The sequence below is a fragment of the Rattus norvegicus genome, chromosome 3 (assembly GCF_021556685.1).
Source record: "Rattus norvegicus strain SHRSP/BbbUtx chromosome 3, alternate assembly SHRSP_T2T, whole genome shotgun sequence".
Taxonomy (NCBI): Eukaryota; Metazoa; Chordata; class Mammalia; order Rodentia; family Muridae; genus Rattus; species Rattus norvegicus.
This window is the reverse complement of record NC_141536.1, coordinates 101,703,771-101,775,859: the sequence shown is the minus strand read 5'-3', so window position 1 is coordinate 101,775,859 and position 72,089 is coordinate 101,703,771. Positions and strand designations below refer to the sequence as shown.

The 72,089-nt window shown below is 39.4% G+C and overlaps 2 long non-coding RNA genes across 3 annotated transcripts; one reads left to right on the top strand and one right to left on the bottom strand.

The window, feature by feature from the left end:
* Positions 1–41,878: 41,878 nt before the first annotated feature.
* On the bottom strand, positions 41,879–47,888 carry LOC102553090 (uncharacterized). The gene is made up of 3 exons (XR_015684967.1): positions 47,679–47,888; positions 45,129–45,231; positions 41,879–42,161 (listed from the first exon to the last, which is right to left on the bottom strand). It is a non-coding gene; the product is annotated as an uncharacterized LOC102553090 (long non-coding RNA).
* Positions 47,889–47,913: 25 nt separating this feature from the next.
* LOC102552950 (uncharacterized) lies at positions 47,914–57,407 on the top strand. 2 transcript variants are annotated; one of them, XR_015684965.1, is made up of 4 exons: positions 47,914–48,054; positions 55,740–55,892; positions 57,022–57,107; positions 57,214–57,407. It is a non-coding gene; the product is annotated as an uncharacterized LOC102552950 (long non-coding RNA). The 2 variants fall into 2 exon arrangements; XR_015684966.1 differs by having other exon boundaries at positions 47,928–48,054; positions 57,211–57,407.
* Positions 57,408–72,089: the final 14,682 nt, after the last annotated feature.

The following is a 72,089-nucleotide window of genomic DNA, read 5'->3' as shown; positions in this document are numbered from 1 at the left end:
TTACTTCCTAAAATTGAAGTGGGTTTTGTTTATTACCTCATATATGCTGTGAAAGGATACATGGATTAATTTAAGAAACAAAATAACGCTTCCTGGTTGCTGCTGCTGCAGAGAGCCCGTGGGCAGCACCCCACGAGCGAACTTGAGCCCCGGGACCACAGGTAAGACCAACTTTTCTGCTGCAAGAAAGCTGCCTGGTGAGCTTGGGACACACGGAAGCAGAATTCCTGTAGAACCGGGCACGTTCTGTGTTTACCGGAAGTCCCACACCCGCGGATCCCGGCCCGCAGCAGCTCTCTGCTCCCAGACCCGGTGAGAGAGAGACCCAACCGCCTGGTCAGGTGGGCACTCCTGAGGCTGCAGAGCAGAAGAGACCACCAAAACTGCTCACCCCTGCCCACATCCCTGGCCCAAGAGGAAACTGTATAAGGCCTCTGGGCTCCCGTGGGGGAGGGCCCAGGAGCGGCAGGACCCCTGTGCCTGAGACACCACCAGAACCAGAAGGAAACAGACCGGATAAACAGTTCTCTGCACCCAAATCCCATGGGAGGGAGAGCTGAACCTTCAGAGAGGCAGACAAGCCTGGGAAACCAGAAGAGACTGCTCTCTGCACACACATCTCGGACGCCAGAGGAAAAAGCCAAAGACCATCTGGAACCCTGGTGCACTGAAGCTCCCGGAAGAGGCGGCACAGGTCTTCCTGGTTGCTGCCGCTGCAGAGAGCCCGTGGGCAGCACCCCACGAGCGAACTTGAGCCTTGGGACCACAGGTAAGACCAAATTTTATGCTGCAAGAAAGCTGCCTGGTGAACTCAAGACACAGGCCCACAGGAAGAGCTGAAGACCTGTAGAGAGGAAAAACTACACGCCCGAAAGCAGAACACTCTGTCCCCATAACTGACTGAAAGAGAGGAAAACAGGTCTACAGCACTCCTGACACACAGGCTTATAGGACAGTCTAGCCACTGTCAGAAATAGCAGAACAAAGTAACACTAGAGATAATCTGATGGCGAGAGGCAAGCGCAGGAACCCAAGCAACAGAAACCAAGACGACATGGCACCATCGGAGCCCAATTCTCCCATCAAAACAAACATGGAATATCCAAATACACCAGAAAAGCAAGATCTAGTTCCAAAATCATTTTTGATCATGATGCTGGAGGACTTCAAGAAAGACATGAAGAACTCCCTTAGAGAACAAGTAGAAGCCTACAGAGAGGAATCGCAAAAATGCCTGAAAGAATCGCAAAAATCCCTGAAAGAATTCCAGGAAAACATAAATAAACAAGTAGAAGCCCATAGAGAGGAGACACAAAAATCCCTGAAAGAATTCCAGGAAAACATAAATAAACAAGTAGAAGCCCATAGAGAGGAGACACAAAAATCCCTGAAAGAATTCCAGGAAAACACAATCAAACAGTTGAAGGAATTAAAAATGGAAATAGAAGCAATCAAGAAAGAACACATGGAAACAACCCTGGATATAGAAAACCAAAAGAAGAGACAAGGAGCTGTAGATACAAGCCTCACCAACAGAATACAAGAGATGGAAGAGAGAATCTCAGGAGCAGAAGATTCCTTAGAAATCATTGACTCAACTGTCAAAGATAATGTAAAGCAGAAAAAGCTACTGGTCCAAAACATACAGGAAATCCAGGACTCAATGAGAAGATCAAACCTAAGGATAATAGGTATAGAAGAGAGTGAAGACTCCCAGCTCAAAGGACCAGTAAATATCATAGAAGAAAACTTCCCTAACCTAAAAAAAGAGATACCCAACAAAATCATAGAAGAAAACTTCCCTAACCTAAAAAAAGAGATACCCATAGACATACAAGAAGCCTACAGATCTCCAAATAGATTGGACCAGAAAAGAAACACCTCCCGTCACATAATTGTCAAAACACCAAACGCACAAAATAAAGAAAGAATATTAAAAGCAGTAAGGGAAAAAGGTCAAGTAACATATAAAGGGAGACCTATCAGAATCACACCAGACTTCTCGCCAGAAACTATGAAGGCCAGAAGATCCTGGACTGATGTCATACAGACCCTAAGAGAACACAAATGCCAGCCCAGGTTACTGTATCCAGCAAAACTCTCAATTAACATTGATGGAGAAACCAAGATATTCCATGACAAAACCAAATTTACACAATATCTTTCTACAAATCCAGCACTACAAAGGATAATAAATGGTAAAGCCCAACATAAGGAGGCAAGCTATACCCTAGAAGAAGCAAGAAACTAATCGTCTTGGCAACAAAACAAAGAGAATGAAAGCACACAAACATAACCTCACATCCAAATATGAATATAACGGGAAGCAATAATCACTATTCCTTAATATCTCTCAATATCAATGGCCTCAACTCTCCAATAAAAAGAAATAGATTAACAAACTGGATACGCAACGAGGACCTTGCATTCTGCTGCCTACAGGAAACACACCTCAGAGACAAAGACAGACACTACCTCAGAGTGAAAGGCTGGAAAACAACTTTCCAAGCAAATGGTCAGAAGAAGCAAGCTGGAGTAGCCATTCTAATATCAAATAAAATCAATTTCCAACTAAAAGTCATCAAAAAAGATAAGGAAGGACACTTCATATTCATCAAAGGAAAAATCCACCAAGATGAACTCTCAATCCTAAATATCTATGCCCCAAATACAAGGGCACCTACATACGTAAAAGAAACCTTACTAAAGCTCAAAACACACATTGCACCTCACACAATAATAGTGGGAGATTTCAACACACCACTCTCATCAATGGACAGATCATGGAAACAGAAATTAAACAGTGATGTCGACAGACTAAGAGAAGTCATGAACCAAATGGACTTAACGGATATTTATAGAACATTCTATTCTAAAGCAAAAGGATATACCTTCTTCTCAGCTCCTCATGGTACTTTCTCCAAAATTGACCATATAGTTGGTCAAAAAACGGGCCTCAACAGGTACAGAAAGATAGAAATAATCCCATGCGTGCTATCGGACCACCACGGCCTAAAACTGGTCTTCAATAACAATAAGGGAAGAATGCCCACATATACGTGGAAATTGAACAATGCTCTACTCAATGATAACCTGGTCAAGGAAGAAATAAAGAAAGAAATTAAAAACTTTTTAGAATTTAATGAAAAGGAAGGTACAACATACCCAAACTTATGGGACACAATGAAAGCTGTGCTAAGAGGAAAACTCATAGCGCTGAGTGCCTGCAGAAAGAAACAGGAAAGAGCATATGTCAGCAGCTTGACAGCACACCTAAAAGCTCTAGAACAAAAAGAAGCAAATACACCCAGGAGGAGTAGAAGGCAGGAAATAATCAAACTCAGAGCTGAAATCAACCAAGTAGAAACAAAAAGGACCATAGAAAGAATCAACAGAACCAAAAGTTGGTTCTTTGAGAAAATCAACAAGATAGATAAACCCTTAGCCAGACTAACGAGAGGACACAGAGAGTACGTCCAAATTAACAAAATCAGAAATGAAAAGGGAGACATAACAACAGATTCAGAGGAAATTCAAAAAAATCATCAGATCTTACTATAAAAACCTATATTCAACAAAACTTGAAAATCTTCAGGAAATGGACAATTTCCTAGACAGATACCAGGTATCAAAGTTAAATCAGGAACAGATAAACCAGTTAAACAACCCCATAACTCCTAAGGAAATAGAAGCAGTCATTAAAGGTCTCCCAACCAAAAAGAGCCCAGGTCCAGACGGGTTTAGTGCAGAATTCTATCAAACCTTCATAGAAGACCTCATACCAATATTATCCAAACTATTCCACAAAATTGAAACAGATGGAGCACTACCGAATTCCTTCTACGAAGCCACAATTACTCTTATACCTAAACCACACAAAGACACAACAAAGAAAGAGAACTTCAGACCAATTTCCCTTATGAATATCGACGCAAAAATACTCAATAAAATTCTGGCAAACCGAATCCAAGAGCACATCAAAACAATCATCCACCATGATCAAGTAGGCTTCATCCCAGGCATGCAGGGATGGTTTAATATAAGGAAAACCATCAACGTGATCCATTATATAAACAAACTGAAAGAACAGAACCACATGATCATTTCATTAGATGCTGAGAAAGCATTTGACAAAATTTAACACCCCTTCATGATAAAAGTCCTGGAAAGAATAGGAATTCAAGGCCCATACCTAAACATAGTAAAAGCCATATACAGCAAACCTGTTGCTAACATTAAACTAAATGGAGAGAAACTTGAAGCAATCCCACTAAAATCAGGGACTAGACAAGGCTGCCCACTCTCTCCCTACTTATTCAATATAGTTCTTGAAGTTCTAGCCAGAGCAATCAGACAACAAAAGGAGATCAAGGGGATACAGATCGGAAAAGAAGAAGTCAAAATATCACTATTTGCAGATGACATGATAGTATATTTAAGTGATCCCAAAAGTTCCACCAGAGAACTACTAAAGCTGATAAACAACTTCAGCAAAGTGACTGGGTATAAAATTAACTCAAATAAATCAGTTGCCTTCCTCTATACAAAAGAGAAACAAGCCGAGAAAGAAATTAGAGAAACGACACCCTTCATAATAGACCCAAATAATATAAAGTACCTCGGTGTGACTTTAACCAAGCAAGTAAAAGATCTGTACAATAAGAACTTCAAGACACTGAGGAAAGAAATTGAAGAAGACCTCAGAAGATGGAAAGATCTCCCATGCTCATGGATTGGCAGGATTAATATAGTAAAAATGGCCATTTTACCAAAAGCGATCTACAGATTCAATGCAATCCCCATCAAAATACCAATCCAATTCTTCAAAGAGTTAGACAGAACAATTTGCAAATTCATCTGGAATAACAAAAAACCCAGGATAGCTAAAGCTATCCTCAACAATGAAAGGACTTCAGGGGGAATCACTATCCCTGAACTCAAGCAGTATTACAGAGCAATAGTGATAAAAACTGCATGGTATTTATACAGAGACAGACAGATAGACCAATGGAATAGAATTGAAGACCCAGAAATGAACCCACACACCTATGGTCACTTGATTTTTGACAAAGGAGCCAAAACCATCCAATGGAAAAAAGATAGCATTTTCAGCAAATGGTGCTGGTTCAACTGGAGGGCAACATGTAGAAGAATGCAGATTGATCCATGCTTATCACCCTGTACAAAGCTTAAGTCCAAGTGGATCAAGGACCTCCACATCAAACCAGACACACTCAAACTAATAGAAGAAAAACTAGGGAAGCATCTGGAACACATGGGCACTGGAAAAAATTTCCTGAACAAAACACCAATGGCTTATGCTCTAAGATCAAGAATCGACAAATGGGATCTCATAAAACTGCAAAGCTTCTGTAAGGCAAAGGACATGGTGGTTAGGACAAAACGGCAACCAACAGATTGGGAAAAGATCTTTACCAATCCTACAACAGATAGAGGCCTTCTATCCAAAATATACAAAGAACTCAAGAAGTTAGACCGCAGGGAAACTAATAACCCTATTAAAAAATGGGTTCAGAGCTAAACAAAGAATTCACAGCTGAGGAATGCCGAATGGCTGAGAAACACCTAAAGAAATGTTCAACATCTTTAGTCATAAGGGAAATGCAAATCAAAACAACCCTGAGATTTCACCTCACACCAGTGAGAATGGCTAAGATCAAAAACTCAGGTGACAGCAGATGCTGGCGAGGATGTGGAGAAAGAGGAACACTCCTCCATTGTTGGTGGGATTGCAGACTGGTAAAACCATTCTGGAAATCAGTCTGGAGGTTCCTCAGAAAATTGGACATTGAACTGCCTGAGGATCCAGCTATACCTCTCTTGGGCATATACCCAAAAGATGCCTCAACATATAAAAGAGACACGTGCTCCACTATGTTCATCGCAGCCTTATTTATAATAGCCAGAAAATGGAAAGAACCCAGATGCCCTTCAACAGAGGAATGGATACAGAAAATGTGGTACATCTACACAATGGAATATTACTCAGCTATCAAAAACAACGAGTTTATGAAATTCGTAGGCAAATGGTTGGAACTGGAAAATATCCTGAGGGAGCTAACCCAATCACAGAAAGACATACATGGTATGCACTCATTGATAAGTGGCTTTTAGCCCAAATGCTTGAATTACCCTAGATCCCTAGAACAAATGAAACTCAAGACGGTTGATCAAAATGTGAATGCTTCACTCCTTCTTTAAATGAGGAAAAAGAATACCCTTGGCAGGGAAGGGAGAGGCAAAGATTAAAACAGAGACTGAAGGAACACCCATTAGGAGCCTGCCCCACATGTGGCCCATACATATACAGCCACCCAATTAGACAAGATGGATGAAGCAAAAAAGTGCAGACCGACAGGAGCCGGATGTAGATCGCTCCTGAGAGACACAGCCAGAATACAGCAAATACAGAGGCGAATGCCAGCAGCAAACCACTGAACTGAGAATAGGTCCCCCATTGAAGGAATCAGAGAAAGAACTGGAAGAGCTTGAAGGAGCTCGAGACCCCAAAAGTACAACAATGTCAAGCAACCAGAGCTTCCAGGGACTAAGCCACTACCTAAATACTATACATGGACTGACCCTGGACTCTGACCCCATAGGTAGCAATGAATATCCTAGTAAGAGCACCAGTGGAAGGGGAAGCCCTGGGTCCTGCTAAGACTGAACCCCCAGTGAACTAGACTATGGGGGGAGGGCGGCAATGGGGGGAGGGTTGGGAGGGGAACACCCATAAGGAAGGGGAGGGGGGAGGGGGATGTTTGCCCGGAAACCGGGAAAGGGAATAACACTTGAAATGTATATAAGAAATACTCAAGTTAATAAAAAAAAAAAAAGAAACAAAATAACGTTGGTTTTATTTTTTCCACAATTTGCAATCCCAGGCCACTAACCTAATTTGTCCATTAATTCTTATTTGTTTCAACCATGTCTCTGAAACCTTTGTTCTTTTTAGAACATGTGATTTTTTTTCCCTCCTTCTTTTTGCCTTGTCTTAGTCCTGTTTCCTTCTGTATCTGAGTGGATCATTAGGAATTCAAAGGCAATTCATGGAAAAAAGCTAAATGGAGACTATAAAGGCAAAGCAGCACTTGCTTCAAAATATTGATGCTAAATAACGCTAACTAGAATTAATGAAAATATAGTACATTAGCATGAAAAATAGGTTATGCATGTAATGAGGCCAGAATATCTTTTAAATAAAGGCATTCTCTTCAAAACCAGAATGCACTAGAAGTTGTGTTCTGGTGACAAGGGAAGTAAACAAAAGGTTATGAGTAGATAGGGTGAAAGAAAGCTGTGAACAGGCAGCACCTAAGGAGAGGTTGAACATGAAGGAAGAAGGCCATAAGAGGATCCTATCCAGGGGAAGAGATAGAGCCACAGGCTTCAGTGGACCAGAGTAAAGCCAAGGCTGGGCAGCTGTGACTATTTTACCCAGGGAGCAGCCCTCCTTTTGGGGGTGTCTATGGAACTTTTGAATCAACATTAAACTTGAAAAGTATTTTATGATTCTAAAAAGCACTTCTGAAAGCACTGGCCTGGTGGTAGTGAGGGTCCTACAACCGGTCCCAGTCCCATCTGCATGCCTTGGGGTAAAACCCTGAAGTCTTCTGTTTTTATTTCCTCATCTGTCAAGTTGAGACTTACACACCTCTATTCTTGCTTGTTTCTCTAGATTGTTCTGATGAGGATAGTGGGAGATGATCCTTAGTGATCACAAAGTCAAGGCCTGTGCTATGCCCATGCTAGGGGCAGTTTTTGCCCAGAAGTTTCTTGGTGGCACCTGGGATAACCTGAGAGCCCTGGAAAAATCACCTGGACCAAAGCTTAGAAATAGGTCTGCACTTACCCACTGCTGTGGCTTGCCCCAAGAGAGTTGTGGTATGCAGTCCTCAGATGCTGTGCAGCTCAGAGCATAGAAGCTAGGCAAGGCTAGGTTCCCCTAGGACCGAGTAAGCAGCATTGCTTAGGAAATGTCTTGTGTCTGTTACACCCCTTCCATTCTTCTGATTTATCCCTTTAATTAATCCAGTGTTTTCTCAAGCTTTTTGGTCCCAGAGACATTTTACACTCTTGAAAATTGCTGAAAACCCATGGAGCTTTGACTTTTGTAGGTTATAGCTATTGATGTTTACTGTATCAGATATTAAAACTGAGAAATTAAATATATTTATTCATTAAGTCACTTAAAAATAACACTAACAAGTCCATTGTAGTTAAAATAAGTATTTCTCAAAAGGAAGGATTATGTTCCCAAATGAATGTTTTATAAAACAACAGCAAAGAAGGATACTTAGGTTTTTATAGTTTGGGAAATGGGTTTCGATTCTTTATGACAGTTTCCCAAAGAGTCTGTTGAGAAAAATGTTGAGGCCCCAAGTTTTATCTCAGAGCACTTTATAGCATGGGATATATGACTTTCACATTGGAAAATGGACTGACACCGAATCTTTACCTGCCATCTCTTCGATGTAGTAATGTGTTATATTTTAAGCTTGATGAAGAAAGCCGGGAAAATTTGACTTTGACGTATTCGTCTCACCAATGACTTTGTAAGGAGCATGAACTCTGTCTAGAGTAACCTCAGGCTGAACTGTAGTGTTGATAATACTTTATCACTTTGCTCACCGTGTGAGAATAGAAATTCAACAAATTTCTCTCAGTATCATGGAGAGGAGAATGAAGTCCCTCTGAGTTTGTAAAAATAAAATAAAATAAAAAATTTTATTAAGGAAGCTTTGCCTTTGCCATGGAATAATTTAGGTTGTACTTAAAAAAAATAGTTACATAGCTTTGGGGCAGGTTTCTAAAAATGTTAGGTGTTTATCATATCTGTAGGTGGGATATTCTAGAAGTTTATGATAAAGCTATCAAATTTTAAATCTCTGAAAGCATTTTTTTTCCATGGGAGCTGATTTTATTCTTGAAACCAAAGTAATAGAGTTCTTAAAACTATGCATCTTCGTTATTGGGAAATTGTCTTAATATAATGAGTATAGAAAAGTACACTTTTTGAATAGGAAACAAGAATATATTTATGATTATCGTTTCAGAGCACTTATTGTGTTATACATAATATTTAATCATATAAATATATATTCATGTAGTGAGAGATTTTTTTTTACTACAATGTATTTCTTTTAAAATCAAAGCTTATCCTACCAAGCTCATGAGTTATATAGAGATCTGGTTCATCATTGATGCTTCATATTTTAAAATACAAATAACTGTGTACTGATATTCTAATATGCTCCCACCAAAGTAATCACTTTTTAATTTATGGTGAATCTAAATTTGAATCATTATTTTTCCCTTGAACTGTGTGCTAGTTATAAATTATTCCAAAGACAGTGTGAAATGTCAACAAATCTTACATGACAGTGTAGCTCATTTAGTGTCTTAAATCAATAATGTTTTGTGCCGGGAGCTGGGGAACAAGAATATTTAGCTAAATTAAGGAATGGGAAGAGCACAGACTTTCTATTTTCTGGGGTAGTTGTCTAGGAAATTCAAAGTTGTTTCTATCACAACACAGTTTGGGAGGTCTGTGATGAATGGTTTCTTGAGACAAGAGCACTGCTTTGCAGTAGCCTATCAAAGAGTGCAGAACGGCCTCCTGCCAGGTTTATAGGATGCCTGTAAGTAGGGAGACCCCCGCCCATTAAATGCCGGAGACTCAGAATGGAAGTAATGTGGGGGTAATATTAAACAAACTTTTGGTGGGGAGGTTAGTTACTTGCTTTACAGAAACAATGCATGGATTGTATACAGGGAGAAAGGCCAACGGCAAAGGCTACCACAACCTGATACTTTACAATTGGGCATTTTTCTTGCCATCCTGCACAGTGTGCATTTACTGTCCCAGCTTGCTCTCTGGTATGTCTGGGGAGATGAGAGAACTCAAACACTGGATGCGGACTGTGAGTCCAGGTCTAAATCTTGTTAAGATTTTAAATCAAAGAGAAAACCTGAGATCTCCTGAGCCACAATCTTTTTCCTTTGAAAGAGTTAAACGATGATTATGCAAGAGAGCATACTTTATTTAATAGTTATACTTTCACCTCATTCTTTTTTGGTAAAAACTAACAGGTTTTTTTGGGTGGCCTTATCTTCAATCTCTACTCTACTGTTTGTCCCTGTATTTCCTCCTGTGAGTATTTTGTTCCCCTTCTAAGAAGGACTGAAGCATCCAAATTTTGGTCTTCCTTCTTCTTGAGCTTCATATGGTCTGTGTGTGTCCGGGTGTTGTGTTGTGTGTGTGTATATGTGTGTGTGTGTGTGTGTGTGTGTGTTCAATGTAATTCAACCCAACCATTGCTCTTGGAATTCTATGTTTTATGTTATGCCTGTGATGCCCAAAAGTCAAAACCAGTATTGAAAAGAATGGTAATTACTGCTTAGTCAAGAATGGAATTGGGTAAATCATTTTATGTGCACACTTACATAAACCAACTGTGAGAAAGGAAGATGCCATCCTGCTGGGAGAAGACCATTCACCACCTTCCCTGGTCATAGAGACTCTTTTCTCTTCTTAGTGTCCTCTCTGACCAAAAGAAACATAGCAGCCTTATTAATAATAGCCAGAAGCTGGAAAGAACCCAGATGTCCTTCAACAGAGGAATGGATACAGAAAATGTGATATATTTACACAGTGGAGTACTACTCAACTACTAAAAACAATGACTACATGAAGTTCTTAGGCAAATAAATGGAACTAGAAAATATCACTGATAAGTGGATATTAGCACAAAAGCTCAGAATACCCAAGAAACAATTCACAGACCATATGAAGCTCAAGAAGAAGGAAGACCAAAATTTGGATGCTTCAGTCCTTCTTAGAAGGGGAACAAAATACTCACAGGAGGAAATACAGGGACAAACAGTAGAGTAGAGATTGAAGATAAGGCCATCCAGAGACTACCCTACCTGGGAACCCATCCCATACGCAGCCACCAAACCCAGTCACTATTTCTGATACCAAGAAGTGCTTGCTAACAGGAGCCTGATATGGATGTCTCCTGAGAAGCTCTACCAGAGCCTTACTGATACAGATCAGGATGCTTGCAGCTAACCAATGGACTGAGCACTGGAACACCAATAAAGGAGGTAGAGAAAGAAATGGAGAAGTTGAGGGGGTTTGCAACCCCATAGGAAGAACAACAATATCAACCAACAAGACCACCTAGAGATCCCAGTTACTAAACCACCAACCAAAAAGTACACATGGGAGAACCCATATGTACACATATGTAGCAGAGAATGCCATTGTCTGAAATCAATAGGAAGAAAAGCCCTTGGTCTTGTGAAGGCAGGGGAAGGCCAAGATGTTGATGTGGGAGTGGGTGGGTGGGAGTGGGAGTATCTGCCTAGAAAGAGTGGAAGTGGGAGGGGGAGAGAAGAGGGAGAAAGGGGCATAACGCTTGAAATGTAAATACATAGAATATCCAATAAAAATAACTATAAAAAGATACATTGGATAGATATATAATGAATAATACTCAAAGTTTGTTTGAGAAATGCATAAATTTATATAAATATATAAAACTAGGTGTAGGCTACACATTTTGGGGGGATATTGTCAAGATAAGAATTTAGAGTATACAAATATGTCCTAGGAAAGAATGTTTTTTTTTCTCTTAAGTTTTTATAGTATAATGTGTCTATAGGGGAACAAAGCCAATAGAATGCCTCTCTGGGTCTCTCTCTACTGATTACAACGTAGAATTATATACATATATATTACATATATAGATTATAATTTAAAGATTATTTGTTGAATTAACCTATATAATTAGATTTTGGGATTCCAAGAGTACCCTAGAAAGGCAGGGAATCCATGAATTGTTCAGTCCAAGAAGCTGAGTACCTTAGCATGGAGAAGATCATGTAGTCCTAGTTTGATACTGAAAGTCTAGAAGCTTACTGGGCATTTTCTGATATGAACCAATGTGGAATGCCTGAAGAAGCTTGAATCTGATATTCCTGAAATATCTGCAGCACCCATGGGCCAACCCCTTGGTATGATGGGAGCTGTTTTTGATGTAGCTAATATAAAATGTTCTGATTGATGCCATGAGATTGTGACAACATTGTAACATGCAGGTGCCCTTTGGGAGAATATTGATTTAAAGCAGACAACCCTATGGTTCCCATGCAAGGTACTCACATTTCGGATAGCAATTATGCTCAAACATTGCCTACAAAAACATGTCATATCTCACTCTCCTGGCATCCTCATGTGCAACCATACATTTCTGCTCCAAAACTAGATTCCGAAGATAACATGGTAAGCACAATGCAGTCATATAAATAAAAATTATAAGTAATTTGGAAAGGATGATCCTGAATTTGATGAAAGTGATAAATTATTCTTTGTTTCCTTGAGACTGCTCGGGACTAGACACTTGTAGAGTTACACTCATGCTAATACGATGCGATAGGAAGATCTCCCCTCCCGAGAGCTGGTGTAGCATACAGAGTGATAGTTAATGTTTTCTATGATATTTATTTAACTAAAATGGCTCATTAGACATTAAGCAGAATAGAGGTTAACGATCTTTGTTATTAGTATTATAAAAAAATTAAAAAAGAGTAAAATTGGGTTAATGATGTATGCCGTTATTGTTATTATGGAGATTAAAAACATGCATTTGTGGGGGGCAGTGAAAAAAAACCAGGTGGCAAGCTGTGAGTAATTAGCAAAATTATATCATTGTCTAACCTCGTAATTAATTGCTTTGTTTATCTGTAGTACTTTTTAATGTTGGTCTTCATGGGCTACATGTAAATATAAAAATCTGTACATCCTTCTAGATCTACACAATGAAAGGAAATCTTTATGTTTTGGTCCACCTGCTAATGAACTCACCAGCTGATACCAGAGAAAATGCCAGGGAAGAGATAAGCCAGATCCCTAGTGTCTGGACTTGATGGAGTCAGTGGAGACACTGGGACCTTTTGAGCTTTGGGAGCGATGGAAACATTTGTATCCGATGGGAAGAGTAAGTCTGGCTATTTTATAGCACTGTCAGGTCACTAGAGTTAAAGGGAAGCATTTTATAGCTCAAAATAGAAACAGGGCAATTGGATATACTTACCATAAAGAAATGGTCAAAGTTCATCCTTACCCAGTCCATACCTCATTCAAAACGTCACATTTTACCTCATCTAATATACAAATACTGTGTTTTAACAAAAAGCAAAATTAACAAAACAGCAACAAAACAAATTACCTTATGAATCTTTCTATGATTTCTTTGTGTGTGTGTGTGTGTGTGTGTGTGTGTGTGTGCATGTTCATTCTGTGGATTATTCAGTTAAGAACAAAACAAAAAATCAAAGCTTGGCTTCCTCTCACTTCTTCTTTTTTTTTTTTTTTGGATTGCCACATTTAGGAAATGCGAGAGCAGGGTGCTTGGCTAAATCTGAATTTCAGATAACTGTGAATAATGTTTCCACGCAAAACTTGGTGCCTATTTATACTTTGAAAATAGTGTGTTGTTTACTTAAAATTCAGAAGTGATGGAAAATTCAGATGCATCTTATCTGGTTACCCTAATTATTTAAAGTTTTCAAGGCATTGTTGCTCTAGTCCTAGCTAGTATATTCAGACATTACATTTGTAATGAAATATTCTCAAAGGCATAAACTGTAAGGATTTTTCCCAGGCAGTTAAATATAAACTTGGAATTTTTTTCTAAAGGACGCCATGATTTGTGTATGTTGGATTCATAAGAACATTTGCATTTATTTGTAAACATAATAACATTTCCCTTTGTTTTTGTTGGCCCATGTGAGTTTTTAAATGAATGCTCTAAGTTTTCCCTTCATGTCCCTGTTCTTTTTAGCTAGACACAAATGGCAGAAGGGTTTGATGGATTAGGGTAAACAAGGCAGCACTCACACAATGGTGGGAGTTATTTATCTGTTGCTGACTTTGCTCACCTTCCAATGTTCCCCTGCCCTGCATCCATATCCCTGTCCTCCAAATGACAAATGATATCTATGGAGTTATTGATTCTAATTCCTCACAGAGGACATTTCTAATGCGCACTTCCTATTCTCTTAATTAAGAAAGAAGTCATAGAGTTCTGCGTTTTTATTTGTGGTGGGCACATGAATTCAACTCTGTGTGCTGTAGGAGCAAGAATCATTTCAGCATTGTGACAGGGCCCTCTCCGTGCCACCTCCTTTGCAGCCGTGATGGTGAAAGTCGACTTTCTCATCAATTCCATTGACCATTAGCGCAATCGAGGTTAGATATGACTAGTCAGTGAGAACATTTGTCCATGGATCACACTGACTCCCTCACAAAAAGTAGGTTTTCTATTTTTCTTAAATTCTGCTTAAAGGCACATTGAATCATTCTATTATAATGCTATTTAACATGTGAAGTGCACTGAGAAACCTAAAGTATGAATTGAAAATAAGAGATCCTTTAAGATTAGGTAATTTGTTTCAGTTCTGATGCTCTTTCCTTAAGTGTTTTTTTAAAGTTAATTTGTTGAATTGTGTAGATCATTGTCTTTTTTTTTAAGATGTCTAAAACAAAGAGACCTTCACTTGAAAATATTTGTGACATACTACTGTTAAGTTGTTTCTTGGATTTCAATAAATTTCTTATATCTACATTTTAAAATTTCTTCTGGGGACCAGGTCTTATTCTATAGCCTAGGCTGGTCCAAAACTCACTATATTGTAACTGTGGGCCTTTCTATGCCTACCAGTTACCAGATAATGACACAGAGACTATATTTATTTATAAACCTTTGGCCTTATAGCTAAGCATTGTTTCCCACTAGCTCATAACTTAGTTATCCTCTTTATATAACTAACGTTAAGTTCTGCCACATGGCTGGTTAGTTAACTCTCCTTCCTTCCTGGCCTGCTCCTCCTCTATATCCAGTTGGTTGACTCTCCCTCACCTCACTCCTTCCCAGAGTTCCTCCCCCCTCCATCTCTCTGCAAGTCTCATCTTACTATTCTGCTTTTTGCTATAGACCATAGGCTTTTTTATTTTAACCAATCAGAATGTGATGGAGAATGTTGTTTACAAAATGCTAAGGCAGGAGATCTGAACAAAACCAAAATCAAGCCTGTCATCAGATCTCTGCTGGCTCAGAAATCTGCATCTGAATAAAAGGAGGACAATCTTTACACAGTGCACAAAAACATTATTCCAACACTACGTAGCCCAAGGCCATATCATGACTTTGAACCCATGATAATCCTACTGCCTCAGCCTCCTGAGTACTGGGATTTCAGGTGGGAGCCTCTATCCCTGGCTTCAGTAGACACTGTTATGGAGAGAAAGATAATAGACTCTCGTTGTTCTTTTTAAAATTCTTGAGATCTTTTCTCAAGTCACCAAACTCCATATCTTTGAAGGCAACAGTGACACAATCCAGCTTGATTATGATCCTATTTGGACTCAGATGGATGGAAGGGTAATGTCTTAGGAATGACACGGTTCAGTAAGCATTTATCTGTAGGCAAGAATCCTGGGGCCTTATATAGGATAAATTCTCACTAAAATTTATTTTCGAGAAGCTCCAAGTCTTTGTTTAATTGATTCATTCAATGAGCATTTGCCTTTTTACTTAGTGCATATTATTAACTGCTAGAGTTTGTGTGGTCATGAGGCTGCATTAAAGGTCAGAGCGTACAGTCTTCTGAGTGTTTGTCTTGCCCCATGAAGAAAACTGACAGTTTCACCTGGCTCAGCCAAATCTTAGACTCTTTCTTCTTCTTTGGAGAGTCTGTGCAGTGAAACACAGGTGGGAGGTTGTAGTCACACGTCAGGGGACTTTACCATACTGTAATATGTGGCTGATAGATACTTGGACTTGAGCTTCTTAAATTTAGTTTTCATGGAGTCACTTTTAAAAGTGTAAGACATTTTGGGGGCTGGCATGATGGCTCAGTGGGTCTTGTCATGCAAGCATGAACACTTGTGTTCAAATCCCCAGCACTTGCATAAAAATAAGAAAGTTGGACAGAGCCCTCCACAGCTATGGCAGCTGAGCTGGGAGTACTGAAGTGTCTGGCTGCCAGCCTGCTTCAGGTGCAGTGGGAGCTGATGTCTCAGAGGAAGAGGACCAGGAGTGATGGAGCAGGACACCAAGCATGTCACCCACATGGTCCAGAACACAAGCACCTACACATACATGTGCACATAACCCCCCCCCCCCACACACACACTGAGTATGTAAAATAATCAAGCAAAGTTAAGTGTTTTAAGCAATATTATCCAAAAACTGTGCTAGCCTGAAATTCCCGCTTCATGCTTTTTAAATAATTTCCAGGTTTATCAGCTGTATACCAAGTTTATCACATTATGAATTGAGATACATTTAACACTCTGCTAAGCCATTGAGAATTGGTAGAAAATGCTATCAGAGTACTACAACAGGGTTCATTAAAACAACAAAAACAACAACAACAATAACAACAAGAAGAAACTCTGGAAATTTGAGCAGTGGTAGATAGAAATACGCAGCCAAGGGATTTCCATTTTTAAAATAAAAATGTGAAAGAAGGGAAAGGGAATTTCAACATTTTCATAAATTCTCTATAGCTCACAATATGCATTAAGTTGAACAAGAAACCATGTTTTGGTGTGGCAAAATAATTTTAATATTGGAAATTTCATACAGTTGAGTGTAAAAAAAAGTTACTCATTTTCCTGAGGGAAATTAAACCTAAATTATACTTGGATTATCTATGAAGATGTGCAATGTATTTCTTAGACAGTCTTTCCTATTGTCTGTTGGATGACTTCTTGAAGGGACCAGTTCAGTTCCTTAGGCCATTTTCCAGTAGCATCGGCAATGACCTTTTATAGCCAGCAAGTGCAAATGGTGTAGACACCGAGTGGCCAGACACAGCACTGCACAGTGCTATACAAACCGGAGCTTTGCTCTGACTGAGGGAGACACCTGTAAAGAGCAGCTCGGAGGAGATGGATCACTTGTCTCCCATCCACGGCAGTCAAGTGGGTAGAAGTGTATCAGCATGGCTGGAAGCACCCATCATCCGGCTCGGCTTGTAGAAGGCAGACAGGCACGCGGTGTGCACACGCGAGTTGTCCTCTTTCAAAGGTCAGCTTGTGACATTGCTAGGATATGCCAGGATCTTGTCTGCCCAAGACTCACTTTAGTTTTTTGGGTGTCATTACTTGCTTATCATGTTAAGCAGTGACGTTGGAAGATAGTAGGAAAATGAGAGACTTCAGTTGTATGAAGACTTTGCTGAACTTCTAGACAGCAGGTCTAGCACAAAGATGTGTCTAATGCTTTTCATACAGTTTTTCTTTTCTCTCTAGCAAATGTTTATGTCTCAGTGAACTCTTTATCAACTTACTTGTTTTGGAGACCTGCGAGCCTTTTATGTACCGTGTACTCTACCACTGAGCTGCATAGCTCTCCCCAAGTTTCCCTTTGATCCCCTCTTAAGAATAACTTTCTTGTGAAGACAGACTAACAGCTGTGACTGTGATGAACTGTATGTGATACATCGTACATAAATACAGCATAGCATTAGCTTTATAAAGAGCTTATAACATTTATTTATAACATTTATTAACATAATGCTTTATATTAATTGTTCTTAGGGCTGGCACTCAGGAAATATTTTTTTCCAGTGGGTTGACATATCACAGTCGGAGAAGACATAAATAAGATTGTTAAAACAAAACAGAATCTCAGCTGCGAACACGTTGAGAATGCACTTTCCATAATGCATATCACAAAAATATTTGACAATGCTAAAAATGACTTTAATTCTGTTTTTAGTAAATACTTCTACTAATAGCTTGAGAGTTTTCTTTCAAAACTTAGGCATAATCCAGTCTTATAGTTAATATTTTTCATAATTTATTTTATTTGTGTATAATTAATAACTTATATATTGGATATTTTATGTACAGATTCCACAGTATACTTGTATGCAATTAATTTTATTAAAATATGAGTATGAGTTTCTTAATAATTATGGTTAGATTCTTTAACTTAATCCATTCAGTAATATAACAGTCTTTAAAACTCTTAACATGTTTTGGCCAGTGCAGTTTTCATGAAGTTGATAACATAACGTACCACTGAGGAATGCTAATGCCAACAAAACGTATCTAGAAATACAACATATAAGTTGTTCATATATATATGCACACACATATACACATATATTTATATTATACATACATATATTTATATACCACATATGTGCATATAATATATATATATAATATTAAATATGTAGCATATTGAATATTAAATGATGTATTATGGGCAAATATTTGATAGAAACATTTTACTGAATATATTTGAATGGAAATTTATGTGACAGAATAGCTAGTAATCTTTTAGTTAAGTTCATTTGTAATTGTTATATAATAAACATAATAATTAAACTACTAAGGGACAACATGAGATAGCTTGATACTTGTATACACTCAAAAACATGTATTCAGGTTAAACACAACCATCTCTTTAAACATTATCACTTCCTATGGTAAAAACTTCCCTAATGCTTTCTCCTAGGGTTTTTTTTTTTTTCTTTTTGAGGTAGGAGTCTCATTACGTATTCCTGGAACTCTATATCTAGACCATACTAGAGTGGAACTCACAGCAGTCTGCCTGCTTCTGTTTCTGCAGGTATTAAAAGTGTGTGAATCCATGCCCGCCTCTTCTAGTCTTTTACTAGAAGAGTGTGAATCCATGCCCGCCTCTTCTAGTCTTTCACTAGAAGAGGCGGGCATGGATTCACTGCTCAGCGCTGTTGTCTGTAGCCATCTTGCTATGAGGTAGCACAGCAGATCTGACTAGTACATGAGACTTCATGCCTGCTTGTAGCTTTTCCCCAACTGTTTCCTTGACCCTTCTCAGTCTGTAGTCACCACCATAGTGCTCTCAACTTACATGAGGTCAAACATTTTAGATTTCACACATGAATCAAATCATGAGGCATTTGTTTTTCTGAGTCTGGCTCACTTCATAGACCACAATAATCTCCAGTTCTAGTCATATTGTCCAAAATGATGTGGTTTATGTATAGTTATCCCCTTTCCTGGTTCCTCCCTCTCCCATGCCCCTTCCCCCTGTTTCTATAAGGATGCTTCCTCTCCCACCTGCCCACTCCCACCTCAACACCTTGGCATTCTTTTTCACTGGACTGGATTCTCATTGACTGTCCTTTTTATGACAGACAATGCCATCCTCTGCTGCATATGTGGCTGGAGCCATAGGTCTCCCCCTCTTTGGTTGGTGGTCTAGTCCCTGAGAGCTCTGGGTGGTCTGGTTGGTTGATATTGTTGTTCTTCCTATGAGTTTGCAAACGCCTTCAGCTCCTTCAGTCCTTTAAGTCCTCCACAGTGGTTCCAGTGCTCAGGCTGATGGTTGGCTGCAAGCATCTTAATCTGTGTCAGTAACGCTCTGGCAGAGCCTCTCAGGAGACATCCATATCAGGCTCTTGTCAACAAGCACTTCTTGGTATCAGCAATAGTGACTAGGTTTGGTGGCTGCATATGGGATGGATCCCTAGGTGGGGTAGTCTCTGGATGGCCTTATCTTCAATCTCTACTGTTTGTCCCTGTAGTTCCTCCTGTGAGTATTTTGTTCCCTCTTCTCAGAAGGACTGCTGCATCCACATTCTGGTCTTCCTTCTTCTTGAGCTTCATATGATCTGTCAATTGTATCTTTAGTATGCTGAGTTTTTAGGCTAATATCCACTTATCAGCGAGTGCATACCATGTGTGTTCTTTTGTGACTGGGTTACTTCATTCAGGATGATATTTTCTGGTTCCATCCTTTTGCCTAAGAATTATTTTTAAAATGAAACATATTATAGTTATCTAAGTGTTTTGAGGGGAAAAAGCTAAAATATTTCTATTAATTATCCCAACATTTGGAAATGTTATAATGCTATTTTCATCCATTGTTAAGCAAAAATAGAGGCATAGCTATTCACCTTGAATTCTATTTCAATAGATATCATCATAGCGAACAATATTTTAAATCCAATGTTATATAAAATTTGAATTTTGGGAAGCAATAAATTTACTCATTAAATTTTTTTTTCTTTTTTTTCCAGAGCTGGGGACCGAACCCAGGGCCTTGCGCTCGCTAGGCAAGCGCTCTACCGTCATTAAATTTTTTGATAATGGTCTTAATGTCATAAAAATAAACACAAGCAAGAGATTTTGTAGAGATATATTCAGTGTGCTAATATAATAAAAAATCTAATTGCTGCCTTTCATGAAAAGGGTTTCTTGGGGGAAATGTATCATAAGAAGGCATTTATTTTTCATTTCATTTCAGAAAAAAATTCTGAAACATTAGATTAAATATAAAATTGGGCCGAAAAATGTTGAGCTGCTGTATCTGTGCACTGGAAGCTCCTTGTTTCCCATTTTTATTGCTATGTACAATAGATACTTGCATAATTTGAATGTAGCCAGAGCATAAATATATAGAAATTATATTGAAATATATTTGAGAAGTTTATACATTTATTCACATGGTAGGGGCAAATTATCAGATATTGCCTTCAAATTGGGTGATTATTGTTTACTTTATCTTCTTAAAAACCCTAAGACATGGACCCACTTGTTTGTGTTCATTGACAGTGACAACTGTCAACATCTTCAAGTATCAACAGTGCACAGTCAGTATGAACTGCCAATTGCCAGGGACCAGAGACTCCCTTCTCTACAGCAGCTTTGTGCCCGTGTCAGCATTCACGACGTCATAGCTTTTTAATGTCTTTAGTGGGACGTAACGCTACTAGGAGGTTACTTCCTGTGTAGAGTTCTAGTTTATATCAACATGCATGATTGACTAACATCCCAGAGATCCCGGGCTAGGATCATAGTTTTTGTTGTCAGTTATTGAATATGTGTGCATTAGAATGCAGGCTTCATTAGGCTTAAAAAAATGCAATTTCCATTTGCTTGTCTATGTTAAAACTTCCATTTGCATTACTTAGAAGTGGAGGATGATTTTTAAGGGTTTATTTATTTTTATTTATGGGTATGTGTATTTGTGTGTTTAGGTGCAAGTGTGTGCTGGTGGCCATGAAGAGCAGAAGAGCGACTCACATCCCCTAGTGCCAGGCCTCACAGCATAGGCCTATGAGCTACTGGGGAAGCTGAGGCCAGAGGATCTCAAGTTCAAAGTAAGCCTAGGTTACTTGCAGAGGCATTTTTTTTCTTCAGAATAAAGTAGAAGGAGGACTGGGAACATAGCTCATCAGGAGAATGCATAGCTAGCAGGCTGAAGGCCCGGTTTAATCTTCTGCAGTGCTACATAGACGAACAAAGGGATATTTTAGCAGAGAGAAATAAAATAAAAGAAATTAGGGAAAATATTAGAAAAAATCTAAAGATTTTGTATTGTCATTACAGCAAATGCAAACATAGCAAATTCTTTAGTAAGAAACTCAAAATGAAAATAAAAGAATAAAAGGCTATATTTAAAAGTGATCATTGCTGATGAAATATAATGAAAAATGCAAGATAAGATGCTAAGAAGACATACAAGACAAACATTTCATGGTCATAGTAAAAGACAGTGAAATAGATCTTAAAGTAAAAACATTGCCAGAAAATAAGACGGTAAAAAGTTGTTTCCCATCTCTGGGCAATGTGGCTGGCCTGTTATAACTTGGTCTCTGGGACACATTAGGGCTTCACATAAATCCATGGTAAGAGAGTTTGGAATTTATGCATAGATAAATGAGCCCACTGATCAATCAAAACAGAGCTCAGAAACAGACCTGGTGTATTTGCTTTGACATAAGACAGAGCTTATGGTGGAAAAATGATGGCTGAGTAAGTAACAGGACACTGTATTTATACCTCCATAAAATTCATTTCTATATGGCAAGTCCTTAGCTTCAAAAAATTTGAACACAACGCTTCAAATCCTAAGCACAGATCACAGTAAAGCATTTTATGTGCTTAGGATAGGGGAAAAGAATATTATTGTGTGTGGTGTCGTGTGTGTGTGGGCACGAGCACGCTGCGGCATGAGTGTGAAGGTCAGAGGTCAGTTCATGCAGTCAGTTCTCTTCCACCTTTGTGCTGATGCTGAGGACTGGACTCAGGGAGTTAGACCAGGAAATGCTTTGCTCGACAGGCTGTTTTACATCCTCTAGGAAAATACTTTTTCAAAAGAGTGAAAAAGATGAAAATAAGTGAAACAATGACAGTTTGTCCAAGTTAAAATGACGAGATTTGACTCTATGAGAAAGAAGAAAGGCAAATGAACAAATTAAAGACTGATGTATTTTTGTTATTGATGTTCCTTTTATGCCATTTTAGCATAGGTTCATTGTGGTTCTATTTTTGTTAAGTTCAAATCCAGGGCAGCAGGAACAGTTAGTTGCCTAAATATAAATCTGTGTGGAAAAGCCCATAAAGCAAAGAAGAGGAAATATACAATAGTTTTTTTTTTTAAACCTGGTAGGGGATAGGAATTGCCAGCAAGACTCAGTGGGAGGCTTCAGAATCAGTAATACTACTACTCTTATAGGGAATGGCCAGTGGTGACACTGGCTTTTGTTGTATTGCTACTCTTTCAACTCCCTGTGTGTGACAAATATAAAAACAGGAGAAAAAAATTAAACTATGATGAATTTAATATGTTGATATCTATGAACTATGTTCTTATCAAAGCATTGGGGTACATTAAACTAAACTCATGTATTTAGAAGGAACCAAGAAGTTATAATTAAGATAGCAACAGATTAGGAACATCCTTGGGATGTTAGGTATCAGTAGGTGCTTGTCTCCTATGTGTGAGGAACTGTGTTTGAGTCCCAGCACTGAGAAAAAGCAAACATAATTAAGAATTTGGACTAATTCTTCTGTTACTAAGATAATATAACTTATATTTATTTATCATTGATTGGTACACAAGGAATTAGAGGTTTCTAAATAAATACTTTTGCTGACTATTACTTTCTCAGTATAGTATAGCTTCAAAACACAAAGTATCTGGAGATAAATATGTAAAAGATGGTCTAAACACACAGAATAGCAACAATGGGAGAAAGATCACAGAAGCAAAGCAAGGTCATGAGTATCTGGTCTCAGGTCAGGTAGGACTAGCCAGGTGAGTCCACTCTTTTGTGTAGCCATCCGGTCTCTGTGCACAGGATTTCTACAGCAGGACACTTCGTGCAACTTAGCTATCCTACTCGAAAAGGACAAGGACCTTCTCAGTCACTTTAACTAAACCACAGGGACAATGAATTAAGGCACAATTAGAATCATAGTGGCACATTTATTTTGAGAAAATCTTCCACTGAACCTGGATAAAAAGGGGGAAATTCTTATAACAACGGAAAATAAAGTGCATAGATTTTTTCCCCCTTCTTTGCCTTCCACTCCTGGAAATGAGTAAGAAAGACATATATACTTCCAAAGTAGGCTTGGAATTTTCATCAACTTAAGAGAAATAGCCAAAAATTACTGTTAATATTTGAGCATGCTAGATAGTTTCATTTCTTGTAATCAATGTCCTTAAAAATCTTCATTAGTTCCATATGATTTTTAATTATACTCTCTCCACCTAGTTCTTCCTGGACTCATCCTTCCTTCCCTACTCGCCTAATTTGTGCGTGTGTGCATGCGTATGTGTGTGTGTGTGTGTGTGTGTGTGTGTGTGTGTGTGTGCGCGCGTGCGCGCGCATGTGTGTAAATTGTTCAAGACCAATGTATGTGAGTCAAAGTATTCTGGGATGTTGGTCTTGCACTTAAAAGCAGTTGGCTTATCGGGGGCTGCACTCTATGTGGGGTGGGATTGATCCTCAATGCCATGGTGGGCTCTCATCTGGCATAGGCTCTTCCAAACACATCTTGGTTTTCCAGTATATCATAGTAGCATTTTTGAGTGATCTGTGTTACATGGAAGGTCTGGTTTATCACCCTAAGGTGGAGTTTGTTTGTCATTCAAATGTTGTTTGTTACATTTAAAACAGGCGCTTTCACAAAACAACAGCAAAAACGACTGCCTCTGCACACACTGCCCTTTCGCATTAGAAACTCTATTACTCTCTCAAGCCAGATGAATTTCATACTTAAAATTTCTTGGGATGCTAGGTCAAGTTTGGTTTTCTTTATCCTCTCGGGGCAGAGAGATAGAAGCAAGATAGGTATCACTGTGTGCTTTTCTCCCTGGTAGAAGTGGCCTTCATGAGGTTAGTTCCTAAAGTAATTCAGTTAGCAAATGTTTAGAGCCCACACACCCAAGCCACACCCTTCAAAACTGCCTTTCTCGAGGTTTTACCATTTATTTCAAAATTTGCCTTCTTCTTACACATTTGTTTCTATTCTTTTAATTATATTCATGAGTGTTTTTTTGGTAAGTAAATTTCCACTATCCTTTCTTTTATTAGTCTTATTAGTACATCATGATTATGCAGAGCAAAGGGCTTCTTTGCGACATTTTACCCATTTAATGTAAATCCACTGAATTAAGTTGGTCCGTGACTCTTCCTCAGCCCCTGATCCGAATGTCCTTTAACCCTAGTGACTTTATGATTCTCTCATGCTGGATTAATCTTATACTTCATATTTCTTCAGAAGTTTCTCAATTTATACATATATGTATGAATGGATTGTGGTGCCAAGTTGTGTTTTAATATATACATCTTTTCTATTTTCTTAAGACTGTAAATCAATAGGAATCTTCACTATGTTTTGAATCTATGATTAAATAATAAGAATAAACATATCTGCATCTATCATCTACCCATATGTGGAATCATTTATTACAACACTATAAAACAGGATTCACTCAGCAAAACATAAAATATTAGAACACAACTCTGAAACATTGTCAAAGAAAAAGGTTACTAGATTTTTTTTCTTTAAATTCTACCATTAAAGACTAACAAAAGTGGGTATCCATAAATACATCAAAAAGTTGTAAATTTGTCATTGCTTGAGATAATTACACGTTTCAGATGCATCTCATCCCAACATTTGGCTGCTGAAATGCAGCCCTGTAATCTATTTTCTGACTTCAGTGAGGTACAGTTTAAAATCAGGGTCACAAGAAGGTGAGGACAGACAGTAATACACTTGTTGACCCTTCGCAGGAATTCCAGATAAAACCCCAGAAGTTGAGTCAGAGATAATCACAATAACAAATGCCCCATCTATCTACCTGTCAGCTTCTTCCTCTCAGGGAGGGACAAAAGGTCACTAAAATAGCCTTTTTTAAGTTCCCATGAAAACATTTTTACCTTTTTTTTTTAAGAAAAGGGGGGGACATTGAGAAATGGTATTATGAGTTCAATGGGGCCATTGAAACTCTTTTCCATTGAATCTATGTTTATTCCAAAAAGCCCAAGCATCCTTCACTTCTCTCAGGCAGAAGATTGTGAAAAATCTTAACAAGGAAGGGAGGATAAGAAAGGGAAATGATTGTCCTCATGTGGACGATCAAGTAAAGATCAAGGTAAGCAGTCAAATGCCAATTTCCAGCCTCATGGTAGCCATGTGCCAAATTAAGTAACGGAGAGAATAGGAAACATCACACTTTCTTTGCCTACTTTTTTTTTTTCAATAGTAAATAGAATAGAATTGAAATGCTGCCAGATCCACTATACTCTTCCTATCAAAATACGGGCCAACTATTACTGATTTCTAAGGAGCCCGGGGGCCATGTAGAACACTAGTTATTATAGCCATTTACTGTTTTGTTCAGGTCTGTGATATTAGCATGGTTTGGAGTTGCTGTGCAAATATGTGGCTAGCAATAGTCAAACATTAAAGAAAGAAGCCTGGGTTGCTATTTCTCATAACTTGCCTCTCCAGATTATGGCTTAAAGGACAGGTACTGTAGACCTCTCCTCTCCATTTATTTTTATGAAATTTAGCACAGGTATAAGTCTTAAAAGGAGGATATTGGGGTGGGGCCTTGGGATAGCTCAGTGGTTAACAGTATGGTCTGGACTTCCAGAGGATGCTGTACCTATTCCCAGCACCCATATGGTAGCGAGCAGCCGTCTATAACTCCAGTTCCAGGGTATGTGAGAGTACTGATGCCTTCTCTGGTCTCCATGGCCACTTCACTCACATGGTGCACAGTCTTAGGGGCAAAACATAACATTTTTGTTAATTAAAATAAAATTTAAAAGGGAGCATTTTAAAGGAGAAGGTGGGTGATACAATTAAAATATATGACATATGCGTATTTCTTTAGTAGAAAATACCAAGACAAATTAATTTACTTTGGCTAGTAAATGACTGTCTGTTTTAAAGTATTTAATGATAATTAAGAGGCTTAGTAGGAAAAGGATCCAAGTTCTTCAGATTAAGTATATGACTTACGATCAACTTGGGGTGCCTTTTATTAATATTTATATTAATTTATACTAATTAATATTTACCTTTCTGTAGCTAAGCATTGCTAAAATCACTATCCTCAATTATAGTTATTATTCCAAAACACTTAAAAAGTCATAATGGTTGAGGAAGAAAAATAAAATGATCTCATTTTCATTATATGATCCACACCACAGAAAATTTCCTCTAAAAGCAGAGAATAATTTTCTTCTTAAATCACAGGTCATGTATGTTGTTATTTTCCTGAAGGTTGTGATGTGGCTGGTATCACCTCTTGCCGAGTGTGGAACTTCCCACCTACAAGCGATGCGGCATGGAAGAGAAGCTGAGGTTCCTCGCACTGTCGTTCCCAGGCCACCCCTCACTCTACGGGTCTGGAGTCTGAGTGATTTGCTTGCTATTTCTCTACATCACCTAGAGCAGAACTTAGTGTGCATATTTGGAAAAATAAAACAGTATTTGGAGGTATGAATGCCAACGTTGAATCAAAGTAGACTTACCTGATGCCCGGCTAGGGCTGTCATATATCTTCAAGGGAAGAGAGATTTGCCTGTGGAAGCCCTTCTAAGGAAAAGCGGATGTTTGTTGAACCACACTTGATCTAATAGAAATGAAAAGGCAATGTTGCACCAGTAACGGATGCTACAGCAATATGATCGCAGAATCAATGTGGGTTCGTAAAGTGGCAAACTTTCCAGTTTCTACCAAATACTCAGTCAGTGCACATGGACTGGGAGCTGTCAGTTGTCATGGAAGCTTATCTGCCAATTGAAACAACGATTCTTGTTTGGTTTAGGAATTTGCCCCAGTTTTTGCGTTTCCTTTTGGTTTTGCTGTTAACAATATGGAACCTTGATTGGTGCCGGTTTTACAGAACATTCCATCCAGCTGTCACGTTTAGAAAGTGTTACTTCCTGGCTCGTAACACGCATGTTCCTTTTGATTGGCATATGAATCATAAGGTTAAAAACGATAATTAATAAAAAAAGACCCAGCAAGATGACTTCTTCACGCATTTCCTCATATCTCTTAAAATAAATAAATACATCCTTCTACTAAACCAGATGGAATTTCTTATCCAAATTCCTGTGTTTTATTTTGGAAACTTGAATCAAAAATAAGACATCTCTTTGCTGTTATCTGTTGGATTCTGTTTGAGGTCAGATTTTTTTTTTTTTTTTTCTGGATCATGTTTATGCTCTTGTCGGTTTGTGTGGCATCCTTAATTTCTTGTTGCATCTCACAAGAGGCAGGGTCCATTTCTTCCCCCTTTTACGTTATTTTTATTAATTTTTATGTGGAATTCAGATGAGAAAAGCTGCGGTATTGCTTTGAGTGTCTGCCATGATATAAAATGCAGTAAAATGTACAGCTGGTGAGAGTATATTTAGAATTTTTTTAATGAAATATATATAAAAAAAAGACCAGGTGCTTAATTTTTACATGCTGCATTTCGTTTTAAAAATTCATGGTATCTTTTTGAATATTTTTTACTCATGCAGATGTTCTGAACACTGGAGACAGGCGTTTCTTCTATTTCATTTTTTTTTTTTTTGCATTAAGTTTTCGCACAAAGAAAGCGGCTGCCCGGCCATATTATTTGTGAGTCAGGATCCAACGATAATTATTCTCAGATAATTGCGGAATGACTCATGGCAAGACTTTCAATGATGTGTACCTTGTTTTTCTAGTTCAGAACTGGAGAATAATGGTTGTTTAACATAATGGAAAGAACTTTGGGCTATTTGAGATGAAATACCTGTCACAGGGAGTGTGTTCAGTCTTTAAATAATAGAGAAACCGATTTATGTTATTTGTCAAGAGGATGAGTCACTGACTTAAGAACGATGTGTCACAGACTTCAGGATGGGGAAATTTCCAAACATCAAAATTGCTTATTCTTTTAGCTTGACATAAATTACGAGCAATTCAGCCTGAATCGCTCAGTATTAGGCGATTAGAAGCTAAAATGACTAAGCTTTGTCCCCCATAACGTGTTATAAATATATCACATTCCCAACTAATATACTATCCTTTAGAGAAAATAAAATCCAAAGCTGTAGCTCTCACAGTGCTGTGTGCCTGATCCTCATGCAAATCCGTGTGCTTCAGTGCTGATTCGCTTGCTTGGCTAACGAGTGGATACGCAAAGGACTTCAGGATACATCTCGTGGGTGATCATCATTATCAGTAATGATGGGGATGGATTCATTGTGAATTAAGTTACTTCCTGTATTTAATAATCTTCATTTCTCAAAGTTATATCATTCTGGAAAGAAAAATTACTAATGGATTTCCATTTGACAAATCATCCTTTACCATTAAATCGTGATGTATAAGAACCTTTTAAAAAGAAGTATTTGCTCTCGGCTGTTTGTTCTCTGTACATTGACCCCAATAACAGGGTGACTATATCTGCCTGGGGTAAAAGGCTTCCTCTGGGCTTTGTTCTACCTGTTTCTCATTAATGGATTCATGAAGAAGTTAGGGAAAAAAGAAACTCTCAAAAATGGAAAAAGAAAGAAAGGAAAGAAAGTCCATTGTCTTGAATGATGGTACATGTTCACTATTCATACATTTAGTCTTGTTTTCCTGATGTACCCAAAGAGGGCAGTTTTCCTGTTGAGGTTAATTTGGGATACATTCTAAAAAACAAGTTGAAATATGTTATTAATGACAGTCATTTGTTTTTCACTATACTTAGGTCCTCCCAGTATTCTTTAGTCATAAATTGATCAAGATTATGATCTCAACCTGGTATAATGTAAGGCTTCTGAGAGGGAACAAAAGAAAACCAAAATAATTAAAACAAACACAAAAGCCGGGGTGCTCTGTTTGTTCTTTGTTATGGTTTTATGGCCAAGAATGATTCCACATGATAGACCTCTCGGATTAACTCCCCCGATCATAAACTCTACCCCCAATAGTTGGGTGTATAATAAAAATCCATGCTCATAAAAAGGCTGCTGAAGTGTGTAGGTGGACAGATGGGGATGAAATCTGTGCCTTTGGGAACATTCAACTTGTGTACCAAATAGCATTTATTTGTTTGGTCATTTCAACACGATCCCAGGAAGGATAGTGTATTTCTTCAAATTTCTGACTCTTAAATAAAGGCAGAAACTTTCCTGGCATTTTCATTACTACTTGCTTCTTTTATATTTTAGTGGTCAAGCAGAGGTTCTGGATGGAAACCATGGATGAGCAGAGCAGGTCATTGGCTGTTCTTGGCATTAGTGATGGGCTCTGTAGAACTCCAGGAGAGAAGCTGTACATGGGTGGAACAATGCATCCTCAAGAATCAAGGAACAAATAGTGGGAAAAAGTAAGACCAAGGAAATGCCCACATTTCACTTTCTCCTTGATGAAGAGCAAAGAGAGAGAATATTATTAAAAATGCAAGAACGTGACATTGTAGGTACGATAAATAAATGTCTACAGTAATTGCAAACTTATGAATTCTTACATACGAAAAATTTAAAGTATTTTGTTTTATTACATTAAGACTAATATAAAACATGAAAAGGCATGCTCATATTTGTATATTCAGAGAACAGAGGTTGAATAGAAAGGTGTGAGAGGAAACTAAAGCTTATCTATCTATCTATCTATCTATCTATCTATCTATCTATCTATCTATCCCCCTTGCCATATTTCTTTATGTTTTTGCCTACTGTTGTTATGAGCAAATGGTTTTTGCTTTTGAAATAAAAATCAAGGGTGAATAACCTTATCTTAATTGAACTCAACAATTGCTTGTGCAAGTGTGTGGGATTGTAGGTGCAAGTGAATGCTTTCTTGAATAAAGACAGTGATGGGTTCTGAGTTTAGTTTTCTTCCAAGCTCAGAGACCCAGCAGTTCACGGTCTTAATAAATCAGCCAGTGCACGGAGAAGCCAGACTATGGTACAGTCTCCCAGGTTTTCCATCTAGGATGTTTTCCCTACTTCTTGCTACTGATGACCTTTCTGGCTCTCTATTTCTAACATCGGCACCAAAATATTGTGTCTCCCATCAACTTGTGTGTTAGCGTGAATCAGTTAACACCTGTACATCACTCTGTGACTTGCAGGGAGAAGTGTGATGTAAATACAAGGTAATTGGAAAAGCAAAACAAAACAAAAGCCAGAAGCTAATTTCGTTTAAAAAGCATTGATATATTTAGGGAGCACAATGCTGGCTTTGTCTAGCCAAGTTGTCAGTATTTTGGAAACAGAAGTTTCAGTGTATCCGAAGCAGCCAAACTAGGTGAGCTCTTTCCTAGGTAAACACTGAGAGGGAAACAGAGTGATTCTACAGTTAGAGGCCTAGAGCTTAGAAAGACAGAAACAGCTGATGACTCGGAAGTGCCTATGCTTTATAGTCAAATCTTAAAACTGTATGTTTAAACACATTACTTTATGCATTTTAGATTCTCCCATGTGACCTGTAAATCCAAGTTCTTAGGAATTGGGTCATTATATTTCTTTTCTTTTTCTTTTTTTTCGGAGCTGGGGACTGAACCCAGGGCCTTGCGGTTGCTAGGCAAGCGCTCTACCACTGAGCTAAATCCCCAACCCCCATTATATTCTTTAACGGTTTTACGAAAATCAATAGGAGTTTTTTTGTATTATTTTAGAGCAGAAAAAAAAATCCTATAGAATCTTTGGCATGCAATAAGGACAGAGCTTATGGCTTCCCTTGTTATTAACATAATTTCTGTCTTTGAAGTGCCTATTGCACATTAAATTCATCTACACGTGAAGTATATATTGTGAGATTTTTCTCCACTGAGATTCTCTTTGAAAGGGTCATCAACACTGAAAAGTACAAAAATATCATCTTAATCACAAACTGTATCTTTGACTTGAAGAGATAGCTCAAAGTGCCTGTTCATAGCATGAAGGCCTGGTTTGGGATCCCAGTACTCTTGGATATCCAGCCTAAGGGGTACTCTGTCAGCTGTAACACAGGGGGCAAAGAGGGCTAAGGCAGGCGTTTCCCTGAAATTTGTCCATCAGCTCACTTAGAAGAATTGAGTTCCAGGTCCAGTGAGAGACCCTGCTCAACATAAACAAAGAAGGAAGAACATGCATGTGCACACGTGCATGTGAGCACACATACATGCAAAGATAGGAATAACCCAGAATGTCAGAAGAAGGAGAGAGGGATGGAGAGAGACGGAGATCCAGACAGAGACAGAGACACAGATACAGACATAGATAGAGAGGCAGAGACAGAGAGACAGAAGGATATAGAGATAGAGAGACAGAGACAGAAAGGAAGTGGCAGAGAGAAAAGCAAACAGAGACAGAAACCGAGAGACAGCAACATTTAACTTCATCATGGCTGGGAAGGGATGAGTCAGAATTTACTTCAATGGCATAAACAATAAATAACAAAATTCTGCAAAATGACTCCCCTAGATTTATCCAATCAATTTATTAATTTAATTATAACCATCGAGTAAAAATTATACCTCAAATCATAATGTATTTAGTTTCATGTTTATTATACTGTATCTATTTTGGTTATGTAGAGGATTGCATATCTTAGCGAATAGATGGGAGGAAGGTACAGAGATCCATATCTAGATCACTTTGGTCATTTCAACCTTATTTGCAGAAGAACCCATTTGCTAAGGCCCTTTCTTCTTCTTTCCCAAGACAGCATCTGAATGCAAAAGTAACCTGATCTTGTTTTTGTGGTCCATGAATATAAGTCTTTCCTGCTGACTTTGCCATACCAGCTGTGGAGGTGTGAGGGACCTTGCAGGCTCACCACATTCCTATGGACCTAGCCCAGTCTCGTTGAGTTGTAGTCATTCACAGTGGAATCCTCCATGGAATCTTGGAGTCTATTCACTCAGCTGCTTTCTGAGCTGCCTCTTCTGTAGACTTCTAAGTTCTACTCACAGTGTATTGGTAACAGAACTACTTAGCAAAGCTAATCTTTGTTTGCCTCTTGTGACATCTCTGTGAACCACCTTTCACACAGTCACTGATGCGACTGGGACAGTCGGATGTTTGGAGGGATTTCCTCCCAGTCTTTGAGGCTGGGTTTTCTGGTCACTTCATCTAAGCTATCATCCTTTCTCCAGATTCAGTCTGAGAGAGATGCTATCTCTAAGTTTTCTTGCTTCCTCTGTTTTCTTACAACCTTCAGGAGCTGAAAGAGATAAGATCTTAAAAAAAAAAACAAACAAAAAAACACTGTTTTTTCCCCCAGGGCTGAGCTAGATATCTCAGACTGCATAGTGTTTATCCAATAAGCAGAAAGACCTGAGCTGGATACCCAGAACTTGTCAGTGGTTGGGGGCCAGGGTGAAATCTGAATGTGATAGTATACATGGGAGGTGGATGAAGGATTGCTGGGAATCACTGGCTAGACACCCAAACTCTAGACCGGCAGAAAATCTGTTTCAAACTTAGGCTGACATTAAAGAATGATACCTAAAGTAGATATCTAGTCTACAGACATACCAAGACAGACAGACAGACAGAAACACACACACACACTCAGAGAAAGAGACAAACACACACACACAGACATACAGAGAGATAAACAAGTACACCAACACACACATACACACCAATACATGCACACACATACATAAACATATTGCCCCACACAAACACACACAGTCACTCAGAGAGAGAGAGAGAGAGAGTGTGAGAAAGTGATACAAGGACACCAAACATGTATACACAAACACACACACTCACACACATACACATTCACACAAACATTTATACAAATACATAGTCATAACACAGACTCAAACCAAACCATCACACACACACACACACACACACACACATACACGCATGCACACACGCACACACGCACACACTTTTTCTTGTTTTGTAATAGGTTTCTCTTAATCTCAGCATATCTCTTCCTCAAGTCACCCTTGATAAGTATTACTCATGAACTTCCATGAGAAAGCAGGAAAGGATGGCCAAAATGTAGGGAAATAAACTTTTGCAGTTATGAGGAAAGGATCCTTTCAGAAAAAGAATGGGGCAGCCAAGAAGGAGAGTGTTGGCTTGCCAGAAATTCCAGTAGCAGCAGTGGCAGCGAGTAATTTAACTTGCTTATAGTCTATGTTTTATTGACTATAATGAAATTTATAGCATGCAATGGCTGTAGTGGAGCAGAACTCCATGCTTGGTGAAGGTAAGGGGAGGAAAAGAGAGGAACCTCAGGAAGCAGACGAGGGCCATGCACTAGAGCATCAAACAGAACATGAGAGTTCACAGAGGGGGCAGGGGGATGGCAAGGACAGACCCCACCCTTTAGTCTGGGATTCCCAGCATCAGAAGAATGAATACAAATTCCTTAGTGAAATGTTGTTTCTTTGCTGTTGTTGTTTGACAAATGATGACTGCAGTCCATCAGGAAGTTAGAGTACACTAAATTCCTTAGAGCAGAATTCCACTTAGATCATGTGTATCTGTTACTTTATCTAAAAATGATTCTCTTATTTTTCCTGAATGCATGCCTGCATTTCCACCCAGGTGCTATGCTGGGCATAGTGTTTTGGAGGTAGATCTCAGCCGTGGACGATATTAGAAAAACAGCCCCCAGATGAGCTCATGTAAGGAGAACTTACTCTTAGCTTTCCTGATATCGCACTTGTGTCCTTACTAAGAGGTAGAGGCTGCAGATTTCATCCATGTGTCCCATCACCGAAAAGAACGGTGACCTGGGTTCACCTCTGTCATTCAGTTTTCTGAGTCTACGTCTACTGTGGACTCTGTGCAATGCACTCTTGCTATTACATCATTTTCAAGGGACAATTTTTTTTCTTTCTGGATTCTTTCCAGAGGGCCTCCAAAAATCTCAACTATTCCCTTCCAAAAACTTAGAAGCGTTTTCCTTAACATACTTCTTCTTCTTCTTCTTCTTTTTCTTCTTCTTCTTCTTCTTCTTCTTCTTCTTCTTCTTCTTCTTCTTCTTCTTCTTCTTCTTCTTCTTCTTCTTCTTCTTCTTCTTCTTCCTCCTCCTCCTCTTTCTCTTCTTCCTCCTCTTTCTCTTCCTCCTCCTCCTCCTCCTCCTCCTCCTCCTCCTCCTCCTCCTCCTCCTCCTCCTCTTCTTATTCCTCTTCTTCTTCACATCTTAATGGGCTTCTGAACTGGCACAATCAATAGAAACAGTTAACCACTAAGTTACCTCCTCAAAAAGTATAGAATAGTTTCTCAGTCTCTTTGCCTCCATTTTTTTTTAATTCAGTAGTTCTCACCGCTCACCCCCAACTTCTTGCTTCAGTGTAATAAACCATTTCCTTGTAGGATCACTGCTTCTTAGGCAATAAAACAGCCGTGTGCAAAATGACATTTTAGATGTGAGTTTGAAAGATCTGTCTCTCATTAGGACCCCATAATGTGAGTAACTCCTTGGGTAGTTAGCACAGCAGGGAGCCTGTTTTATAACGGTATATTTGAAGGATATATTTATTGTTCTGCCACCAGAAAAAGCTCAGAAGAGAAGGAAAAATAAGTTAAACTTGAGTCATGGAGTAGACTCCCTTGGGTCCATTTGGGGCCATCAAAAATCTGACCCCTCTTCCCAAACGAAAGCAAAACTTCCAGGAATCCTTAGTCAGCTTATAAACAAAGACGGGCCCATAGAGAAGTAATGAAATTTCCAACTGTGGAGAAAAGCACTCATTTATTTTGTTTTTAAATCAAGGAATGATTGATGTGGCTGCAATTTGATGTTTGCTTTTAAAGAGATTCTTTATTTCACTTAACTACCCGCCTGGATTCCCTCCGGCTATAAAGCAGCGAGGCGATGCTCACCTTACTGAGCTGCCAGGCCTGGGTTCAGAGAGGCTGCTGGCTTCTGTTCTTGGTCTTTGCTCCTCCCCAGTAATTCCACGTTTGTTATACGAATAAAAATCGTGACGCAGTTCGGTCCACTTTTAGCTCCTTTGCACTAAGGTTTTTACTTATTTCCTTTAGCCTAGTTATTTAGGCGAATGCTTTCAACACATGTAGTTTTATGTTAGAAATCACCAAATTCCAGGAAAATATAAATGGCAAAGTGGGTTTGTTTCTGGATTGTGGCGGAATTGACTTTTTTAAAAGCTCCTCTAAAGAATTTATACTCGGATACAAAACTGGCTTAGCACCTGTGGGGGCTTTTAGATTTTGATGCAATATTATTTTAATTTTTGTGCATATCGATTGTATAAATTAAAATAGCCTTTGCTCTGACATCTCCACACACGTGTATACATGCTTAGATCATGTCTTCAATGCAGTCTGCCTTGTCCTCCGTTCTCTTGCTCCCTGCTCTCTCCATTTCGCTTACTTCTTCCTAGCAGCCTCTTTCTCCTCTCAGGTCACTTTTACACTACACAGATGAGAGAAAAAGCTATGAGATATGGTAGCCGAGACGGGCATTGCTTTTATTTTAGCTTACTCATTTTGTTTTACTTGCTTATCACGATGACATTTAGTTTTTGCAGTTAGTTCCAAGTTTTGTTTGTTTCTGTGTTGTGTTTTCCCAACAAAAATGTTTTTCTTTGTCACACAAGCTTGGGAAGCCTGTACACATGGGAAAAGTGGTGCTGAGAATCTTCTGACTTCCTTCTAGAATGTTTGAGTCAAGATTTGTTTTTAAATTTAAAAAAATGCATTTATTTATTGTTCTCTCTGTCTGTCTGTCTCGCTGTCTCTGTCTGTCTCTGTCTCTGTGTCTCTGTGTCTCTGTCTCTGTCTGTCTCTGTCTCTGTCTCTGTCTCTCTCTCTCTCTCTCTCTCTCTGTGTGTGTGTGTGTGTGTGTGTGTGTGTGTGTGTGTGTGTGTGTGTACCAGAGCACATGTGTGGAGACTGGAGGACTTTTGAGAATCTCTTTCTCTTCCTTCCACCACGTGAGTCCCGTGGACGACCCTCAAATCATCAGGTTTGGTGGCAAGTACTTTACCTACACAGTCATCTCACAGGACCTATGGAGATCTTTGTAAACTACCCACTGACACCTCGACAGCCAGGGAGGTAGAAGGTGGCATTCCTTTTCAGATTAGTGACTCTACATTTAAGTTTTCACGTGTTGCAGATCTTTAGGGAGATGTCAGAAGCTACAATGGAGGTTTTGTCAGAGCTGAGGAGTGGTGTGTCCCCATTGCTTGCTCCCCCTTGAAAAGCTCCCAGAGGAATCACGGTCTGAAGGGTCTTCTGTGAGATTAATGAACGATGACAAGTCTATGTAAGGTAGCCAAGTCCCGCCCCAGTGTTTCTTAATGACACACAGAGGTCCTTAGTACTACATGGTTCTCTGTAATAGGATCCAAATACAAATGCCAAGTGTCAGCCACCAAGCAGGTTCAAAAGTTTGCTCTAATATATGGCAATATGGTTTTGTTACCTGGGAACTTTCCTTGAGGGGTGCCTTCATTGCATTTTACTTCTATGTGAACTTGCTTGTCGCTGAGTTCTACTTAAAACCATTTATGACTCCAGCAGATGGTTCTGATTTAGAAAGAGTGCTTTTTGAGCCATTTCTTTCTAACTTCCTTCCCCCTGGCCTCTGCCTCCCGGCTCTTCTCAGGAGCTAATTCCAGTCAGGTTGGAAATTACAAGCATGTCGTTTAGTGCCGGGAACGATGTGCTGACTGATGAGCAGAGGTAGGGTCTGAACTGGGGTCTCGGGGAGCAGCCTTCAATAGATTAGAGTATCACCCTACTGAGAAATGGACCACGCAGAAGCCTGATTTTCCTTCAGTCCAATTTAATTTTTCAGGGCCCGTAACTAAGACTGGCAGTTCTGAGCCCCTTGTTCCTCGAGCACAATTTATCAGCGCAAGGTCAGAGAATTCTTTTGGGCCTGTTTCTCATGAGCAGTGATAATTATGCATGTAGACAGCCCTACTCACATTATGTAATGTGGTGCATGACACAGGGAGCATGGTTTTGATTTAGATGCAGAAGCACCGTCACCAGACCCCAAAGCGTCCAACGTCCGAGTAACCCAGAGATCACCTCTGATGTTCTGGATGGGATCCATCAACACACCCCCAGAGAGGACACCTCCTTCTCTTTATGACTACGGATGGCTTTCAGCCTGACAATGCAGAAATGTGTCATTGATGTAGGCCACATTGGAGGGAGAGCGCCTTCTGGGCTTTCTCAGTCATCAGCTGGCATGGGTGGCAGGAAACACCTCCAGATAATGCATTCCTCGGATTACTTTTCTCAGATAGCCTGCATCTCAGCTATTCATCAGGGAATCTCCCATTTTTCCTTTTGGGAAGATTCACCTATCTGGCTCTCCCTTTGGCTTTGCGAATGAGCCGGGCTCAGCCTCTTACGAAGAAAAACAGCCCAGAGCTTCCTCTGGTTGGCTTCGGTGGGATTCACTTGAAAGATAAGAGTTTCTAAGCAATGAGTGATACAGAGATTTGGCGGATCTGGGCTCGTTTTCACTCTTAGACTCAGAACACTGGAGTGACACACAGCACTAATCCTTAAAAGGTTATGAAAGTGGTCTAGCTAGGATAATTCACCACTTGGGAGGTAATTAAACACAGTTAAACCGATATTCAAAGGGTTCTGTGGGAAGAGAAGTATTAATGGATATTTGGGTGATATATGACTCAGGTTAAATTCAGAGCTATCCATAAATATTACTTTTCTTTTATACTTCCTTCATCTTTTTGAGACAAGATTTTACTATGTATTTTTAGCTGTGTCCTAGAACTTAGGCAGAGCAGATTAACCTTGGACTCACAGAGCTCTGCCTGTCTCTGCTTCCCAAGTGCTGGGATAAAGGTGTCCACCACCATCCCCAAGTCAGACATATTTCTTGGCAGGCACCACACTGAACAAACTAGTCTAAACCAGCCGTCTTAAAGCCCTACTTCCCTTCAGGGCTGCTCTTATAACTTTTTTGTTGAAAGCAAAAGAAAGAAACTAATGAAAACTGCATGTCTGTATTGAATGATGTACTGACAGCAGTAGATTCAGAAATGTGCATCAACCACACTCCTCTGTGCTGGGGCACTGATTTGTAAACACAAGCACCTTAGCCATTTGTTATTTTTACATTGTTTGCCAGCTTCCCCTTCTTTAACAATTTGCTTGCTTATTGTTGTGTGGCTGAAGATAAATATGTTTCATTTGAAAACTCTTCTTCAGTCACAAAGAGAAAAGAGGAACCCAGCTGGAATTGTGTGTGTGTGTGTGTGTGTGTGTGTGTGTGTGTGAGAGAGAGAGAGAGAGAGAGAGAGAGAGAGAGAGAGAGAGAGAGAGAGATGGGGGGCTGAGAAGGAGAGGAAGGGAGAGGGAGGGAGGGAGGGAAGGAGAGGGGGGAGGGAGTGAGAAGAAGAGGAAGGGAAGGAGGGAGGGAGGGAGGGGGAAGAGAGTACCGCATTTCTATATTTTCTATTCCTCTTTATGTGACTTCAGTCTAATCAGACCCCTCTAGGAAGTGGATGCAGGCAGTGACCAATTTACTGAAGTCTGTAGTGGGATCCACGTTCCACATGGGTGGGAGACTTTTCATGGTCTCCTGAACAGGTGACAGTCTATGTGCGATGAATTGAAATATAACATCTAAAAAAAATCAGACTCTCTAAAAATATGCCTGATATATAATTTAAAGTATTATTTGAATACCATATATAAATAAAATATTATATTGATTAGATTATTTGATTGCATTACTTTTTCAGATTGATTTGTGTTTATGTTTCTTTGTTAATATGGTTAATTTTACCATTACATTCCACTTTACTTTCTACCAAACATACCCAAAGGTACAAGTTTATTGGACCATTTTCTCTCTCTGTCTCTCTGTCTCTCTGTCTCTCTGTCTCTCTCTCTCTCTGTGTGTGTGTGTGTGTGTGTGTGTGTGTGTGTGTGTGTACAAATGCTATAACACATGTGTGGGGGTCAGAGAACCACTTGCTGGGGTCTGTTCTCTACTCCTACTGTGTGGATTCAGAAAGTTAAACCCAGGTCCCCAACCTTGGCAGCATGGACTGTACTCTGTGACCCATCGGGTCAGATTACATTTGATTTGTAATATCCTTAGAATATCAAAAGTCTCACATATCTATAAACAGCTAGATCCAAAAGCCCATTTTTCTTGTTTTGTAAATATCTTTTGATTATGTATTTAAGGCAATGAAAGTAATTTCATAAATACTTCAGAAAAGCAGCATGCATTGAAAACACAACTGTGCATAGAATCCTAGTGGGCCTCCCCACGATATGTTTTAGAATCTCTGAGTCCGCACACATGGTGATCAAACTGTGGTTAGTCCTGACAACAGTTTTATTCTTTTGTGTTTAAGCCTTTCCCTTCTCCTCCCTCCACTTCTCCTGCTAATGGTCAAATCGGAAGATAGCATCCAGTGTTACAGAGGGATATGTGCAGTTCATTACAAGCTTTAGATTTGAGGTCACCATTGTTATATTTGTATGCCTAAATAATTTGGAAATGATCTTTTTCACTAATGTGTGATTTAAATCAGTTAATTCCCATTCCCACCACACCCACAGCTGACCACATGTTCGCATCTGTAGAGCTTTGTGTTCTCTGTACCCGTCAGTGGAGGATGGGGCTTACCATTGACAACATGTGTCCTTAAACAGGCAGACTCAGGGAAAAGTTATGTGAGAATTCCTTAGGAACAGCAAGGTGGCAGGGGTGGGGTGGGGTGGGGTAGGGAGACTTAGGTCCAAAGGATGTGCAATTTCTTTCCAGGGAGAAATGGTTTCCCTTTGTTTTTTCTTTTCTTTTCTTTTCTTTTCTTTTCTCTTCTCTTCTCTTCTCTTCTTTTCTTTTCTTTTCTTTTCCTCTCTCTCTCTCTCTCTCTCTCTCTCTCTCTCTCTCTTTCTTCCTTTCTTTCTTTCTTCCTTTCTTGAGCTAGTACAATTTGCATTGCATAAAATCCGTGAGGCTCTGCATTAGCTTGGCAGGATGATGAAGCAGTGTTTCCTAAGAAAATAAATGGTCACCAACTGGAGATTTTTGGCATTAATTATTCTAGCTCCTAGAGCCAGACGCCTCTTAGGAACTTCATTATTATTAGGTATATGTGCTTAATATCATTTAAATTATTGTCTGAGTCATACCATTGCCAACTGTAGTGGGTTTTTTTTCTTTCCCAATCTCAGTGTTTTTCCAGTGTATAACCTTTGAGGTTTGAAAGGAATTCCTGTAGACTTGATACAGAACACAAGCAATTTAACATGATATCAAAATGACCTCCTCCTCCGTGTGTGTGTGTGTGCGTGTGTGTGTGTGTGTGTGTGTGTATCAAATGTCAACTCCAGGTGTCTTTCCTAAGAGGTCATTAATATATCTTAAATTTTTTTTCGACAAGGTCTCTCACTGGTACCTGGAGCTGAGCAATTAACCTAGAAAGGATGGTCAGTGAGCCCCACTAGGGGTCTGCCTATCTTTGCCTCTGCAGCACTGACTGGAATTGCAAACATGTGCGTACCTCCATGCCCGACTTTCTCCAGGGTGCCAGGATTTGAACTCAAGTCTTCATTCTTGCCTGGCAAGCACTTTATGGACTGAGCTTTTTTCCCATTTTGCCAAATAGCCTGTTTCAGTTAATTGGTAGCAAGTCTTTTCTTTTTCTTTTTTTTTTTTTTTCATTTTTAGACAGGGTCTCTCAGTGAAGCACAGACTTACCTGGAACTCCCAGTCCTTTTGTTCTGTCTCCATAGCGCTGGGAATGCAGGTGTGCTTACTAATGGGAAGGACTTTGGTGGAAGTGCACATAAGCCTGATAGTTTTCCACTCAATCTTCACAAAGAGTCTAAGAGGCTACCTGCACCCTTGGAAACTTAAAGGGCCATGAATGTCCTCTAAAACCATCTACATGTCTGCTCCTGGGTCCTAACTGCACACAAGCCAAGGAGAATGATTGGTGTCTGGGAAGCTCTTAGGGATTTTGTCTAATCAGGTGACAGTTTATAGCAGCTCTGACTTTTCCTGACTTTTCTGGTGATACTTCTGTGGCTGACAACAGATTCCCCCAACTCCACACATGATGTGTGTGAATCACACAGCTGTGCCTGAAGGTGACCTGTTCCTCCCTTTGCTGGGCTTAAGCCAGATTTTCTCTGGTTTAAAGGGGCCAAGAGCTGCACCAAGCACTCCAAATCTGGCCTCTGTGTGTGTGTGTGTGTGTGTGTGTGTGTGTGTGTGTGTATGTGTGTGTGTGTGTGTATGTGTGCCTGTGTGTACATATGGGAGCCAGAGATCGATAGGGGTCATCTTCCTAAATTCTCTTCCCATGTTATTTTCTCAGGTAGTTCCTCTTGTTGAACCTGGAACTGGAACTAGACTGGTCGGCCAGGAAGCCCTGAGGATCCCCTTGCCTCTGCTTCCACAGTGCTGGGATCACAGGCTCGCCACATCTGGTTTTTACATGGGTTCTTGTCATCCAAACTCAGGGACTTATATTGATGCAAGCAAGCACTTTAACCACTGAACCATCCTCCCAGCACAGGATTTAAACAGCGATCACCATACTTAGAGAAAAGACATTTCTCAAAGCACATCAAAGTTTACTCTGGTGTCATCTGAGACCTTTCTTTGTTCCCATCTCGGTGTGGCCCATCTTCTGTATCTTGCCGACGCTTTCTTCTCAGGCATCAGGTTCCCGGATGGTACTGATCATAAGTCTACACATGATGGCTATGAAGTCTTCTCTTCCTTACTGCCCGAGACTTCAGCTGATGCATTCACAATCCTTGCTGTCCAGCAATTTTCCTTTTGGAAACATGGGCGTTTGGAATATAGCATTCCACCATTAGGAGAGATATTACTAATGTTCCTGTATGAACAAAATAATGTACTTTTTAGAAATTTCACAACAACAAGCATAAACAGACTAACCATTGCTTTAAAAAATTGTGTGGGGAGGTGGAGTTCACATTTATCTGGTACAATTCCAGTGGGTAGAGCACTTGAGTCCGGTGGTTAACTTTATATCAGATTTCAGCCAGCCAGCAGTTCCTCCTGTCTGCCGGTAGACTACTCTCTCTGTCACTTGGTATTAGATGTAATATACGCCAAGCAGTAATTATCTTTGACACATAATTATTATGGTTTTGATGACAAGAAAGACTTTTCTTTCAGTGCTTTCATAATATATATCCCTGAAAGTCCAGGCTTGTAAAATGTGGCTAAAAATTAAAAAGCTCTTGGATTCAGATTGAATTTTGAGGGAGGGAGTAAAACAGAAGTTGTTGTGTGGTTGAAGGGACGGTTTGGAGAGCACCAAAGAGGAAAAAGAAAAAAGGAGAGGGTGTGGGCCTTTTCAGTGTTTCCCACATTATTCCACCTAAGACATTGCTGACAGAAACAAAGGCACCCAGGGCCATTTATGTGCTAGGAAAAGCTGCCTGCTACATCATGCTTGGTACCTAGAGGGGAAAAGGTACCTTGGAAATAAGTGAGCAAGGCTTAGGTTGAAAGACATAAATTATTCCCATCAAGGACACGGGCCACACGGGTGACTCCTGATCTCACCACCTGGGCGTTTTCAGTGTTGAGCTTGGAGACAGCCCCAGCTGCAGGCCCAGACAAGTAGTTTAACAATTCTTTGCCCGAACCGAAGGTTTCTTTTTCTTTTATTTTAATGCTCACAATCTGCCATGCCGAATCTCTGAAGCCTGGGGGCTTTGTGGCATTTAAATGCCTACAGCTGTTTTCTTAGTAAGTCTGGGTCACCATGCTGTGGCCTCAAAGCATGGACAAGGCTTACTTGAAAGCTCCTTGGAACTTCTGCTTAGGGGCATCTGGGGACAGTGGGAGGCAGAGGAAGGCAGGCTGGAAACCAGGGGCTGAGGGGAGAGTAGGAGCACGCTGGCTGCAGAGGCTTGCTGAAGACTTGCGTTATAATACACGGATGCAATAACTTAACTCTGGGAAGCTGATGTTATCTAGGACCCGATTTGATTTTAGAACAAGAGGAAATCTACTGGGCTGACCACTGGAGACTGGGCTGAGACCAGCACTGTTTTCCTTCTCCCACTAGGAAATAAGAAAATCTGGGCACCAGGGAGTCGCCTGTGTCCCTAAGGATCCTACCTCTCTTGCAGTCTTCTCAGCTGTAACTCAAATAATAATAATCAAGTGTACTGACTCCAGAGAAGGGCTAACTTTAGCTCGTTTTGTTATTGAGTGGTGAGGGTGGAGGAGGGGAGGAGGTGGAGGCCGCCTTCTATGACTAATGCTGTCTTGCAAGCTCTTAGCCATATTTAGTAACATGGGGTATAAAAATAAGCTTTTGGCTCATTTTTTTTAAGTTGACTTCTGTTTCCTTTCTTCTATTCCCTCTCCCAAAGATGGATTTAACTAATTACACTCCCAGCTCGATGCTGATAGACACGTATTTATTATCGGCACTCTAAGCCCTGGAATTCTCTTTTTCATCCACGAGGCCACAGACGTATACATTCTGCTCCAGTCCCTGTGAGCTGTCAGAGTTAGAGTCCAGCCAGAGCACTGCGATATGATAAAGTTTTCAGGCCCTGTTTAGTTAAGACTGAAGATCTGGTACCCAGCCAATATCCACCACTCAGGGCTCTTTTCACAGTCCAAAATGATTTGGCTTAAACGTTTCCAACTGTGATGAGGTCCCATTTCAGTGATTACGCAGTCATTCACTTTTCCACATCAACATCAAAGTCATTAACAGCCGAGTATTATTGCATTGGCTGGAATTCAGTTAAGGACTAGAGGGAAGTTGCTCTTTATTAAGATAAATCATTCCTTGGTTATGTCACCCATGAAATAATCAATTACTGTGTTGGTTAATTTCCGTCCTCTTTGATCTGTGAATTAAATTCAACAGATCCTTGTTTCACACAACTACCCCTCAAAAGATTTTTTTTTTAAGGGAAAAGTGCACATGTGTGTTCTGACGACTGCGGTCTAGGGAGAACGGTAAACAAACCTGGCAACGCTGAGGGCTCGACCTTCCAGCCCTCTTTTCCACAGTTATCTTTGCTGTGCTCCAAGGGTGGGGCAATACCCAGAGTTAGCTGGGTGATCCTGTCTCTGAGTTCTTGAAAATGCTCTGCTAGGTAATAAAATGTTGAGTCGAGCTAACCTTAATACTTTAGGGACCTCGAGCTTGTGTTAAATCTGAAGTGGGACATCCTTGTCTGGGATCCGCAAGGATGCTTCCTTCTCAATGTGAGGCACCCTTTAGGAGGATCCCTCTCATAAATACAAAACAGTCCTTGTGCCATAATTCATGCTTCTTATAGGGAAAGGAGTTGAATGGGGTGTTTTATTTTCCTTGCTTTGGTGATTCCTCTGAGAAATACCTCTTGTACTTGGATGATTTAAAAATATATATTTTATAATAAAATATTTCAAACTTGCAGACAAGTATAGAGAATAATATATAATAAAAATCCATGGACCCACAACACAACTTTATCAAATCTTAACATTGTACTTCAGATGCGTGTGTGTTTTTTAAAGAAATAAATTTATAGATATAGCTGATGATGTCTAAGCATTCTGCTCTTTTCTTTTCCATCCTCCTTCTCTGCAAATGGAGTGATTTTCATGAATTGATGCACATAAATATTTCATTTCATGCTTTATTTTTGCTGCATATATTTCACAACTCTATACAACAATACTATTTTATAAATGTTTCACACATTTTTTTTGTATGGGCCATATTTTGAGCCAGGATCTCATGTAGCCCAGGCTGGTCATCTGCACTCCTGTGCTTTCAGCTACCACCTTGAGATTACCCACACCTGGCAAGCATGCTCACCTTTAAAGGGTATTGGATATCAGTCCTTTCTCATCTTGCTTGTTTCATTGCATTATATGTTTCAAGTTGCCAATTGTGTTGCAAAGAGAGCCCCGTCATGGTTCTAATAACAATGCAAAAAGAAATAAGTTGTGGTTGTATAGTATTTCATCACATGGTTACATTTGAATTGTAGACATGTCTCTTTGTTCCTTTGTTCCTTCCCGCTGGGTCACATACAAATAAACAAATAAAGTTAACTATGGAAGGATTTCTGAGTCATAGGTCATGTATAATTTTGCCTTTGCTAGATATCGCCAAGTTGCCAACTTTTATCTACATCAGAATCACTGTTTCTCCAGATATCCCATGCTAGGGTGATTGAATGTAATTTTCTTAAAAACCTCCGACCTGTGCAATAACCCTTTGGCTGCTATGTGTTCACTCTCCACACTGAAGAGAAAGCAGAAAATTGTAGGCCACATGACTCTAATGAAGGTCAGAACTGCCTAGATAATTATCTCTTAGCTCTCTTCCACTCTGACTTTGGAGATCTGGCTCAAGAGATATGAACACTCAAAATATTGAGGGCCAGGATTTGTTTTAAAATGTGTGACCAGATCATCTCAGTAAGCAGAAAAGGCAACAAAGGAGAAATTGCCAGCTACATTAGACTCTGCACAATGATATCTTAAAGTGCTTTTAATAAATGTAAGGGTTCACTCTTATTCTTGCTCCAATTTCCACAAAAGCAACCAAACTGTCTTTTAAAAAAAGTTTTAGAAGGCTCTCAGTTCTTTAAAGTCAGGTAGCATTTAGTGAACACTTAAGTGAGAATAGAGCTGTGTGTCACTGTGCTCCTGTGCTCCAGGTTAACATGAACCCCTTTATCAGAGAAGCTGTTAATAGGAAAAACTGAAGTAACACAGAAATAGGAAGAAGCCAAAATGATTTTCACGATCTTGATTAATCCCAAGTTTAAAATGCTTGTTTTCTTCCAGAAGGCAGCACATACTCCTTGTGAGAAGAGAGTATTTGGAAGTATTCTCCTCCCAGAGCCAGACTGATTATGGTTTACACCTAAGCAAGAAGCAAGGGGCTGGAGTTGAAGATGCATTCCATACTGGAAAGGTATCTAGTCACAGTGAGTAAACATATGCTATAAAACTGCATAGCCATATTATTATTATTATTATTATTATTATTATTATTATTATTCCTTTGTTTTTACACATGAGGCTCAGGAAGTTTTCCTACATCATTTTCTATTTCTAAGTGGATGTTAGCCACCACACCAACTGTGTCTTCCCCTCTTCCCATTAAGAGAGAAGTGACTGCATAGATTCTTCTGTTGCCCAAGCCTGGTCTTTCCCATGCACACTTCTCTTACTTCTGGGTCTGCATCATCCACTGGGTCATTCTTTTTTTTCTTTGCACTGGGAGAAAAGAAGTGTGGGGAGCAGGCAGGGATAACCCACCTTCCTTCTTTCCTTTCTTAACTCTCTCTCTCTCTGGATACAAGTTGTTAAACATATCTCAGGCTGTATGACATCAGGTAGATAAGGGCAATGATAACCGGAGGAAGTTAGGGCTTAAATACGTGTGCCTTGCAGTTTTTCAGAGGCAATGTTTTTTACCTTGGTAGCAAACTGTCAGTGTTTTTGGATCCAGTAAGAAAGTGGAACACATCTCAGAAATGTATGCAAGCCTTAGCCTTTCTACCTGTAAAATGGAAATAATAACTCACAACAAGTCATGTTGTAAGGACTGTGGAGATAATTTCACAAGCTAACAAGTAGGAAGTAGTTGGCCCAGGTCCTGACATAGTGCCACAACTGAGATACTGTTACCCATTGCTGTCTGGCTATAAAGTATCCTCGAGGGTTATATGATGAAGGTTGATTTGTCAGCCTGTGCTGTAGAACTAATAGAACCTTCAGAAGAAGGGGCCAGGTGGAAGGTGTTGGGGTACATGGTCTTGAAGGCAATATTGAGAGCCCATTTGCTTTCCCATCCCCTGTACCATGCTTCCTGTGCGGCAGATGAGGGCAGCTTTGATACACGTTGCTTTTCCAACCATGATGTGCAGTTTAGCCACAGACCCAAATCAACCCAGTGGACTAACCATAGACTGACTTGTCTGAAAGTATCCCTCAAAACAAACCTTTCTTCCCTGTATCTTCATATTCTCGGTCATTTTGTCTCGGCAATGGAAAGCTAAAATATACATTATCTTTCTCATGTTTATTTCCTGCCACTTGCGGTATTTTCTAAGAGATCTTCAAATACTGACTTGCAGTTTTTAAAAATAACAGAGAAAGGTTTTTTTTCTATAATAAAGTCAAGGTATTATATTTGCTACTTTTTTCTGTGAACACCAGTGGGTAGAATAATCACTTTTATAAACTGTAGTTTGCGTTTGTATTTTCCAGTTAAGCACCCTGAAGTCATGGGATCTGGGATTGAATCCTGGATCCATGTTTTCCTAAAAACAGAACCTTAGATTGAATCTTGGCTCTTCGGCAAGGATTAGCGTGAGCAACGCTTTGAAAACCCGTGTAAGACCTTTACCTCAGCACTAAATCAATGTGAGCCTGCATGATGTATTATGGCCATCACTCTTGTCCTTAGTTACTCTTCGACTCCTTGGATGTAGGTACAGGTGAAGACAGTAAAAGGATGAGAGCTCTATCAAATGAGTACATCTTCCCGAAGAGCACTCAGGGGCACTCTAGGACCCACTTGTTTCATTCCCCCTCTCCCAATCCCCGCCCCCGATCTCCCTCCCAGAATTCCTTCCCCTTCCTGCCAAAGCACCATACGTGTATGTCCACCTTGTTCTGCACCTTTCCACCAACCCTGGATCAGTTTGGATGACCCTGTGTTTAGATTTGACTTCATTCTGAGAACCTTTCAAAACGGGAGTATAGCATTTGTTTACGAGCAGGTAATGACAGCTATTAGAGATACACTCAGGTAATTTAGAAGAGCTGAGTCACACTACAAAGAGTTTGGGATTATCATTTTCCCACTGGTCAACCAGTTGGTAAGTAAAATAACTTTCAGAGAGGGTAAGAATGTGGCAAGTAATAAGGGCCCTTGCCAGAGGTCTTCCTTGATTTTGTGGTCTGCTTCTCACAGGAGCAGAAGGAACAGAAATGTCAAGGTGGTGCGGGAAGTGGAGCTTCCTTTCCTTGGAAACTTGAGTTTTCCACCCATGAGAGTGTCTACAGGAGCAATGAGCACTGGGCAAAACACTTTCTCCCCATCTTTCTGTGGCGAGGAAAATCGATCTTTCCTTGATTTGGGACTAATTTTTAGATATGAAAATAGTACATGGAATCACTTCTGGAAAAGCAAAAGATTGGGAAAACTATAAGTACTAAATATGGAGTTTTGGACACCACAGACATATGGACACTTCTTGTAAACTAAGATAAAAAGATAACCAGTCTTCTGTTTTCTAAGTGTTTTAAATCTGTACGTAATATTTATCCAAAATTTTTAGTAAGTACAGGAAAACATATATTTCCCTCTGTAGGTGATATAAAAATTGGAAAATTTTTATTTTAAAATCTAAGGCCTATAGCTTCAAAAAACAAGAAAACTAAAGAGTAAGTCAAAATATAAGCACATATTTATAATGCAATTCAATTTTACTAATGTCCTTTCTCTTATACCAAGATTCTATTAGATTACAGTACAGGGGAAGATATTGATTAGGACTGGATTCTTTTAATATTTCAATGAGTAAGCTATTATTTCAAAGATGGTAATTTCCAATGACATTTTCCCATTCTCATCTATTATTGTATTTAGACAGTGAAGCGAATTTAATGGTAAATAAAGTCCTTGGCTAGTTACATTTATTGTTGAATGACCACCTCTATCGATTTTTAAAATTTATAAAAATCGTATACTAAGCTATTAAGTGGCTGGAGTCTCAGGAACTTATTATTATTAGCAGTTCATGTTTGATAAGACACTCTGTTCACATTGCAAGCATTAGGCATAATTTCTAGGCAGGAGACAATTACATTAATAAATGATTCTGGTGCTATCAAATCCCATGGAAGCCATTTCTGCAAAACGAACTGGAAAATCTGTTCTGTATTTAGAAGAGGTGGCAGTTCCCATATCTGACAAAGAAGTCCAACTTTTGTATTCAGTTACCAATGGATAATTCTGGCCTGAAATTCTACCATCAGAAAACGGTCTAATAAATCCAAGCCGCAAATAAGTTCTCGTCCAGTGGAGCAGTTCATTATTCATTCGGTAGGATATAAAGAAAAGCTTAATATTTTCCTGATGATTCTCTGCCTAGTAAATTTTATTCATTCTCATTCAGGTAAAAAAAAATCCAACTCTCTTAGCAGTGATATTTCTAAATTAGAAAAATTTTCTTCTTTAATTTAACCATGTCGAAAATTTTCAAGCTTTAGTGATTTTTTTCCTCACCAATAAATATGTTCTGAGTAGTTGAGAAGATTTTTTTTACTCTTACCTCATAATCCATCACAAAAGTTAAATGTTTGCATCTCCCTAAGTCTTATTTATTGTAAACACTCATAACTTGGTTCAATGAGAAATTCGAGCTGAGGCTCACTCTGTCACCCACACGTTTTGTAGGTAGCGTTAGGTCTAGAGCAAAGAACCCAGATAGTTCACAGCAGACCTAGAACTAGTAGGTAGATACATGACTATGGAATTCTTGCTCTGTCTCTTACTGTAACCCTGTCCCCATCTCCTCACTTCTCTGAAATCCAGCCTAGTGTTTTTGCAAGCATGCTATGACCCAGGGGCACTGCTAGTCAGTGAAGCTCTGGGGAGCTGGATCCCAAGGTGACGCCGCAGACCTTACTCTGCTCTAAAATGCTACAGGCTTTGGGGAAATTGAAGAAGTGAGAGTTGAAAAACAAGAGTAAGACCAGCAGACAAACATCTCTTCTGCACTCTGCTGGGAGTGAATGGTGTCAGGGTGACTAGAAAGATCAGAGAGATGCAGTTACATAGTTTGGGGAGAGGATTTTTGTATCATGACAATAAAAGTAGAATTCATAACAAAAATGAAGGATAGACTTGGAGCATGGATAGAGGATGAGTAGAAGTTTCTTCAAAACCATTATCGTGAGTGAGGTACGAACATGCCAGCTCAGCAGCGCTGTCACTACGGAGAGACGTGAGTAGAAAGGCAGGGATGAGGATGCAGGGAAGGGACATATTTCTCACTAAGCATGGCCCGTACACAACCTCACAAAGAAGCAAATAAATGAAAAATTTAAAATATCACATGAACACCATCTTTTCCATCTAAACAGCTGAAGATAATGAAATATTGACAATATCCTAAATGAACTATGAGAGGCCTAGCACATAGGCTGCTGCTTGTGTCACTGAGAGGGATGATGTCATCAAAGACTAGATAATGTTGTTAAGAGAGATTTACCTATCGATCCCCAAAGTCTCAAAATTCCCCTCATTTGAGACCCAACAATTCTTTCTCTTGTAATGAGCCCTGAGGTGAAAACAACCAGATGTAAAAGTTTAAAGCTGAAAAATTATACTGGAGGAATATTTGTTGAGTAAATTTAATACATGTGTAATTTACAAACACGTATAGAATTTTCAATATAACTATCGACATGTATATAATTTATAGAATGTAAATAAAATTTGAACACATTTTTAAATTGTTGTGCTTATGACAAAAGGTGCATGTGAATCCTCAACATATGTACTTATATTTTCTATCCTTTTAGTGTGTTTTGATGTCTTATAAGTTATAGGGAAGATGGTTCTGAGTGAATAGAAATCCTCTCCATCAGTGTGGAAGGCTTGATCAGAAAAGAGGAGATTCGGGAATCTAGCAAGGACAGGAAACACTGAGAATCATGATGGTGGTGGTGGTGCTGTTGATGATAGTGATGACGATGATGGCAGTGTTGATGATGCTAATGGTGGTGATGTTTTGAAATTGCTGGGACTAGATCACTTATGGCTTATTAGGACACGGTAGCAACCTGACATTTTATATTTATTCACCCTTTTTCTGTCTTTCCTCCAGTAGTTAAACTCACCAGGACACGTATTTGTCTTGCTCTTGTATCTTTGTTATTAGAACCTTACTGCTTTGTATAAGAACCAGTAGCCACAAAGGGATACGCGCACTTCAGAAGAGAGTGATGTAGTTGTAAAATAGGATAGGTCTTTAAGGAACATTTATTTTTGTTAGACCCTGAGACAATAATATTTGGACATTAGGAACTGAACTAAATACTATATAAATATTAACTGTGCTAATTGCCTTCTACTTTTAAAAATAAGACTAACCTTATATTCAATATATTTTAAGTTAAATTGAAATTAAATGGACATTTAACGAATATCTGAAATTATCTATGTGACTTACACACTGTTGTATGTATCACAGACATAGAAGGCACATAGCTGTGATCCGTTACTTGCTAAGTAAATGAAGGAGAAGATGGGGCAGGCCTTTTTTATTTCTTGTTATTTCCAGATTTGTTGTTCTTGTGGTGGTGGGTGTTGGTTTTTTGTTTGTTTGTTTGTTTGTTTGTTGGTTTTGTTTTCCCTGGAGTATTCCCGAAAGGCCCTGCTGAGAATTTGGTAGATGTATGTACTAGGTTGCAGAGAACTCTGGGTTGTGGCAGAAATCCTGCTGTTGCTGGCATAGTAGCCAAAGACCTGGATGTGACAGTCAACAACTGCTCTCACGGTTTGCAATTTTAAATCCAATTTTAAATACAAGTAGAGGCTAGCACTCTTTTTCACTGGAAGACATGTATGTATAGAGCAAGATTCTAAAGGCTGACCTTCAAATTCTTAGTGGTTTAAGAGAGATGCTTCTTTTTATGAGTCTGTAAGTGTAAGAGATGAATTCCCTAATTATGTATTTACCTGTAAGGGTTTCATACACATCTGTGTTGGCCAGACACATATTTATATAAATGATCTTTTTCTATCTATAGAAATGTAGATGAGTAAATTTTCAAGAATTTATAGGCAGCCATAGACAAGTGTTTTCTAAGTGGATGACAGACACAGAGGCTGAATCCTGCTTCAGGCAATAGCAAGCAAGTTAAACCATCTCTGATTGACTTTTATTAACTCTGATTTGTAAGGCTGATAGGCTCAGGCTTGCAACTGATGGACAGGTTTTTGTCACTCAGCCAAGGTATGAATCCTAGAGAAATGCCAAAGAGAAGAGACGGTGTTTTTCTCCCAATCCATTGTGCTTTGAGCATTTGCTACTTTGTTTTTTTCTGTTTTCCATACCCAAGCTGAAATGTTTTTACCAATTATTTTGTCATTCTTTATAAAACTTAGTTTAATCAGATGCTGAGTCTGATCTTTGTGCTTTAGGCTATGGCTGTAAATAGCAACGCTGTGGAAATGCTATTTGTTTGAGCAGCTGAACACATTGGTTAAGAGAGCAGGCACAAGGAAATGAACAAACACATATGCTTTTTCTCTTTTTTGCGACTCCTAGCTCCCTCCAAAGGCTATTTATTTATTGAAAAATTTTTCTTTAGTTACTCTTTTGAAATGTCTTATAGGCTAGTTAGGTATAAACTCAAAAGCCCTTTATGTGAATAACATATTCCTTTCTGTTCATTGGATAGCGGTAGGCACAGTTACACACTTGTTTCTCAAAGCTCTGAAGCACTGTCTCAGCACTGGCTTTTGTTGAGCATTTACTGGGATGTTGCTTGGAGGATACTTTGAAGATGTTGCATTTAAACTTCACAAAGATGTTGCGTGGGTTATCATTCCTAATTCAGTGTTGAAATGCATTTTAAACATTTTTATTTTAATTTCATAGTTTGAAGTTTTGAGGCAGCAACAGAATTGAGTCCTCTAAACTGCTCAGTGCTTTTAGTCTTAGCTATCAGTGGGCCTCCCAAGTTTGCCTTTAGGTTCCACTCATTAAAATTCACTCTCCAAAATGACCCAGTGATCACCTTCTCAGTCAGTTATAAAGACTGACGAGGTTTAGTGGACTTCCTCTTTCCTTTGAGACTTCACCCATCTTTGAGTTATTTAGAATTCTGTTTCAGATTAGAAATATTCAGACTTTCTAGATGTGCTCCTGAAATGCTGTTTTGAATGTAGAACATACTCTAGCGTTTTGGTTCTTCTCAAAGTATTATTGTTTAATAGTTTAGCCAATGATGTGTGTAGGTAAAATATCCCATGCGGCTTGTCTGTTTTGCTACTTTGTGGATTGTCAGTTCTTCTGTCTCCTAATAATATCTTCTCTGGGTTAACTCAGCTTCTTCTGCACCAATGGTCTCTTATTTTAGCCCTGTTCAGTCTTCTCCTCTCCTCTCCTCTTCTCTTCTCTTCTCTTCTCTTCTCTTCTCTTCTCTTCTCTTCTCTTCTCTTCTCTTCTCTTCTCTTCTCTTCTCTTCTCTCCTCTCCTCTCCTCTCCTCTCCTCTCCTCTCTTCTCTTCTCTTCTCTTCTCTTCTCTTCTCTTCTCTTCTCCTTTCCTTCTTCCTTTTCTTCCCCTTCCCCCTTCCCTCTTTCCCCCTTCCCTTCTTTCCCCTCTGTTTCCCACATCTCTTCTCCTGTCTTGTCCTACTTAATCTTCTCTCTTCCTGAATCAACCGTCTTCTTTAACCCCACTCTCTGACCCCTATTCTTTTGCCTGTTAAATCCTACTCTTCTCTGACCTACTCCAATCCTAGTCCAATCCTAGTCCATTCCTACTCTATCTCTCTCAACCTCTGCTGCCTTTGTATATCCTCTCCTGTTCCCAGAATTCCAAGAGGTAACTGACACTGAATGGCCTAGGGGCCTTTAAAGGGCCAGGAACACAAAATAAATAACAGTACAATCCCATTTGTGCTTGGTAAAAAATGTTTTTTCCTGTTGTATGCCGTGTTCTATAAAAGTTTATCAGGACTTTTTTTATATTCTTGTTAGAAGTAAGGGGAGGTTTCTAATTATAATTGCTGACTTGTGTATTTCGTCATTTCAGTTTCCTACTCATTATTTATTGACACTTAGTTCTCCTCCTTATTCCTAGATGGAGGTGGGGATGAGATCCATAGCTTCCAACTCTCCTTCCACTGCTACCAAGCACAAATGGCCTAGCTACAACTAAGAGATGGCGAGAGAGTTCTGGGTCTCTGGTAGGCTTTCTCTGACTCTGCCACACCTAGCTTAGCCAGAAGAATGACTAGGAGGCACTTCTATACTGGAGAACTAGGTGTCGAGAGGTGAAGTTCTAGATTGCCATGTGCTATCCAATGGGTGTACTGCATTGGTATTCAGAAGAAATGATATCATCCTGGCAGGAGATGGCATTATTTTAAGGATGCTGGGATGGTGGACTTCCATTCAGCTTTTCCTACAGAAGCTTTTGGGAACACAAACTATCTCTGTAGTCTTGGACTGGAAGGAAATGTCTATTTCAATATTTCTGTCTTGCCGTGTCTTCACCTTCCCATGTGGAGATGTGGGGCAATAGGAATTCTTTCTCATTCTCAGTAAGAATGGACAATGGCACGATCATTTTGGAAGAAACTTTCATCAGCTTCGTGAAAAACTCAGCATATTTTTTTTAATCACTGTCATAATGGAAATTTATTTTCTGGTACAACAAGAAATCAGAAACTAGATACTTCGAGAGTAAGTTCGTTCAGCAATAGAGTGAAGTCACAATGGTCCCTTGAGGGTGTTTTTCTGCCTACAAAATCAGAGTCCCCTGTAGAGTTCTAAAGTGCCACAGCCTTCTACAAGCTTCTTAGCATTTTCACTGATTTAGTAAGTTCCACCCCTTTTATTGACAATAGATTTTTCTCTCATATAATATATTATGATTACAGTTTCCTCTCCCTATGTTCCTCTCAGTTCTGTCCCACCTTTCCTCTTATTCAGGTGCACTCCTTTTCTATTATTAGAAAACAAACAGGCTTCTAGGGAATATAATATGATATATAATATAATATATTATAATACAATATAATAAACTAACACTTTGGAGTAGGGCAAAACAAAGGAAAAGAGCCCAAGAAAAATCACAAGAATCAGAGACCCTCTTAAAACTTCTTCGCAGCTTGAAAGGGCCGGAGACCCCATAGGTACAACAATGCCAAGCAACCAGAGCTTCCAGGGACTAAGCCACTACCTAAAGACTATACATGGACTGACCCTGGACTCTGACCTCATAGGTAGCAATGAATATCCTAGTAAGATGACCAGTGGAAGGGGAAGCCCTGGGTCCTGCTAAGACTGAACCCCCAGTGAACTAGACTGTTGGGGGGAGGGCGGCAATGGGGGGAGGGTTGGGAGGGGAACACCCATAAGGAAGGGGAGGGGGGAGGGGGATGTTTGCCTGGAAACCAAAGAATTATTATTAATATTAAATAAATTAAAAAAAACTTCTTCGCACACTCATAAAAACTCAAAACTGAAAGCCATAATATATACCCAAAGGAAACTCTTTGGGTGCCATTTCTGTGTAGAGGTTGGGAAAGGTACGCCTTGAGCCCTGAGGGGAGGGATTTGATGAAGACACCCAATTTAGGACTCTCTGTTCTTAGGTCCCTCACTCTCTGCATAGTGCCTGGCTTTGGGTTTCTGTACTTTTTCCCCCTCTTCTGCAGGAGGAAGCTTCTCTGATGAAGGCTGAGTGGGGCAATGATCTATGAAAACTCAGGGTGCTCTTAATCAGGCTGTGCGGAAACAACATCCTTTGGTATTTACCCAAAGAAGATCAACAGCTTCCTCCGCACCGAGTCTGCACAGGAATGCAGCAGGTTTGTTCATTAGCTGCTCCAATCTGTAAACAACTAAGACGTCCTGAGGTGGGTGAGTAGATTAATAATCTATGCTACACCCAGGCAACTGGAATGAAATACTATTAATCTCTAAAAAGAAATGAGCTAAAGATCCATGAAAGGACAAGGAGGAACCTTTCCACACATGACGAAGTGGGAGAGGCAAGCTGAGAGCGTGCACCCACTGAATAATTACAACTGTATTAATTCAGTAAAAGGCAAAAACATGCAGGCAGTACGAGTCCACCATTAGTAAGGGTTGTTAGGGGGAAATGGATAGCTCAGCATAGACAATTTGGAGGACAGCGAACTTGTTTATATATAGGTATACATGTTTCCCAATTGTAAATCATTTTTTTTCTGGTAGATAGCAAGGAATCTTTCTTTCTCTTCATGTTTAATCATTTAGGTGATGTTTAAAACTGGAAAGAACATCTTAGCATCTTCCCTCCCACCACTTGTAGGGAAGGACATCAGGGTACTCCATACATGGAGTCTTGGCTGAGTCACTTAATACCCCGCTCAGCTCGTCTCTGCAGGGCTTGGATAACTGTGAGAAACAACTGTTTTTCCATCTATGTTTCTCCCTCTGAGATTTCTTAGATGATGCTCGTGCAGGTTAGGGTTCAGAAGAAACAAACTTGAGTAACATGTTATCTGTGGGCAATGCCCCAAGTGTAAACAAAACCCATTTTCAAAGGTCTACTTCTAATACTCCTACCAGACGTTTGGCGATACTAAGCCAGATGCAGACATTTCCTTCAACATTTGCCAGACGATGTGGCTCCTTGGAGCAGATTACAATGGAGTCTGTGCAAACGGGCGTGCTAGAGCCTCTCTCTCGGGAGGAAAAAGAGTTTCCAGTCTGAGACTGACCCTGTAACTGTAGTAAGAGTCCAATGTTACATCATCCTCAAAGTATTCTACTTAATGCAAAGGCAGTTTATACACAGACCAAAATCAGTGCCGTCAAGTGACATTTCATGTTTTTATTTTCTCTTTAGCATCATTTGGTATTTTTTTAAAAAAGGTCTGAGAGACCTTCCAAGGGTAAAACAAATAAACATTTTAAATGTTTTTATCTATGTTATCTGATTTTCCTTTTCAGACAATGCCTTCATGTTGTCTAGCCTTGAACTCTGAGTTTCAAGATGACATGCGGAGCATTTTTCAAGATTATCCTCTAGGCTTATGGTAACATGCCTCTATCTCTGGTTAAAAATGAAATTTTGTCCTAACATTTAGAAAAGATTTATGTGTTTTCCATGTTTTCATTATAAATCTATTTATCATCAAGCAGAATCAAGATTGGCCTTGGAGTTGATTCTGAAAGACATCAAAGAAAGGAAACCTCAACTGAAGATTCGAAACTAGGTCTACCCAACGCTAGAGACTGTTAGGAGAGCAATGCATAGGATGCATGACCGAAATCACCTGCTAAGTGGCATTTACTGCTCACTAATAAACCAAAAGACCATTTGTTACTTATTGTCACTTGGTGTTTGGCACTGAAGCTTTGTGGCTCTCTAGAGTTGGAGGGTACACAGGAAGAATTAGTGGTGGTCTGCCACTATATGCCATGCATGTCAAGTGTGGATCGAGTAGCATACATTTCTTCATGTGTTAAGTTACTCACTGTGCAATGAGATGGTGAGTATTACCTGGGAACTTCCTTAGAAGGACAGCTACCAGGGAAAACACTTCGACACTTAGAGCTGCCTTATGCTGATAACTTACATGTGAGAACACTGTAGTACTGTTGGCCCTACTTTTGCCATGGAACTCTCTGGGTTTGGTTTAGAATGTAGAAATCCAGGGCACAGAGCAAAGAGAAAGAAGCAATGAATGCACAGAATGTTATCATTGGAGATCAGCTTCCTTGAATCAGGTTACCAGCTGATTTTCTGATGGTCAAGAGATATGAGGAACCAGTGGAATTGTTCTGAGATATGGGTGCTTGTACTAAAGCACCTATATTTTAAATGTGGTCCTTAGACATTGAGATGTCTAGTAGTTAGGAAAAGTTAAAGCTGGATGCAGTCTTTATATTACACAGTGTACAGTTTAAATGGGTACAACAACAGAAATACACAATTCTGTACTTAAAAACAATTGGATAAAGATTAAAATAAAATGGGGTATAGAACCAAACCAAGAATTAACAATAGAGGAATCTTGAATGACTGAGAAGCACCTAAAGAAATGTTCAAAGTCCTTAGTGATGCAAATCAAAATGACCCTGATATTCCACATTGTACCAGTCAGAATGACTAAGATCAAAATCTCAAGTGACAACACATGTTGTGTAGGATGTGGAGAAAGAGGAACACTCCTCCATTGCTGGTGGAATTGCACACTGGTACAACCACTCTGGAAATCAATTTGGAGGTTCCTCAGAAAATTGGAAATAGACCTACCTAAAGATCCAGAAATACTACTCTTGGGACTATACCCCAAAGATGCCCCACCATGCCACAGGGGCACATGCTCCACTATGTTTACAGCAGCCTTATTTGTGATAGCCAGAAGCTGCAAACCAGTCAGATGTCCCACGACAGAAGAATGGATACAGAAAATGTGGTTCATTTACACAATGGAATACTACTCAGCTATTAAGAACGAGGACATCATGAATTTTACAGGCAAATGGATGGAACTAGAAAATGTCATCCTGAGTGAAGTAACTCAGAACCAAAAAGCATGGTATGTTCTCATTAGTAAGTGAATATTAGCCAAAAAAAAGTACAGAATACACAACATACAGTCCACAGAACTCAAAAAGATCAACAAGCTAAAGGACCCAAGTGAGAATGCCTCAGTTCCACAATGGGGGAGAGAGGGAGGGACAGAGGAGGGAAGGAAGATGAGGTTGGGGGAGAGGGGAACATGATCAGGTATTGGGTCAGGGAAAATGACTGAAGCCTTGAGGGCCAGCAGAAATAATGGAAACAAGCACCTTCAGGAGGAAGGAGGTTGGGAAGACCCTCTAGAATGTACCAGAGTCCTAGGAAGTGAGAGATCTCAGGAATCAAAGTGGGGGACCCTAGATGAAAGACCATACAGTAGGGAGAGGGAACATCGATTCCACCTCCAGCAGAAAGACAGGGCAACAAGTGAGGGATGGGGTTGCTGTCCCACAGTCAAATCTCTGACCCATAATTCTTCCTGTCTGAAAGAAATGCAGGGTGAGAAACGGAGAAGAGCCTGAGAAAAAGAAGGTCCAGGAACAGGCCCAAAGTGGGTTTCAGCTAAAGGGGAGGCCCCAAGACCTGACACCATTACTGAAGCTATGGGCCGTTCCTAAAACAAAAAGGGACCTACCATGACTGCTCTCCAATAGACCCAACCAGCAGCTGAAAGAGTTAGATGCAGATATGTGCACCCAACCAATGAACTGAAGCTGCTGACCCCTCTATTGAATTAGGGAAAAGCTGGAGGAAGCTCAGGAGGATGGCAACCCTGTAGGAGGACCAGCAGTCTCAATTAGCCTGGACCTCTGAGATCTCTCAGACACTGGATCACCAACCAGGCAACATACACCAGCTGAGATGAGGTCTCCAACACATATAGAGCAGAGGACTGCAGGGTCTGGGTTCAGTCAGAGAAGATACACCTAACCCTCAAGAGATAGGAGGCTTCAGGAAGTTTAGAGGTCTGCATGGCTGGGTGGGTGGGGACACAGGGAGTGGGGGAGGGAGGAGGTATGAGATGTGGAACCCTGGGAGGGGGAATGGACTGGGAGGGGAATAAAATCTGGAGTGTAAAAATGAATGAATGAATGAATGAATGAATGAATAAAAATAATGGAAGCTAGCATATGGACTATTCAGAACAGACATGAAGTTTCCAGCATTCCCATCTCATCTCCTATACTTAATACACCTGGTTGACATTCAGAAGCCTTAGGCTTCTTTTGGGGATAGAAAGGGAAATTTTGGCTCCACGAAACATTTAGTAATGGACTCCAGGAAGGAAGCAATAATGATTCTCCCTCACTGTGCATTTTGATTTTGCAAGGCAAGCTGACTGAATGGGATGATTTTAGTCAAATTATTCTAGAAACGTTGTTGTAGGACTTCTCATCAAGATAAATCTTACATGAAAAATGCTCCTTCCAAACCACTGCAAACCCCTAGGTCATGAAAACTTTGAGAGTTACTGAAATACAAAGTGTGCGCACTCTGCATTGTTTGTCCTTCACATCTAGGTCAGGTGGGCAATGACACCAAATTCTCTTAGACTTTGTCTGTTTCTATTCGGCTTCAATTTTTATTTTTCTGTGAGCTCACCCTAGGGAGTTTTTTGTTGATTTTTATTTTTATTTTGGTGAGGTTGGGAGGCTAACATACTTCTGGCAATTTCTATACTCTCAATCCTACACCTTCAAAGCAAACATCTAAGCACACTTGAGGGCTTGTAAAAGTTTGAGTACTCTGTTAGATGCAATTAAAATTTTGCCACACAAAATCTTGAACAAGAAAACTGAAATGGAAATGGAGTTTATTACAAAGTAGCAAAAGTGAAGTCTTCTCAGTCCCTGGATATTTTCTGTGGCCTAACAAATCTCACTGGTCATGTTGAGTTTTGTCTGTACTCTCCAATGTGAATGTAGTTGGTCTTTGATTTTTCTCTGTTGGAGACTGTCATGTATATGTTTAACAAACATGCCTTAGATGCAGTGCCTTTTAATGAGGGTGAGACAAGCCTGGTGTGAAATTAAACCTCGCCAGCTGGGAGAAAACATTAGATGATTTTAGTATTAACATGGTATGTTTGGTTCTTAGTGAATTCCTTTGTGCTATTAATTGGTAACATGGATGAATATCCAGCAGCCACTTGATTATATGTCCCAATAAAAGACTCACTAGAAATCTTTTAAGGCAAATAATCATAATTGAGTACCAAACAGGACAACTAGGAGCTGTGCCCCATGTTTCTAGTGATTCAGTGTCTGCAGGTAGAAGGCTGCAATCACAGCCTCTGGATAGCTTACAGGGTAGGGATTGAGCTGGCAATACTGGTGGCTTATCACTGGATTTGCCTCTCTCTCCTCCTCTCTTCTCAGGACTTCTGCCTCATGGCCATTCAACAGTTCATTAGCAGGAGGATGAGAAGTGTGCAGGCTGAGGAGGCCTCCCCTGCCCTGCCCGCCCCACATTACTCCTGTCAGCAGTTCTGGTAAAAGGACATGTGGGGGACAAGATTGAAACTAATGGCTGCAGTGAGGCTGGGGGATTACCTGTGGTTTTCATTAGTTCCTCTCACTTGTTAACAAGTGAAGCCAGAGCTGAACGAAGTATTATTTTCTTTATTCACCAGAATATGCAACGTGCTGAGGCCCACATAAAAATCCTAGCTTGGTATTTATGCCTTCCCAACTGAAACCTAAGGGAAACTAAATATGATCGGTAAGGATAACTTAGCTCTGTAAAGCTAGTGATGTCTTCTACAAATATGGGTAGATTTCACACACACACACACACACACACACACACACACACACACACACCCCTCATAATCAACTCCTTTCAAAGATTTTCATTTCCTGTGGGATTTTCCTCAGTTCTTGTATTTTGAACACAAATGATTATTTGTGGAAGACACATTAGTCTGAAGCTGGCTCAATCAATTGGATAATCAAAGGGGGACAAAGAAACCTAACGCAGATTCAGTAAGGATTTCAGGAAACATGACCTTAAAATTGCAAGTCTTTGATGTTATTAAATAAACAGAGTCATTCAGCAAAAATAATCAGCGTCAGTGTAATGTGAATCCATGCTTCGGGTAAAATAGCAAGTGTCAGAATTATACGCGCATTGAAGTTGGACTGCATTCTCAACAGTTCAGACTGACAGACTTGCAGAGAGCTCGTCAGAAAGCTGTGTGAATGACTCAATGGCCTTGTGAATGGAATTTTTTTCTTAAACATGGTGGTACATGCCTATACTCCCAGCCTGAGAGCCTGAGGCAGGAGGATTCTCAGTTTGAGGCCAGCCGGGGAATACAATGAGTCTCTTGTCTTAAGAAAAATAAAATAAGATAAGGGGGATTCCACAAGGTTCTCAAATAACATATTTAATAAGGCAAACTTCACTTGAAAGTGTAACTTCCATCAATGAAATAGTATACATTTTTGACAACTTTAATCTAAATTTCTAGAAACATCGTAGATGCATTCAACATAGTAAAAATAATTCCAGGCTATTCTCATTAGACATGTGAAGGATAACCTTATATTTAAAGCTATTTGATGTGATAGCATGTGCTAGTTTCATAAAACATGTTCAAATTTTACCGTGCTAACAATTGTATCTACCTTTATCTCCATCCTGGTGGAGAACAGGATAGCATTAACCAAAGCCAAAAGGGAAATAACATTTGGAAAGAAGTTCAGAAATTCATCACAAGCATATTACATTCTAATAGCACACTCCTCAAAAATAGTATGGGTTATAATGACAAAAATTATATATGTAATTAAAAGAGAAATTACATGATATATACCCATAATATCAACATACATGTTTTGGTTTTGTTTTCTTTTTACTGAGCCAGAGATTGGAAAGTTCTTGTAATGACAGACAGACCTTGAAGATGTGTCTACTGGCCTCTTGGCAGCTGACTTTCTCAGAAACCATACTACTGCCAATTTTATACTAGTATTTTTGAAATGACAAATTACAATTTTATAATGTAATGATGGTGCTAACAATTTATTTCAAATTTTTTTTCAATTCATCATTAAATGAGGCCTGGGGTGACACAGTTTGTAAATGCAACAGTTCATGTCTCCTCCCTTCCCCTTCCCTCTCCTCTCTTTCCCTTTCTTTTTGGTGCTAAGATGATGTGTCTTTGGTACTCAAACATGATTTACTTTTGTTTCACGTATCCTGAGCCACAGAGGTTGGATGCTCAAGTGGTTCACTGGGTCCAGCCAATGAGTAGAGCCTTCTTTATTTTGTTTCTCCCAGTCATACATAAACACTTGTGCACTCCCCTCTTCTTGGAATCTTGGTTCCATATTCTGTGAGAAAATGTTCCTCTTTCAGTTAGGTGGCCTTGGTGTTGAGAGATTGTGGGATTTTCACAGCTGTTCTATGAGAACCTGACGGCTACAGGAGCTATGTACCTTGAACCAGGTTGAGGTCTCTGGCTGAGGACTTCTAAGGTTTCCCTTTCTGAAACCAAAGCTTAGCCTAGAACGCTAGCGTAGGTCAATGACCTCTTTCCTGGGAATGATAGAAAAGCAGTGTTTTCATAGAGATGACCTTTAAAAACTATTTGATCAGGGTCAAGTTGCTGTTTTTATATTTAGTGGAACAGTTTGAAAATCTGAACTGAAATTGTCAATTGTAGGTTGAAGACTAATGATGAATATTGATAGCATCTTGAATTTAACTTTAATCCACTGTGTAGTCTAAACATTGGAGGGTGCTCAGTTTTAGCAGGGGGAGATGGTCATCCATTCCATAGGTTAGGAACATGGACTTGATATGTACTCTTGATCATAAGAAATGTTTCCTTTTAGTTTGGGTTATTTTGCATAGAAAAACATTCTATATGAAGAACCGAAAAATTGACTAAGCAATGTATGAAGTTGGCTGTTCAGGGATGCCAATGTGTTTGAGAAGTAGACTTTCAGATGAGGATAGTGATGTTTCAACCAGGATTGACAAAAGCTACTCCCAAGTAATGAGCATTGATCTGGGACAGTATCCAAAAGACATGTGTGCCCATGAATGTTATACAGAGAGCTAGGACTAAGGACACTACAAATGGCAAGCCTTCAGGATGTAACAAATGCCTGTACTTGTCTAGCATGACTACCCAGAGCTGAGAGCAGCATAGAGAAGGGCAGAGAGCCATTGCCTTTGAGATGGCCACTCAGAACTGCTCACGTCCTTGTGGTGGATGGGTGGTGTTAGAGATGGAGTAGGCAAAAGAAATAAAAAATACTGAATAAAGGAAACTAATTGTCACGAAGAACACTTTGAATAATAAGGCGGTATGTTGGTTGCATGATGCATCACTGTATACCTGGTGGACAACAACATGACTTTGCTTTGTCTTAGTTGTTTTGATCTATGGTCTGAGGCAGACGTCGCTGATAAAAATCATGCTGTCTCACTCAAACTAATAGAAGAAAAACTAGGGAAGCATCTGGAACACATGGGCACTGGAAAAAATTTCCTGAACAAAACACCAATGGCTTATGCTCTAAGATCAAGAATTGACAAATGGGATCTCATAAAACTGCAAAGCTTCTGTAAGGCAAAGGACACTGTGGTTAGGACAAAACGGCAACCAACAGATTGGGAAAAGATCTTTACCAACCCTACAACAGATAGAGGCCTTATATCCAAAATATACAAAGAACTCAAGAAGTTAGACCGCAGGGAAACAAATAACCCTATTAAAAAATGGGGTTCAGAGCTAAACAAAGAATTCACAGCTGAGGAATGCCGAATGGCTGAGAAACACCTAAAGAAATGTTCAACATCTTTAGTCATAAGGGAAATGCAAATCAAAACAACCCTGAGATTTCACCTCACACCAGTGCGATTGGCTAAGATCGAAAACTCAGGTGACAGCAGATGCTGGCGAGGTTGTGGAGAAAGAGGAACACTCCTCCATTGTTGGTGGGATTGCAGACTGGTAAAACCATTCTGGAAATCAGTCTGGAGGTTCCTCAGAAAATTGGACATTGAACTGCCTGAGGATCCAGCTATACCTCTCTTGGGCATATACCCAAAAGATGCCTCAACATATAAAAGAGACACGTGCTCCACTATGTTCATCGCAGCCTTATTTATAATAGCCAGAAAATGGAAAGAACCCAGATGCCCTTCAACAGAGGAATGGATACAGAAAATGTGGTACATCTACACAATGGAATATTACTCAGCTATCAAAAACAACGAGTTTATGAAATTCGTAGGCAAATGGTTGGAACTGGAAAATATCATCCTGAGTGAGCTAACCCAATCACAGAAAGACATACATGGTATGCACTCATTGATAAGTGGGTATTAGCCCAAATGCTTGAATTACCCTAGATCCCTAGAACAAACGAAACTCAAGACGGATGATCAAAATGTGAATGCTTCACTCCTTCTTTAAATGAGGAAAAAGAATACCCTTGGCAGGGAAGGGAGAGGCAAAGATTAAAACAGAGACTGAAGGAACACCCATTCAGAGCCTGCCCCACATGTGGCCCATACATATACAGCCACCCAATTGGACTAGATGGATGAAGCAAAGAAGTGCAGACCGACAGGAGCCGGATGTAGATCGCTCCTGAGAGACACAGCCAGAATACAGCAAATACAGAGGCGAATGCCAGCAGCAAACCACTGAACTGAGAATAGGTCCCCTATTGAAGGAATCAGAGAAAGAACTGGAAGAGCTTGAAGGGGCTCGAGACCCCAAAAATACAACAATGCCAAGCAACCAGAGCTTCCAGGGACTAAGCCACTACCTAAAGACTATACATGGACTGACCCTGGACTCTGACCCCATAGGTAGCAATGAATATCCTAGTAAGAGCACCAGTGGAAGGGGAAGCCCTGGGTCCTGCTAAGACTGAACCCCCAGTGAACTAGTCTATGGGGGGAGGGCGGCAATGGTGGGAGGGTTGGGAGGGGAACACCCATAAGGAAGGGGAGGGGGGAGGGGGATGTTTGCCCGGAAACCGGGAAAGGGAATAACACTCGAAATGTATATAAGAAATACTCAAGTTAATAATAAAAAAAAAAAAGACAGGGGCTCACTGTGTAGTCCTAACTGGACTGGAACTCTCTGTGTAGACCAGGATGTTCTGAAATTAGACTTGCCTGCCTCTTCCTTTCAAGTGTTGGCGTTAGAAGTATGTATGCCACAGGATTGTTAATATACTACACACGTAATGCATGGAAGAAAGCATTGTACTGATTTACTGTTATTTGGAAATGTTTTTTAAGAAATTATGAAAAGGGGAAACAATTTTACATGAAGTAGTAGTAGTACTAGTAAAAGGGATTTAACAGAATTAAAGTACCGAAAATTACAAAAAAAAAAAAATCATGCTGTCTGAGGTGTGTTTTTCAGCAGAGACTCCCAGAAAATACCTCTTCCCTTGTTCTTTTCCAGCTGGTTCTGGTTGCCCATCCTTCTTGACTCACAGATCTTTCCTTTATTTTCAAAGCCAGCCGCATCTCACTATCACTGTCTTCCTATCACTGTGGAGACAGATTCTATATTTAAGGACTGGTGTGATTAGACTGAGTGCATGTGAATCCAGGGCAGTCTGCCTAGCTCAGTGTGTGATCTTAATCACGTCTATGGGATCTGATTTGTTATGTGACAGAACAAATTCTTGGGCTCTGAGAATTAGGTTATGGACAGAATTACAGGGTTACTACTGTCTATTTTGTTAATATATTATGCATTTCCTTGGATTAAATTTCTTTTGTATACTCAGGAGATTTTATTTTATAATCTATAGCAAATCAGTCTCTGGTCCTTAGTTTTGTTAACCATTTGTTCAGATTTTTCCATAGAGCGTTATTAATCTATTCAGTAAACAGATTGTGCCACAACTGATGAAGCCCCATGTTGTCACTTATGTCTAAGTGGGGTGACTGTAGTCCATAAGCTGAACCTACCTATCTGTTTCATCAATGTTTATCAATGTTTCATTAGAAAACAGTAACACATATTGATTAATTGATGGCAACTTCCGTGCTGGAATAGTAGAGTATTAATGACAATACTGCAATAACAATTAATTTCTGGCTATATAAAGTAACAGAGTACTTAACTATAAATGACCTAAATAATGAGGAAATGCACTATACCATGAAAAACAACTGTAAAGTTTTTTTTAATTACATGTTTCAGAAGAATCACCAAGATCTTAAAACCCTTCTCACCTCTCTGTCTTGTCATGATGACATGTTGGCTCATGATGTTACAAGTTCTTCTAAATAAAGTTCAGATGAAATAATTTCAAAGTAAATTTTGTATGGCAGTAGTATATTGAAAGTGCACAGAGAATACTATCTTAGTACTATATGTTTTCATAGGAGTGTTTTGAAATAAGTCAGCAGTATTATAATTGATGTTTTAAGATATTCACAGACAGTTCAATCAACTTTTGGAAAGAGAAGCTAAATGTGGGATCTCAGAATGTCATATTGACACCAAAAGTTCTTAAGTACTACCTAAGCAAAGACCCAGGACAATTTGCACATACATGATGCAAATTATTCAAAGTACTCTTGGAAATTTTTACTATGCTAAATGTGGATCATAGAAGTATTTTGTGTTATTGAAAAGACAATGTTTTGGGAGGCATTGAATGAGGAGTCATGTTTATAATGTTTAAGATTTCATCATGCTTTCCCTTCTATCCTTTCTGTTTCTTTCATTTTTTGATGTTTTATATTTCATTTTTTTTCTTAACCTGTCTCTTGTTTTTGTTCCTGATTCATTTTTTTTGTCCTTAGACAATGAGACTGCTCCTCAAAATAACCTCACCTAGATTATTTGGAAGTAAACTGGGGAATATGTAATCAGGAGACTTACATAGGACCAGGAGATACTACACAAACTTGTGTGGAGACAACGCATCAATGCTCTTACTTGATGCTGGAGCTCAATGCTACAGTATTACCCTGCCAGTCAAGATGTGCCCACTTCTGCAATAGTGCCACGGTTGCTATGGTACAACTGACTGCTTTATGATGGAATCTGAGGTCTTCACAGGAATGACTTTATGTCTGGTACTATAATGTTGGACAAAAAGCCCATGGGTGGGGAGTCATAGAACCTAGGGTGGAATCTACTACTGTTATTTTGTTAAATAGTGCTGTTGTCAAATTGCTTTCCAAATAATTAGATTTATGCCCATAGACCTCCCTGCTCCAACACTGGTCAGAGAAGCTTCTGTAGTCATTACAGAGACTCATAACAAGTCCTAGTGCTTAAAATTAGTGACAGTGAATGCTTTGGCTTAGGGAATGTTGAAAAGAGGAGATAGAAAGAAGGAGAGCCAAAGGGTGAGGAAGAAATTCGTGGACACTTTCTTTTGAACATGATCTGATTATTACAGCATGAATTCAGATCAGATATGGTTACCTGGATAAACCTATGCAAGTTCAATTCACCAAAAACTCCAGCATAGATGGGGGAAGGAGCTATCAAAACACCACCCCTAACTATTGAGGTGCCATTGCCAGTTGCTAGGTGCTTGGGGAGCTTTATATGGAGGTATGTATAACATTAATATTCCTAGTGAGTCATTGCAAGAAATATAGATGTGATGTTATGAAGGCAGTGTTTTAGGGGAAGATATTGACGTATTGAAGGGGAAAAATGGAGGTTACATATGTCCATATTTCATTGTATACACGTATGAAATTGTCAAAGAATGAATTAAAAATGAGAAATGTAATTATCAGGAGGAAGGAGAGGAACCCTTCTGTTCAATCTCTGTAAGAGGGATGCCAATTTTGATAACCATCAATGACAAATGACTTCTTGTCTCCTGACTTCTTATGGACTTTTTCTACAAGTTCATGCCAGCATTTATGAACTTTGAGCATTTTTGTTTCCATAAGTTAAAATTTTTTTCTTTAGTAAAAATACCACAAAAATGGAAACATGCATTTGGACACAAAAAAGTAACTGATATCAGGCTTAATGATTCCTTGTAGAAACAGGTGGTGTGGGTGGAAATTAGTTAAAAGGTGTTTCTAAGAAGCTGAAAACATACTACACAGAACTGTGGTTCCTGGAAGAAAGGGAGATGTGTAAAGGAAACCCTACATTCACCTGGCATTTCCATCGAGGGGCCCTTCACACTGGTAATGGGTAAAGGATAGCAGAGTATCAGTCCAGCTCATGATCAAGTAGAGATCAGAGTTGAGGTACTGAGATTTTAAAGGAAAAGAAAGGTGTTGGAGAGATGACAGTTGAATGAAAGGAAGGCTCACATATCAACCTGGGAAAGTGTTTGAGTTATTTCCCAAATGTCAGATTGAATGTAGCCAGTGCAGGATAGTGAGGTCTGAGATGACTTCTCAGGCGCTGAGAGATGAGCAAAGCTAACAGTGTCATGTGGATTTAGGAGGTGGCAAATCTCTGGACTTCTAATAGGTAAACATCTATCTCTCCAAGTAGACTAGGCATTGGATGGAGGCTCAAAAGAGGCATAACTAGGCAGTGATGAGTGTATTTTAGGGAAAAAGCTATATCCTGGGACTAAAGAAAATAAAAAATATAAGTTCTCACTAAACATAAAAACATTTGAAAGAATTGAAACAATCTTCCAAAGACTTTACTGAATGGAAAACATAAGGGCATAATTCATACTTCCTACAACATAAGAAGCATGCTGGTAGCCCTGAAGAGAAATTAAGAAAGTATCACTAATGGTCAGTAAGAGTCTAACATGATTAAAATGTTATAATGAGCATAAAACTTCTTTTAAGGAACTATTAAAACTGTGTTCAAAGATGCAAAGGGAAATAAAGCATGTTGAGTAAATATATAGACATTGAGCAGAAGGGTCATTTATGAAATACAATCAAATTAAAGAACTAAAGTTGATAATGTTAGAAATGAGATGCTCACACAGATAGCAGGTTTCATGTAGAAAAATATGACCAGAGAAATTGAACAAGATCTAAAAGATCTTAAGCTCGAATGAAACGACATCAAGAAATAGATTAACAGAGTCTCTGTGACTTGTGAGGCAATATTTAATACTTTAAGTTAGTGTTACAGGAGTCCTATGAAGAGAAAGAAAACAGTGAAAATATTCCAAGAAATAATGGTTATGAAATCCACAGCATGGGGAAGACATATTTAAGAAAACCACTGAACACAGAAATGTATATACCAATAAAATTTACATATATTATAGGTAGTAAGAAAACAAAAATAAGCTCTTTCCCCAATTCTAAAATTACAAGGCTGTCATAAAAGGCATCTGAAAGAAAAGGGGACATTACGCACAGGAAAATGACAATACACAAATTATGTCTGGACTCTTATCAGAGAATATGTAGTTTATGAGACATTTGAAAAATAGTTGAATGTGCTTCATGAAAACAAAACACTAAATCTTTCCCCAGGAAACAGTCTTTAAAGATGAAGGCTAAATCAAGGTATTTTTGGATCAAAAGAATCGGAAAGAGTTCTTTGTCAGAAGACTGGAAGTATAAGTTATGCTACACAAATCTTTAGAATTGATACTAAATAGAAAATCAGATCTACAGCAAGGGGTGGAAATAATTGGCCATGGTAAATAGCTGAGCAACTATTAATAAAAAACTTTTGATTTTTTTCAAAAGACCGAACAGAAAACTTCCTTTGACTGTAAAGTTAAAAGTAAAGTACAAGCAAAGGCATCTCCAGTGAGGTGACATCTCCAGTGAGGTGACATCTCCAGTGAGGTGACATCTCCAGTAAGCAGTAGATTCACACAATTCTATAAAGTTCCGGGTAAAGTGAAGCAATTCATTCTAATTAGTGTGTGATGTGTGCATCTATTTTATCTTGGATATTAATTATGAGAAACTGACACATAAAATACATAGAATGCTATAGTTTCTAGCATCTACATTTAGAAGCCTACCACTGTCTATAATTCCAGTTCCCAGAGATCTAATGCCCTCCTCTGTCTTTCATGGGCATCTGCACATATATGGTGTACATATAGTCATGTAGTCATGCTCACATATCTAAATAAATATTTAAACTTAACCCTATCTTTATTAATGTAAACAGACTGAATAATTCTATAAAAATTAAAAGACTTTCTAATTGGACACCAACGTGACTGAACTGTACTTAAATCAATACATTTTAATATAAAGGTGTGCAAATGTGGAACTAAAGGTACAGACAATATATTTCACAAAATTAAGCTCAAGGAAGATGGTGTGCCAACACAGGTATGGGGGGAGCTGGTAGTTTTAAGAGATGGGGATTACCAAGGGTGAAGATTATAAAGGAAGATGGTAAATTTATGTGCTTCTGAGATTGTGAGATTGTTTTAGTCAAAGAATTGTACCTGCCCCCCAACCCTGGAGGAAAGCCAGAAAACAAGAAAGTAATTTACATAAACTGGCATTAACAATGTATCATTTGTTTCAGTATTTTGTATTGAATATGTAAAAGAGCATCTAAATAGTATAAAATGATTTGAACAAATTAGAATATTATTCTATTGGTACAAGCTAGAACTTTTAAACAGGTAGCTATACATTATAATGTATTAAACAAATTGGTTCATTAAAGAAATAAATCAAGCATATAACATGATTTTACACATAGGAAAATCTAGAGACTCCAAAAACCAATTGTTAGGAATGATAAATAGTAAGTTTGCAAGATGTAACGTCAACATACACAATTCAGCAGCACTTTTGCAAACCAATAAAGAAACTGCTGAAAAAGCAATGACTGGAACAAACCCATTCATAATAGTTATACGAACAAAAATACATAGGGACAAATTTAACCAGTAAAGTAAGTGATTTCTGCAATGAAAATATAAACTACTCATGAAAGAAATTGGAGGGGACACAGAACATTAGAAAGAATTCACAGATGAGAATAACCAGCAGTGTCAAAACATCCACAGTATCCAGAGTGGTTTGCAAAGGTTCAATGCAATTCTTTCAAAATATCAATGGCATTCTTTATAGGAACAGAAACAGAAAAAAATACTATTGAAATTACCAAAGTACAACAAACCTTGAGCAGTCAAAGGCAGAAATATTGTGAAACTTGCTTCAAAACACACTACAGAGTCAGACGACAAGACTTCTGCATGGCCTCACGTTAAAAATCGAAACAGACTAATGGAAGACAAAAGGAATCCAGAAATAAATTCTTTCATCTATAGCCAAATGCCTTCTGGTAAGTCCAGCAAAGCACACGTTAGGGAAGAAGACTCTTCAACACCAACTTCTGGCAAAACTTGTCTTGTCTTTAGCTACCTTTCTCTTGCTATCACCATCGAGGCAACTTGTGAAACAAATGTTTAATTTGGGCACATGGGTTCAGAAGGTTAGAATCCAAGATGGCAGAAGAGTCGCAAGCTCACATCTTGATCCGCCAGATGGAAGCAGAAGATAGAGAGACACTGGGAATGGTGGGAGTCTTTTGAATCCTCAAGCCCACCCC